This window comes from Eucalyptus grandis, chromosome 3, assembly GCF_016545825.1.
Source record: "Eucalyptus grandis isolate ANBG69807.140 chromosome 3, ASM1654582v1, whole genome shotgun sequence".
NCBI lineage: Eukaryota > Viridiplantae > Streptophyta > Magnoliopsida > Myrtales > Myrtaceae > Eucalyptus > Eucalyptus grandis.
Genome location: NC_052614.1, coordinates 19,822,334 through 19,880,324, shown reverse-complemented (window position 1 = coordinate 19,880,324; position 57,991 = coordinate 19,822,334). Strand labels below are relative to the sequence as shown.

Sequence of the window (57,991 nt, the reverse complement as noted above, 5' to 3'; positions counted from 1 at the left end):
TCTATTGGTAAAATGTTTGAATTACAATCTCCTGAGTATAAATCGGTTATGTAATACAGGATTTATAATCAATTTCCAAGAAGATGTCTGTTCTAGAGTTAGTCGAAACTTGTCTCAATTCTTCACTGGGCGAAAACATGGTAATATTTATCTTCTGGATATAAGTTTAGAGAGCTCTCAATGTCCTATTTCAATTCAAGATGAAGCATATCTCTAGCATTGCAAGCTTGGACATATGAGTATGAAAATAGATTGCTAAACTTTTATCTAAGAAATGGTTCGAAATCTTCCAAAAATGGTATACCAAAAGTCTGAATTGTGTACTCCATGAATCTTGGAAAAATAGGTCAAAAGCTCATTTAAACCTGTAAATCAAGTTTCCACTAATCGCATTTTGCAGCTTCTTCACATGGATCTCTTTGGACCAATTAAAACACAGAGCATTGGTGGTAAGAAATACTGCTTGGTAGTTGTGATGATTATTCAAAATTCACTTGGGTTTCTTCTTGGAAAATAAAATCAAAACCTTATCTTATTTTTCAAAGTTTGCAAAAAAGTTCATAACGAGAAATGTAATGACATTTCAAGCATAAGGACTAATTATGGGAGAGAATTTGAAAATCAAGACTTTGTAAATTTCTATGATGATAATGATTTTCAACATAATTTCTCCTCTACATACACTCTAGAACAAAATGGAGTTGTAGAAAGGAAAAATAGATTGCTATAAGAGATGACCAGAACTCTGCTGATAGAAAGTAATGTCTCTTCTCATTTTTGGGTAGAAGTAGTCTCTACTGCCTATTATATAATTAACAAGGTATTTTTAAGGCCCATTCTAGAGAAGACCCCCTATGAAGTGTATAAAGGGAAGAAGCCAAATATCTATTATTTTCATGTGTTTGATTGCAAGTGCTTCATTTTGAAGAATGGAAATGATCGGCTTGGAAAATTTGAAGAAAGATCGAATGAATGAATATTTCTTCGTTACTCTACTTCAAGCAAAGCTTACAAGGTTTTCAACAAGAATACACAAACTGTCCAAGAATCCATGAATGTCAGATTTTAGGAAAATATTCAGAACTAACAAGATCAAACTCAACTTGAAGAGTTTGAACTAGTTTTAGACTTAATAAAGTTTGATTCTCTCAAGGAACTTCAATCTTCAGGTGATCAAAGTCAAGTAGAACAAAAGTCAAAAGAATCGAAGAAAACTAATGATCGGCAAATCCTTGCGGGAAGCGAAAGAATTAACAATAACTGGAAGCACAAATCAAGCCATCCCAAAGAACTCATTATTGGCAATATAAAAGAAAGAATCCGTACTAGATCCAAAGTAAAAGGAGACTCAAGTACACTAGCACTTATTTCTAAAATAGAACCAAAAGGAGTAGAAAAAGCGTTATCTGATGAAAGCTGGATAGAAGTAATGCAGGAAAGTGACACTTAAATGCCAAAATTAGAGCAAAATGTATTACTTAAGTGTCAATCCGACCAAAATGCTGACGTGTGTAATTTCCAGTGAAGTAAATGCAAAATAGCGTTGTTTTGCACACCGTCGTTGCTAGACAATGCAAAAACAACGTCATTTTTGAATGCCGACGTGGTAAAATTCATATAAAAATTAATTAAATTAAATTCAAAACTAAGTTTATTTAAAACATTTTTAAAAATACAAATATTTTTTTTTTTAAAAAGAAGGGAGGCGGTTGAGGGTGAGCTCGCCGCCGCCGCCACCTCACGCCACCGCCGAGAAGGGCCGGCGATGGAGGGGAGAGGGCCAACCCTCGCGCCCTCGCCCCACCAGCCAAGGGCCGCCGCCTGGGGGACCGAGCAAGAGCCAACGACCCTCGCCCTAGATTGGGGCAAGGGCTTGCAGGCCCTGCCGCGATTAGTTAAGGTCGCTAGCCCTTAGCCAAGGCTCAGCGACTCCCACCGACCCTCCCCTTCATCGCCTAGCCTCTTCCTAGCGGTAGTGGCGAGGCTTAGCCCTTAGTCGTCTCCTTTTTTTTTTAATATTTGTATTTGTAATTTTAAATGTTTTAAATAAATTTAGTTTTAAATTAAATTTAATTAATTTTTTTACTACGTCGGCACCAAAACGACGTCTTTTGCATTGTCTAGCCATGTCGAAGTGCAAAAATGACGCCGTTTTGCACTTACTTCGCCGCACATCAACATTTTGGCCTTAAGTGATCCATTTTGCTCTAATTTTGGCACTTAAGTGTCACTTTCGTAGCTTTCGGCACTTAAGTGTCCATTCATGCCAACTATTAGCACTCTAGGGGTCCCGGTTTCATAGAATGGAGGTTGAAATCCAAAAGTTGTACACTTCTCTTGATGCCAAGATTGAAAATGCTTTTGGACAATGCATGACAAAGCTTGAGGAGACCGTGCAGAACATGGAGGATTTCCATCTTTTCCGCATCCCTAGGAACCCCTGACTCTTGAAAATTTTTCATATTTTCTTGTTTCTTCTGTGTGGCTCAAACTTTTGATGTGTTTTTATGTTGGTTTAATGTTTTTGGTTTGATACGCAAACTTGTTAAGACCCTCTTGATGCTGATAAAATGGGGGAGACTTATGCAGATTTTAAGTGTTTGTTGTTTTTGCAGACTTATATGGTTGTTATTGGTAAATATTATGCTTATCTAATATTTGCTTGTTCACTTATTCATAAATCCTATAAGTTGTGTTGTTCAAGTGTTGTTTTGCAGGTTAATATAAACTTCGTGTTTAAATCTACATTACAGTTTTGTTACCATAAAAAATGAGAGATTGTTGAAAAAACCACTATCAGATTTTAAAATTGACAAAACTTTCTATTTCTATTGCCTATCTTAAGAACATATTGATTATAAGTTGATTCTAAGGAACTATTGAAGACTTCTGTCAAATTCTATTCTATCCAAGAAGCTTATCCATATCTGACAAGTCACAGAATGAGAACGTATCTAGAATGAAGAGGAGTTCAAAACCAAATTTATCTAAGTTACGACTCGATCCAAAATGAAACTTATTTGGAAATTATTCTACAAAGTCTAGTTTTCTAGCAAAGGATTTTAGTTTCCATATCTACAAATATTAATGGAGTCAATCACAAATTGACAAATTTAATCTTGAAGTTCTATATGAGGAAGCTCTGCTTATGGAAAGTAAGATTTTGATTGTATGGGTGACTAGAATCAAGTGGAAATTTCATTCCTGTCTTCAACAGCCACAAGATCCCTTTGAGATATTCTGTCCAATACGAAGATTGGAAGAATTTCCCTCTAGAGAATGTCAACGACTAATGTTGCATGGAGGTGTTTTTAAAGAAGGTCATTCGGTCAAGTAGTCAAGAAATGTGAATCTAAAATTCCAAAGTCTCAAACTGCTCGATTACTTGTTTTTGTCTGTGAGCGTTACTAGTTGTGATAAAGAGAGAAAACATAGTATCCTAGGGAGCTAGAGAGATTTACCACTAAGTGTTTGCACTCATAAATTATAATCTTTTGTTGATCTTGTAGTGAAATCTAGCTAGTAGGCTGTCAGCGTGGAAAAATAAACGTAGGTTTAATCTAAGCCAAACTACTATTAAATTTGTGTGCAATTTTCTCTTCCCTTAACTCTTTAATTTAAAGTCTATTGCACACTTTTTTTTGTGTGCATAAATATGGTGTTTCGCGATACTGCTTCTAATCATACGTTAGATTTCGACGAATTAATTTAGGGATATTTAAGGATCTAACAGAACCATAGTAGTAATAATTTAGACAGACCTTGTGATGATGATGGGCCTATTGTATTTGTTGACGCCTCTGGAACTAGCGAATCAACGACACTTGTATGCCGTGATGCAGTTGAGGGATCTATGTCCATTAGAGCTCGTGAAGGAAACCGACGGATATCATTCCCATCTTCCTTGTCACAACTTGGGGGAAGCTGAGTAGGATGCTGGACAGTGTCACTCGGACTTGAATTGCTGCGCCCGGGAACCACTTCCACTTCACGCGGTTGACCACAATCCTGCAAACATTTGCACTGTTCACATCAAGGGAATGAATCAATTTGTAAGGATGATCCCACTGGTGGATTATGCAGTTCATTCGTTATATTCCCCCAGAAGTTCTTACAATTACATCACGAGATTCAAGAAGATTCTCTTGCAGAGAGAGGTGATGATTTGACCAGTCCGTTGAATATAGCAGCGAATCTGGAGTGATTCCATCTGCAAATTGTTCCTCAAAGGTTAGATGTTGTTCATTAGAATATTGGGGAAGCCAGTTGTAGTTATGTTTACCGAGTAGAGGAGTGGGTAAAACATCACCTCCATTGAACTCCTGCAGCCTACGTGACCTACTGTTGCCAAGGACCTCATCATTTGGGAATGATGATAGCCCTCTTGCATTTTGTTCTTCCGTCTCTGAAAGATGAGTCTGCGGCTCAAGAAGCGCTGTTGGGTCAGTAAAATCAAGAGAAGGTGAAGCCGATGAGTCCATCGGAAGTTGCTGGAGAGATGAAGCATTTTCATTTTCATGTGCTGCATCCAACCTACGTTTCGATAGATCGGATTGCTGGGTGGTGTCTAGATTATCCAGAGGCATATCACCAGGAGGCAAAGACACTTGATCCTGAGGGCATGCTGAACCAGTACCAATTCCGGTCAGCCAATTGCAAGATGGTTGCTGCAGCGCGCACCTAGGTCGATTCAAGTTCTGCGTGTCATTGGTATTCGACGCATTTTCACTTGGGAATACACTTTGACTTGCACCAAAAACTGTTCTTTCCGTTCCTTTGCCGGATGTGCCTCCGTGCTTATGTCCAACACGCTGCCTTTACCTTTAATGTTCTGCAAGGCTTCTGCTTTCACGTGATGATCAACTTTCTCACAAACTTTGATACCATAGCCTGGAATTCCAGCGAGGTGCGCCGGATCCTTGTAGCACTTCCGTGAGACTCGGTGCTGCAAAACTTGCACTTCCACTTTCTGTTCTCCAAATCTTCCACATACTTACGAAATGGATCCGACTCTCTAGGCATTCTTTTTGCTACTAACTACAAAGAGGACAAGACATGAAAAACAGAGACAATGCCAAGCAAAAGCATAGAACAGTTAAAAACATACAAGATCAATAGAAAAAGATCCATATAGAAACATAAAGACTTCCTCTGTTATCAGTTGGTTGACCATATAGACTTGATATCGATGCAAAATCCTTGAATCCTCCTAACAGATCTAAACCACCTCAGTTGTGTATGCCCAAAGACAAGAGATCTCTCTATTTTTTTATACCAGGAACAAAAGCACAAGTAGAGAGAGATGCACTAGAACTACATAAAGGAAATTTAAAAGGAAAATTAGATTATACTTGTTGGAAAAAGGAGCACAACTTCTGAATTATCTGAGCAGGAGAACACGCCTTGGAAGGAGAATCTCAGACAACCCGGCCTTACACATTAAGCATGGATCCAGAGGAGCATCAAAAGCGCAGGATAATGGTCTCCCATGCCACTGTCATCAAAGGTAGTGGCTGGTCCTGCCCAAGAAAAAGACGTTCGCTTTTGAGACAATTTCAGCTATGGCCATAAGGAAAATAATGTGTACCCAAGAAACTTTTGAGTCCACTTATCTTTGTCTCCCCACCCAAAATTGTACTAATTATATAAAGATTTTAATAAAGTAGTGTAACAAATGAGGTGGAAAGCTATTATTGAACGTTAAAATATGGTTATTTGACAATAAAAAAAGGTTAAATTATGGTTCACTTAATCTCCTAAAACTCTAGACTTTGCAAAGAAAATTAAAATTAAAAACAAAACCTATCTTAAAGGGCTATCGCACCATTTTCCTCTTCGTACTCCATCCATCTTATTATGTGCATTTGTCTTAAGCCTAGCATTTCTCTTTTTTCTCTCTAGGAATAAGTTTCATTGTTTTAATTAAGAAAATCTCCGAAGTAGCGCTGCTTAATTACTATTAATAAATCCTATCTCAAATTTAGAACTTTACGTGCACTAATCACTTATACCCATAAGAAAAAGGCTTATTCATTTCCAAATCCGGACCAAACAGGTCAGATTGCAATGCGAATGTCTAAGGAAATTCTATGGTCCAATTTAACAATTCGCAAGACTGGCTTCATATGCAGTCTGGATTTTTGATAAAAGAAATTCACACAAGGGATTATTCAAAAAGAAATATTAACTTAGTAATATCTTAAAAATTATTGTCGACACCTAACTTTTTCGCTCAAAGGCCTCGTTCACATTTTTATGAAAAATATCAATCTCTATTGCATTCTTTCGTGTTCAATATTGTAGATCCTTGCTAATAATGAACCGATCTATGTAACGACCCAATCCGACCGCTCTCCGACTTCTATGTCCTTGCAGCTCCCTCCTTGTGGTTGACCGAAATGGTCGACTTGGGGCCACTTTCGACACGAGATTAATGCGTGTGTGAACGAAGGAAATTAGCAGTGTGAAAACACGCAAGGAACAAAAGTGGGCTGAGAAATTCTGCAAAATAGAGGGCCACTCGGTCGAAAAGGACACAGCAGAGAAAATCCAGCGCACGCTCGTGATGAACCGATCTATGTAACGACCCAATCCGACCCTGAATTTTCGCTTGGACACGGTCCGCTCTCCAACTTCTAAGTCCTTGTAGCTCCCTCCTTGTGGTTGACCGAAATGGTCGACTTGGGGCCACTTTCGACACGAGATTAATGCGTGTGTGAACGAAGGAAATTAGCAGTGTGAAAACACGCAAGGAACAAAAGTGGGCTGAGAAATTCTGCAACATAGAGGGCCACTCGGTCGAAAAGGACACAGCAGAGAAAATCTAGCGCACACACGTGATGACCCCGTCGAAGGGGAGGCTTTAGTCAAGATTCTCGTCGAAGCATTCACACCGTGTGAATTAAGAAACCTGATACAAATTCAGACCCAACGTCAATATACACGATGTAAGATAATTCATATAAAATCTGATGCGGAAATTCATAACAAATTAAGGATCTTTGATCTTCATGATTCCCACAAATAGATGAAGACATACCTTTATCCATAACGCTGCGCTCAACTGATTCAAAAGAAGAAATCCGATTTCTCTCCCTTAACCCACTAAATCTTAATGTATTCAATCATGGAAGAGAATACGTTCTTTCGTTTTGTTTTGTTTTTGTTCATACGTGGGTGGAGAGAGAGGACTCACTCTATATATACATTCGTTGAAAGCGCGCTTCCATCAAAGCCGATATACCCTTTCGTTTTATTGTAGCCGTACCTTCGTAACAAATAATCATTTATAAAAGATTTCAATAATTATTAAACCATATAATAAATCACATAATATGGGCCACAATAATTTTTACATTCTCCCACTTGGCCCATATGATTCTCCTTTCATGGTTTAATAAAGATTATAATGTGCACAATAAGATTATGCTATAAAATTTTATTAAATTTGCAATTACATAGCAATCACAATTAAATAAAGAAAACTAATGTGAGTCATAGCAGTTGTATGTCATCAATCGACATAATCCATTCTATGTACTACAACTATAGCACTTTACTTAACATGATCCATAAATGAGAAGTACAGTAATAGTCCAACCATAATGTTTCTTTAGAAACTATCCTGTTTAACATTCATTTATTTCCATAATGTATACTAAATAGAAAACGAGAAATATCAGAAACACATAAGTGAGCTCAAAGTGTCAAATACATAAACTTAATACAAACATAATACAAACACTAATGATGTCCAATAATGCCCATCCTTTCAACATGCTCATTAAATGTTTTGGGCGGCAATCCTTTGTTAAGGATCTCGCTATCATAAGATTGGTGCTAATGTGCTCAATTGACACTCTTTGTTTCGAACTTCTTCTTTGACAGACAAGTATTTGATCTCCATATGCTTAGCACCCTTAGAATACTTGTTGTTCTTAGAGAAGAAAACTCACGCAGAGTTATCACAATAAATTTTCAGCGGCTTGGCAATACCGTCGACGATCACAAGTCCCGAAATAAAATTCCGCAGCCATAATCCATGAATTGTGGCCTCAAAGCATGCCACAAATTCAGCTTCCATAATGGATGCAGCAATAACCGATCGCTTCGCACTCTTCCATGAAATTGTCCCTCCGGCCCGTAAGAAACAAGTAACCAAATGTTGATTTTCTTGTATCAAGACATCCGGCTAAGTCTCGAATCAATATCCAATCACCTCAAGATGATCGATCTTTTATAAGTGATCATATGATTCTTCGTTCCTTTGCGTGTATCTAAGAACCTTCTTTGCAGCTTTCCAATGATCCATTCCAGATTACTTTGATATCCGCCTTCAAAGATTCCGACAAAGAAACCGATGTCCTGGTCCGGTGCAAGTTTGTGCATACATTAAGCTCCCCACAACAGATGCATAAGGAATATTATTCATTTGTTCTCGTTCCAATTCATTTTTCTGGACATTGCATAAGGCTAAATTTATCACCTTTCGAATTGGAACTATTCCGCCGAACATTTACTCATATTAAATCTCTCTAAAATTTTCTCAATGTAGGCTTTCGAGACAATCCTAATAATCCTTGTGATCTATCACGGAATATTTCTATTCCTATCACATATGTTGCCTCTCCCATATCCTTCATTTCAAAATTCTTAGAGAGAAATTTCTTGGTTTCATGTAACAAACCAAGATCATTAGCAAGAAGCAAAATATCATCAACATACGTAACTAGAAAAATAAACTTGCTCCCACCGATCTTCATATATATACACCGATCAACGGTGTTTTCCTTAAATCCAATGAAGTTATGGTATCGTTAAACTTAAGATACCATTGTCGGGAAGCTTGTTTAAGTCCATATATTGACTTCTTTAATTTACATACCATGTGTTCCTTTCATTTAACTCGAAAAGCCTTCGGGTTGGTCCATATAAACCTCTTCCTCTAAATTCCCATTAAGAAAGGCGGTTTTAACATCCATTTGGTGTAACTTCAAGTCATAATGAGCCACCAAAGCCATAATGATTCTAAGTGAGTCCTTCTTAGAGACCGGTGAAAATGTCTCTTTATAGTCAATGCCTTCTTTCGAGTAAAACCCTTTGCAACAAGTCTGGCTTTATGTCGTTCAATATTGCCTTTTGAGTCGCGCTGGTCTTAAAGACCCATTTACACCCGACCTTCTTACATCCTTTAGGCAATTCAACAATATCCCAAACTTGATTTTGATGCATGGATTTTAACTCTTCTTCCATGGCATTAAACCATTCATTAGAATCTTCACATTCCATGGCTTGGGAAAATGAATCGATCATTTCCAATTCCTAAGTCAATTTCGACTCTTGTAAATAAACCATATAGTCATCGAAATAGCCGATCTCTTTCTCTTTGAGATCTCCTTAATGCTATTTCTTGTGACTCGCTATTGGAGGTTCATTATTGACATCTTTAGAAGCTTTGGGTATAGGAATTTCTACCCTTACTTGAATGCAAGCATCACGCATTCTTTCACTCCCACCGATGTCACCATTCTCAATGAACCTAGCATTTCCAGATTCAACAATTCTTGTACTATGATTAGGACAATAAAATTTATACCCTTTGGATTTCTCTGCATAACTAATGAAATAACCACTGGTCGTTCTTGAATCCAGTTTCCTTTCATGTGGATTATAAATTCTTACTTCTGCTTGACAACCCCAAACATGCAAGTGTCATAAACTAGGTTTCCTTCCCGTCCACAGTTCAAAGGGAGTTTTTGGAACTGCCTTACTAGGAACCCTATTTAATAAGTACATAGAAGTCTTTAAAGCATACATCCACAAAGACAAGGGTAAAGATGAATGACTCATCATACTCCTAACCATTTCCATCAAAGTACGGTTACGCCTTTCTCGCTACACCATTTTGTTGTGGTGTACCCGGCATTGTGTATTGAGCACAAATACCATGTCTTTCAAGGAATTTAGCAAATGGACCTGGACATTGTCCCGATTCATCATACTTTCCATAATATTCACCGCCTCTATCGATCTTACTATTTTCACTTTTCTATCTAATTGCCTCTCAACCTCTTTAATATACACTTCAAGTACATTCACTGATTGAGACTTATCATGCAATAGATAAATATAACCATAACGTGAAAAATCATCAATAAAGGTTATGAAATAGCTTTCCTTACCAAAAGATGGAACATCAAAAGGACCACATATGTCAGTATGTATAATTTCAAAAGCTCGTGCTTCTTGTGGCACCTTTCTTAGTGTGCTTTGTTTGTTTACCTTTAATACAATCAATACACACTCCAAGGTCAAGAAAAATCCAAATTTGGAAGAATTTCATTCTTCACTAATCTTTGCATTCTTTCTTTGGATATATGACCCAACCGTTTATGCCACAAGTAAGCAGAATTTTCATTCACCAAACTTCGTTTAGTGCCAACATTATGATGCAAGGTCATTAATGTCTCAACAAAAGTATTATCAAGTCTAAATTTGTAAAGACCATCACATAAAGTTCCAGTTCCAATAAGAGTATCACTCTTAAACAAACTAAAAGATCCGCATCCAAACTTACAATAAAATCCCGCCACATCAAGTCTTGGCAAAGAAACTAAATTGCGAGAAAATGTAGGTACATAAAGGGTTCGAAACAAATCCAAATAATGCCCAAGATCTAAGATCAAACAATAAGTGCCAATGCCTTCAACTGGAGCTTTGTCTCTCGTTCTCCGTAATCACATAACTTTCATTTGGCTTTATAGTTTGGATCGTAAGAAATCCCCGCATCGTATTTAACACATGAGTGGTGGCACCCGTAATCAATCCACCAAGTATTATAAGGAACTTCAAAAGAAAGTTTGATACAAAACATACTAAAGCACAAGGCTTACCTTTCTTTTCGAACTAAGCCTTACATTTTAGACAATCTTTCTTCAAGTGTCCAATTTTGTTGCAAAAATGACACTTAATAAGATTGTGTTCCTTCTTGTGGATTTGAGAAGCCTTCAAGAGTCATTCAGATGTGTAGTCCTTTCTTCTTGCTCCTTCCACCTTTTCTTTAAAATTCTTTCGAACTCCTTGATGACTTGAGAGATGAACAGAATGAGCCTTTTTTGATTCTTTATCCTTGTTTCCTCTTGAACTAGCATACCGCCAATTCGTTTACATTCCACTTATCCTTTATAGTGTTGTAATTCATTTGAAATGACCCATTTTGCTCATGAGGTAAGGAATTAAGTATAAATTGTACTAAAAAGTACTCATCCACATTCATTCCCAAAGTCCTTAACTTTGTCTTGCTAAATTGGTCATCTCAAGTATATGCTCATGCATAGTACGCGAACCATCATATTTCATGGTGGTCGGCAGTGCTCATCATTGTACCAAAGAAGTGACTTATCAAAGCTTGAGAACGTTCTTCCACAAATTTCATAAATTCCTTAGCATTGTTAGTCTTGGGAAGAGAAGTCTTTAAATTGTTTGCAAATCGTCATCCGCATGAACATTAAGCTCACCGTTCGATCTTTCCCAAGCTTTATGGAAAGATTTTTCATCATTGCTACTTTCATCGCAATAGCACTGGTTTCTCAGCTTGAAGCGATAAATCAAGATCCAGACACCTATGAAACTGACTTGCTCACTCCAATCAGAAAATTTATCCCATTAAATAGGGAACAGATGAGGCGTGCGAATGGGAGGAAATGCATGATACTGCAAATGTGCAAGAAATACTCATACATTAATGCTTTGAAAATATCAACTAATCGATTCAAACTAAATTACACATGACATCATAGTTCTCCTTGGGCGATCCTATGATATACAAAAATATATAAACCGTAATGATGCTAATAACTTTTATTTGATAATTGTAAATATATCTTATTAAAATTTATTTGTTATCTTTGGATATACAAACAAATTTAACAAGTCATATTAATTATCAACCATCATGTTCATGAATCATAAGAAAATAATTAACCTTTGGGTTAATCCCTAAGTTCTTATAATAAATGAACTTCAATATACCCATAACTCCAATAATGATATAAAACATATCAATTTCATGTATAGCATCAATTAATCATGGGTAATTGAATAAAATAATTTACAATATCAAAATTCATAAGACTTTAAGGTTCGGCCACTTTGGTGACTAACAAACCTTTCATAATATGAATTTTTTTTTTAACTATTGTAAAATACAAATATTTACCAAATTTGCACACAAGGACAAAAACTTAACCAAAGCATAAGGGTAAAATTGTAAAATCCTAATTCCATAAGGGCAGAATCATAAAATTATAATCTAGGGGCAAAATGGTAAATTACCATCAATGGCAGAACTGTAATTATTAATTAAACAAAGGCAGAATAGTAAATAACCATCAAATGGAGGGCAAAACGGTAATTAGGAGCCTCGGGAGGGGCAAAATCGTGAAAAATACGCGCGGGGACTCAGGCACGTGCCGAGCACATGCCTTCGTCCTCGGCGGGCGCGTGCCCCGCACGCGCGCGTTCGGCGCGCAGGCGCGTGCGTTGCAGGCGCCTGCAACTGCGCGGGAAGCCCCGCGCGCGTGGATCCCACGCGCGCAGCGCTTGCGCGCGTGACGGCGCGTGGCGCGTGGGTTCCACGCGCCTGCAACCGCAGCGCGCGCGTGGAGCCCACGCGCCTTCTTCCTCGCGCACAGACGCGATTCTTCGCCGTTCCGCCGCGGTTTCGCCGGCCGTTTCTTCTCCGGTAGCCCATTCCAGACACAAATAATTAATGGGTTTTGAAGAGCATGCCGGCACGACCACATGGGTCCAAGTTTCAGAGAAAATGACCAAAAATTGGCCCCAAATCAAACCAAAGTTTCTCAGAACACAAAACCTCCACCACCGCCGCTTCCGCCGCTCGATTAGCTTCCGGCGAACACCGATATGCCGGAAAAAATCATGGCTAATGTTCCTCATGGTCTTGCGACGGTGTGGGTCCGAAATCAAGAGGTGGGTCGCCGGATTTTGCCCGAATCGAAGAGTTTCTACCTTGCCCTCAAAATTCGAATTCCTCCATTTTTGTCCTTAAAATTCCGAATTACTCAATTTTTGTTCATTTTCACACGTGCACACACAGTAACTTTTCTTCACCATTTTAGTCTATGAAAAACGCTCAATCCTTCGGATTTTCTTTAACAGAATCTTCCAGAATATTTCAACAACAACAAATGCTACCAACAGAATCATTCAACAAATCATCATGCATAAGTCATAATATTTATTTAAACTAAAAATCATGAGATCATAAACCCAACGCCCGATACCAACCGTAGATAATTCATATAAAATCTGACGCGGGAATTCATAACAAATTAAGGATCTTTGATCTTTTATGATTCTCACAAATACGAAGACATACATTTATCCATAACGCTGCGTCAACTGATCCAAAAGAAGAAATCCGATTTCTCTCCCTTAACCCACTAAATCTTAATGTATTCAATTGATGGAAGAGAGAATACGTTCTTTCGTTTTTGTTTTCATTGCTCATATGTGGGTGGAGAGACCGACTCTATATATATAATTCGCTTGAAAGCGCGCTTCCATCAAAGCCGATATACCTTTCGTTTATTGTAGTCAGTACCTTCTCGTAACAAATAATCATTTATAGCATTTCAATAATTATTAAACCATATAATAAATCACATAATATGGGCCACAATAATTTTTACACACGAATCTCTGAACATCATACTTGTATAATACAAAATGCCATATCCGATCTATTGAATCCACTTATACCAAAAGATGACCAAGTCATCGGCATGGATGAACATGTGGCTAATGCATGGATATTACCATGCACATGATGCATTGTTGACAATTATTAAGATCGATATTGATATTAACACGAGCTGATATTCACCATCGATCAGTTGTTGGTATATGACGACAAGTGATTAACAATGATAAAAGAGTATTGATATGATCAGTAAGTTGTCAAGGTGTTAGAAGAAGACTGAATACATAAGGAGCCTTGAGATACGGTTACCAGTTCGAAGTCCCTGGGAGTAACGCTGTTGAGGTCACTGAGCAACTGGCATGCATCTTTGGAGGAGCAGCATCTGAGAATAGGATCGTGTTGTAGTGAGAATATGGGCACATTATTCATGGAGATGGAAGAACATGGATACAATCGATGAAAACTGTTCAAAAGCAATTATGGCACTACCACTATAAATATCATCACTTGTCTATTAAAGAGCCCCACACAAATCAAACAGATTTACTACTTTCAGTCATCTTTACTTTCGCACTGCATATTTATTTTCGAAACTCTCATCTGGCGTGTTTCTTAATCTGTGTCGTCGATAAAATTCTAACGTGTATTTTCTTAAATTCCGGTGAGGTTTATTTCCATTTGGTCCGTTTGTAATATCTTTTTCTCTCTCTCTATGTCAGTAAAGCTGGTGGAGCAAAACGCTGTTGATATTTTTGAAAAGAAATATCACAAATAAAGGAGCTGTCCTAAGATTTCCCCGCACTCACAGTAAGTCCAGCGAGTGAAAAGTATTTTCAGCAAGTAGTACATTCATCTCATTCTCTAAAGAGCTTCTCTTGTGAGAGTGTTATCAGAGCTGTGCGACTCTGATATTCAACACAGAATACAGAGATCTCTCTCCTTCTTTCACCAGGAACAAAGCACAAGTAGAGAGAGATGCACTAGATCTACACAGAGGAGAATAACAAAGGAAAATTGGATTATACTTATCAAGTAAAGGAGGAGAACTTCTGGATTATCTAAGCAGCAGAACACGCCTTGGAAGGAGAATCTCAAGCGGCACTTACGCATTAAGCATGGATCAAGAGGAGCATCAAGAGTACAGGGTAATGGTCTTCCACATATTTGTCGTCAAAAGAAGTGAACGCTTGTCTTTGGGTCAATTTCAGCTTTGGCCATGAGAAAAGTAAAATGCAAACAAGAAACTTTCGAGCCCACTTGTCTTTGTCTCCCCACCAGAAATTATACTAATTAAATAAAGATTTTAATAAAGCAATGTACCAAATGAGGTGGAAAGCTATTTTGAACGTTAAATATGGTTATTAGATAATAATAATTAAAAACGTTGAAGTATGGTTCACTTAATTGCCAAACTCTAGACTTTGCAAAGAAAATGAAAAATTAAAAACAAAACCTACCTAAAAAAACTACTGAACTATTTTCCTCTTCACACTCCATCCATTTTAATATATAAGCACACACTTACATATATAAATCCATTTTTCTTATGTCTAGCATTGCTCTTTTTTCCCATTTAGGAATGAATTACAATGTATTTGTGACATCCTGAATTTTCGACTCCGTCTCGATAAAATGAAATGGGCTTTTCATCGATGCACCTATGGTCCTTTTTCTCCGAGCTGATCATTCACGAATTAACTAACCTATTGAGTGAAGCCATTACGGGAAATAATCACGATAAAATCCCTAAAAGCTACCCGGTAGGTTGGATTGTATTAAAATCGTGTCCGGTTGATTTTAACCACGAAATTGAACTCGGTTTCGGGAATCAAACGTTCGAGTATGTCACAATTCATTTTTAGGACCTCGTCTAATCTTTTGGGAAGATTCCGTCGAGTGCGGAATTATGTGGAAAAATCGAATTCGGCAAAGTAAAACCAAGGAAATTCGGATGGGCAGAATTAAGGGATTTTTGGGCCATTGATTTGGTTTGTTTTGTGAAGCTTTGGAAGGAAATTAGCCATTGGGTAGCATATTGACTTCCTTGAGCTGAATTAGAGAAATTTTCGCCTCCAAACTGAACTAAATTGTGAGGAATTGGAGGGAAATTCGTTGGGGCTACTGCATGGGCATTTTTTGGGTGCCAATTGGGTTTATTTTGTGAAGATTTGAGGGAAAATCACCCATTGGAGGAAGGCATGACTTTGGTGGCTGAAAACTTTGGTGTCCATGCACCCAAGTGCAAGATATTTTCTCTTGGTTGCTCATTGGCCACAACATGGACTTCCAAGGCCTCTTGTTCCTCGCCCTTCCTCCTTCAAGCTGCAACCAGCCCCCCTGCAGAAGAGCTTATGCTTTCTTCCTCCTCATTTCACCTTCTGCAACCTCCATTTCCAGTTCACTCCAGGCCCCATTGAAGCCACTAGTCGCCACCAGTCACCGCCAGTCGTGCTGTCCAGTCCAATAGTCGTTAGCCGCCCGCGCCAGCCCGCAGCTCTCAAGTCCAGCCCCGCGTCTAGCATGTTAGCTCGCCGAGCCGTTGCCATTCGCCAAAGCTAGCCCCTGCTCGACCGTTGTCTCGAGCAGGCCGTCCGCTCACTTGCGCTGCTCCAGCCACTAGTAGCCCCTCAACCAGCTCAAGCAGAATCGGCTTCCAGCAGCAAGCCGTGAGGCTTGTTGGCCGTTTCCAGCCCCTTTTGGCCCTCTATTGGAGATGTCGTAGACACGAGATCTCACTGCCGTCGCACTGCCATCGCCATGAACTCGTTTCCTCGCTAATCTGGTGAGTTAACGCCCTAATATTGGATTAGGAAGTTAATTGCACTTAGTTAGGTGGATTAGTGTTAATTAAGTATTAGTGTTAATCCTTAGTTAGTTCAACTAGTTAGTTAAGTTATTTAGTTAGTCCAATTAGTTAATTAGGTGGTTAGTTAGGTTATTTAGTTATATTAAGATAATTAGCCTAACTAGGTTAGTTTAATTAGTTCAATTAGATTAGTTTGGTTAGATTAATTAGATTAATCAAGTGATTAAGTTTAAATATTTTTCAACTTATTTAATTATTTGAAATTTATTTAATTAATTACAATTAGCGTAAATTGTGCCGGGATAGCCGGTTGTCAGAATTTTACGCTGATCATCGTGATTGAATTGATTAGTGAAATTGATTGCTAAATTACGCAATTGGATGCTTGGTGATGATTTTTTTTATTATTATTGCAAAAATGATTTTTTTGGGGATGCAATTAGAAAAATATCGGATGTTGATTTTTGAAGCCAAAAATATTTTAGGTACTATATAAAATCGTGGAATTTTGAAATGAGAGAGTACCACGTTTTACGGTTCGATTTGACTGTGTGATCACGCACAATTATTTTACCAGGTATTTTTAATATGAAGAAAATTTGACCAAGTCCATTATTTGAAATGGAAGTATTTGAGTGCAAAGCATGATGTTCTTGGCCAAGTATGTGCTGATGTGTGATCACCTAATACCCTGGTACGTTTATGCAGGGTAGTGAACCTGTATTGATGTGTTTACGCCAGACGATGCCTGATTAAGTTCAAATGCCCTTGATAACGGATGCCGGATTACGGTAGAGGCCGAACTGATGCTTCTTATGGAATGCTGTCCTGATGCGTTTATGCGGGACGATGTCGTGCTCGACGGGGCGAGACGACGTCCGGTTATGCTTGATGACCACCGATTGATGAGTTGGCCGTGACCGTTGGGTCGTAATAACTAGGACATGCCTGAGTGATTGAAATAGTTGTACCTGATTATGAGACAAAATTGTGTAGCACGGTATGGACATGTCATAATGGCTTGGCTTTATAATCAGGACTCTCGTGATTGGTTGAGAGATGTGATAAGATGTTCCAATTATTAAATATGTTTGCTATGTGCATATGAGATATATGATGGGCTAACGTGCAGGAAGATGCTAAGGTGAGATAAGTCCTATATGGTGCATGTTTAAGTTGCCTCTAGGTGAATTCTCGTCCTAATCAGGGTTTAAAATTTTTTAGGTCCTTAGATGGAGGTTTGGCATGTCCATTTTAGGTGGCCACGAGAGGCGGAGATTGAGCATACCTTTCTACCTATCCACGGGACCACTTGGACCCATGAGCTCGTAGTTACCATTATTTGGGTCGATGAGGGCTTACCTCAATTCGTACCTCATCGCTTCAAAGTGTGATTTCGTAATAGGCCTAACGGGGTTCGGGATGGCCCCTTGGAGGGTTTTGACAGATCTACCGTCGATATCGAGTATGAGGAGGTACTCGACCCTGTTGTGGACATCAATATTTTGGAAAATATCACGATGAACCTGGGGCTGAAAGCTGAAGGGCTTGAAGTAGAGGTAGTTGATCCTTTAGACATCGACATTCCTTACGGTGCCGTGGTAGACCCGGATCCCGAGTAGGTAGGGTCCGGGGTAGGATTGGCTTAGTAGCTTCTTTTTGGATATAGACTCTTGTATATAAACCTGATATGTTTATAAAGTGTGTTTTGTGAAAATTGGTTGTCCTGCTTTTCTATCTCATGTTTGATTGTTGTCTAGAGTTTATGAATTCGCTTCCGCATGTGCATAAAACGAATGGGTTGGCGACGCGTCTTGAGAACGTCGCATTTTAGTCGACCATCAAAGGATGTGTGCATGCCCGAAGTTCAGGGAGTGACATCCCGCCCGAAGTGGTATCAGAGCTAGTCAATGTTTGGAGTGATAAGGTGTGGCGGGTCTTGGGATAGTTAGTAGAAAAGACTTTTTCCTTATACTGACGTCTATGATTGATTGATTGATTGTTTTGTGTGGGTCGCTGAAGTTCCTAATTCTGTGTGGAATTGGAAAGCAAGTTCTATAAAGAGTCTATATCATGAGCGATCTGGAGTAGAGAACTCCTCGGAAGAGGACAATTAATTCTGTCACTTAGGGTAGGACGCTGACTAGGGTTGGTACCCGAGGTAGAGCGCCGGCTCAAGTCAGTGCAAGTGTAAGAGTACTACTGTAGGGTGGTATTGGTGCAGCAGCACCTGGCGATCCCAGGATAGACGGGATCATGGAGATGCTCAAGACGTTAGGGACTTTAATGAGGCAGCAGGCCTAGAATCAAGCCTCCAGACTTGCCAAGGTTCCACCTAGGAATGTGATCAGGGAGTGACCGATGCACAAGTTAATTGAGCAGTTTTTGAAGCTGAACCCGCCGAGGTTCTTAGGAGCAGGTGATCCTGAGGCTGCAACCCTCTAGATCCAAGAATTAGAGAAGGGCTTCACACTACTGAGGTGCTCGGAGGAAGACAAGGTAGTCCTTGCGGTCTACCAGTTGTAGGGAAATGCAAGCACCTATGTGGAAGGCCATCAACGGAAGAGTGTTTCCCGAAGGCATGGTTCCAGTGTGGAACGCCTTCATTGAAGTCTTTAATGGAAAGTACTTTTCTGACTGCGCTAGAGAACAAAAGATGGCAGAATTTCAACATCTCTATCAAGGTCTGATGTTTGTAGACCAGTACGATGCAAAATTTGTCGAGTTGTCCCAATATGCCCCCAGATTGATGGAGGATCTAGTGAACAGAGTTAGGAGGTTCAAAGATGGTCTCTGACCGGAGCTTAAGGACCCGTCGGTGTCGTTTAATATGAAGGATTACAACAATCTGTATGAAAAAGGCGTAGCTAATCGAAAGGAATTTGAACGAACAAGCCGCCACATTTGGGTCACAGTTTAGGTCTAGCAGAGATGGAAAGCGATTGAGGAAGAAGCTGATGTCAGGGGGAAGGTATCTCATTCTGCCAAACCGGAAGGGTGGGATAGGAAAGTCGGCACCCAACCAAAACGGCGTGTGTCATTTTTGTGGGAGGCGACATGGTTCAGCCCCATGTTCAGCTAGGTCGAGAGCGTGTTTTAGATGTGGCCAGTTTGACCATTAGATAAGAAGTTGTTCGCACAGGCCGGCGGGACCACAGCTGTTGTTACCGCATCCACTGATGGGACAGAATAGAGGAAGTGCACCACAGAATGCACTGCAAGGTACGATGAACAAACCTCCAGCATAAGGATAGGTGTATGCTGTCACCCAACGAGAGGCAGAGGACTCACTAGACGTGGTCACTGGTACGATCTCGCTGAACGACCATGCTGCTTATGCTTTATTTGACCCTAGACCTACGCATTCATTTATTGATGAGCAATACGTTAAGTTGAGAGGGTTGAGTCCAGAACGTTGAGGTTAGTCATTAGCATATCTACCCCGTTAAAGGATAATGTGTTGTTTGTAGTAGGGTGTCCTAGTTGCAAGTTGGTTATTAATGAGCGAGAGGAAAGGATAGATCTGATTGTGTTAGCCATGTATGATTTTGATGTGATAATTGGCATGGATTGACTCATCAAGCAACGAGCTACTGTAAACTGTTATCATAAAGCGATTCAGTTTAACCCATAAGTGGGTGGAAGTTTCGAGTTTATTGGGAGTTAAGGAGGACCCTCGATTACTTTAATCTCGTCGCTTGAGGCAACCTGTTTATTAGAGGTGGGTTGTCAAGATTACCTGGTGACTGTGGTGGATACAACAGTTGAGGAGCTGAAGATGGAGGACATTGCTGTGGTACAAGAGTTTTTGGATGTGTTTCCTCAAGAGTTACTTAGTTTGCCCCCAGAAAGGGAGATCGAGTTTATAATTGAGTTGGCCCCCGGGACGGAGCCAATCTCTATGACTCCTTACCGTATGGCGTTATCAAAATTGAAGGAATTAAAGGTGCAGATGTAAGAGTTGTTAGACAAGGGATTTATATGCCCTAGTGCATCACCTTGGGGAGCACCGGTTTTGTTCGTGAGGAAGAAAGATGGTTCATTGTGTCTTTCCATCGACTATCGGCAACTCAATAGGTGACTATCAAGAATAAGTACCCGTTGTCAAGGATTGATGACTTGTTTGACCGGCTGCAAGGAGTGTCGATATTTTCTAAGATCAACCTGAGGATAAGGTATCATCAGCTAAGGATCAAGAAAGAAGACATACCGAAGACGGCGTTTCGTACATGTTACAGCCATTATGAGTTTACCATAATGCTGTTTGGTTTGACCAATGTCCCAGCTACTTTTATGGATCTAATGAATCGAGTATTCAAGGAGTATTTGAATCCGTTCATGATAGTGTTTATTAACGACATCCTGGTATACCCGAGAAGTCTAGAGGAGTACGAAAGACATTTGAGGACAGCGCTTTAGACTCTGCGAGATCATGGACTGTACACCAAGTTTAGTTAGAGGAAGTTTTGGCTGATTCGTGTAGCTTTCTTAGGTCACGTGATTTCTAGTGAAGGAATTTTCGTGGACCCAAGTAAGATCAAAGCAGTGATCAACTAGCCAAGACCGATGACGGTGATAGAGATTAGAAGTTTCTTAGGATTAATAGGCTATTACAGACGATTCGTGGAAGGATTCTTTACAATAGCCATGCTGCTGACTTGACTACTGAAGAAGGAAGAGAAGTTCGTATTGACAGATAAGTGCGAGCGTTGTTTCTAAGAGTTTAAGCAGAAGCTGACTACCACACCCGTGCTGACGATTTCGTCTGATCCTAGAGGATATGAGATCTATAGTGATGTGTCGTTTAGAGGACTCGGTTGTGTGTTAATGCAACATGGAAGGGTTGTTGCATACGCATCCCGTCAGTTGAGACCTCATGAGTTGAATTACTCAACGCGTGACTTAGAACTCGTAGCGATTATCTTTGCTTTAGAGATTTGAGACATTACTTGTGTGGAGAAAGGTTCTAGATCTTTACAGGCCACCAAAGCTTTAAGTACTTATTCTCTCAGAAGGAGTTGAACATGTGACAACGTTGTTGGATGGAACTTCTCAAGGACTATGACTACGACATTCTGTATCATCCCGGAAAAGCTAATAAGGTCGCTGATGTGTTGAGTCAAAAGTCATCGATTATGCATATGGTGATTCAAGAGTGGATCCTACTCAAAAGAGCTCGAGATTCGATTTTCAAATTTGAGGAAGGCCACCTCTCAAGTCTTAGGGCCACCCTCATAATTGAACCAAAAGTGCATATAAGAATTAAGACGTTGTAGTTGACAGATCTTGAGATCTAGAAAATTCTGTAGGAGGATGTAGAAAAGAGAAAGGCTGATTTTCAAGTTTCTGAAGACGGGATACTAAAGTTTCGTGGAAGATTGTGTGTATCTGACGATGCAGAACTTAAGGAGGAGATATTGTCACAAGCGCATTGTAGCAACCACAACATTCATCCAGGTAGTACGAAGTTATATCGAAATCTGCGTCAACATTATTGATGGACCGGTATGAAGGTAGATATCGCTAGACATCTCACCAAGTGTCTGACGTGCTAGCAAGTGAGAGCACATCATTGCAAGCCTAGAGGGTTGTTGCAACCTCTTGAGATTCCCGAGTGAAAATGAGAACATATCACAATGGATTTTGTGATGGAATTACCAATGAGTCAAAGAGGTAATGATTCTATATGAACTGTGTTGACAGATTGACGAAATTTGCTCACTTCATCGCCATGCAAAAGGATTTTGTATTGGACAGATATGCTGAGTTGTACATGCGTCAGATAGTTCGTTTGCATGGCGTGTCAGTGACAATTACGTCTGATTGAGACCCAAAGTTCACAGCAGTCTTTTGGAAAAGTTTACAGACGGCCTTGGGAACGAAGTTGCAGTATAGTACGGCCTATTATCCTTAGATGGATAGCCAATCTGAGAGGACAATTCAAACCCTCGAGGACATGCTACGAGCTCATGTATTAGACTTCAAAGGAAGCTAGGAGGAACAACTTCATCTACTTGAGTTCGCCTATAACAACAGTTATAAGTAGAACATTCAGATGGCACCATTTGAAGCATTGTATGGCAGAGCTTGTAGAACTCCAGTTTGTTGGGACAAAGTTGGAGAGCAGAAGATTACCGACCTTGAGTTAGTTCAGCAGTCAGTGGATGCCATCAAAATCGTTTGAGAAAGACTGAAGACCGCTCAGAGTTGTTAGAAAAGTCATACAGATAAGCGGCGAAAACTATTGAAATTCCAAGTTTATGAACACATCTTTCTTAAAGTGTCACCAATGAGGGGTACTTCGCGCTTTAGCAAAAAAGGAAAGTTAAGTCTGAGGCACATCGGTCCCTTTTAAATTTTGGAAAAAATAGGGATTTTGGCGTATCGTTTTGTGTTGCCGCCAAGGCTTGCCCAGGTGCATGATGTCTTCCACGTGTCGATGGTAAGAAAGTATGAACCCGACTCGACCCACGTTCTGAATTTTGAAGAATTAGACATGGACGACAAAGTGTCGTACGTGGGAAGGCCAGTTCAGATCGTGGATCGAAAGGAGCAAGTGCTGCGTACCAAGACGATCTCTTTGGTTAAAGTGATTTGGCAACACCACGAGACAGAATGAGCTACTTGGGAAATCGAAGAATCAATGAGACGATAATACCTCCACCTTTTTGAAGAAGAATTGTAATAGTTTAAATTTCGAGGACAAAATTTTATAAAAATGGAAGAGTTGTGACATTCTAAATTTTCAACCACATCTCAATAAGATGATATGGGCTTTTCATCGACGTGTCTATGGTCCTTCTTCTCTAAGCTGATTACTCACGAGTTAATTAATCTATTGAGTGAAGCCATTAAGGGATATAATCGCGATAAATCCCCTAAAAGTTATCAAGTAGGTTGGATTGTACTAAAATCGTGTCCGGTTGATTTTAACCTCGAAATTGAACTCGGTTTCGAGAATCGAACGTTCGAATGTGTCACGATTCATTTTTAGGATCTCGTCTCATCTTTTGGGAAAATTTTGTTGAGCCCAGAATTGTGCGAAAAAATCAAATTCGGCAAAGTAAAACCAAGGAATTCGGATGGGCAAAATTAAGGGATTTTTGGTCCGCCAATTTGGTTTGTTTTGTGAAGCTTTGGAAGGAAATTAGCCATTGGGTTGCATATTGACTTCTTTGGGCTGAATTAGAGAAATTTTGGCTACCAAATTGAATTAAATTGTGAGGAATTTGAGGGAAATTCGTAGGGGCTGCTGCATGGGCTTTTTTTTTTTTTTTTTTTTTTTGTGCTAATTGGGTTTGTTTTGTGAAGATTTGAGGGAAAATTACCCATTGGAGGAAGGCATGACTTTGGTAGCTGAAGAATTTGGTGTCCATGCATCCAAGTGCAAGATATTTTCCCTTGGTTGCCCATTGGCCGCAACATGGACTTCCAAGGCCTCTTGTTGCCCCTCCTCCTTCAAGCTCACGACTGCCCCTACGTAAGAGCTTATGCTTTCTTCCTCTTCATTTCACCTTTTGCAATCTCCATTTCCAATTAACTCCACCCCACCGAAGCCACCAAACCACCGCCAACCGCGCTGTCCAGTCCAAAGAGTCGCCCACCACCCGCACCAGCCCTGTGAGCTCATGATTCCGGAAATTGCGTCTAGCTCGTTAGCTCACCAAGCCGCCGCCATCCACCAAAGCCGCCCGCTTGACCGCCATCCCGAGCAGCCGTCCGCTCACTTGCACCGCCCAGCCGCCAACCTATCCGTCCGCCGTCCCTATCCGCGTCGTTCCAGCCACCGGTAGCCCCTCAACCAGCTCAAGTAGAACCGGCTTCCAACAGCAAGCCGTGAGGCTTGTCTGGCCGCTAATCCTTCCGCCCTCCGTGGGAGACGTTGTAGACACAGGATCTCACTGCTGTCGAGCCGCCGTTGCCGTGAACCCGTTTCCTCGCTAATTCGGTGAGTTAACGCCTTAATCTTGGATTAAGAAGTTAATTGCACTTAGTAAGGTGGATTAGTGTTAATTAAGGATTAGTGTTAATCCTTAATTAGTTCAACTAGTTAGTTAGGTTATTTAGTTAGTCCAATTAGTTAGTTAGGTGGTTAGTTAGGTTATTGAGTTAGATTAATTAGATTAAGATAATTAGCCTAGCTAGGTTAGTTTAATTAGTTCAATTAGATTAGTTTGGTTAGATTAATTATATTAATCAAGTGTTTTAGTTTAAATAATTTGTAACTTATTTAATTAATTGCAATTAGCGTAAATTGTGTCGGGATAGCCGATTGTCAAAATTTTACGTTGATTGTCATGGTTGAATTGATCCATGAAATTGATTGCTAAATTACGCAATTGAGTACTTGGTGATGATTTTTTATTATTATTGCAATAAGTGATTTTTTTGGGTATTTAATCAAAAAAATACCGAGTGTCGGTTTTTTATATTAAAAATATTTTAGGTACTATATAAAATCGTGGAATTTTTAAATGAGAGGGTACCACATTTTATGGTTTAATTTGATTGTGTAACCACGCACAATTATTTTACCGGGTATTTTTAATATGAGGAAAATTGGCCAAGTCTATTATTTGAAATGGAAGTATTTGAATATAAAGCACAATGTTCTTGGCCAGGTATGTGTTAGTGTGTGATCACCTAATACCCTAATGTGTTTACTCGGGGTAGTGAATCTGTCCTGATGCGTTTATGCGGGATGATACTTAATTAAGTTCAGATGCCCTTGACAACAGATGCCAAATTGCGGTAAAGGCCGAACCGATTCTCCTTATGTAGTGTCGTCCTTATGTGTTACATGGGACAATGCCATGCTTGATGAGGCGAGATGATGCCCGGTTATGCCGGATGACCATTGATTGATGAGTTAGATGTACCCGTTGGGTCGTAATAACTAGGACATGCGTAAGTGATTGAAATAGATGCGCCTGATTATGAGACAAAATTGTGTGGCGCGGTATGAGACATGTTATAATGGTTTGACCTTATAATTAAGACCCTGTGATTTGTTGAGATATGAGATAAGATGTTCTAGTTATTAAATACGTTTGTTGTGTGCATATGAGATATATGATGGGCTAATGTGCAAGAAGGTGCTGAGGCGAGGTAAGTCCTGTATGGTGCATGTTTAGGTTGCCTTTAGGTGAATTCTCAGCCTAATCGGGGTTTAGGGTGTAAACTCGTTGAGACTTTGTCTCACCCCGTCATGGTTTAAAATTTTTCGGGTCCTTAAATGAAGGTTCGGTATGTCCATTTTGGGTGGCCATGGGAGGTGGAGACCGAGCGTACCCTTCTCCCTATCCATGGGACCACTTGGACTTGTGAGCTCATAGCTACCATTATTTGGGCCGATGAGGGCCTACCTCAATTGGTACCTCATTGCTTTAAAGCGTGATTTCGTAATGGGCCTAACGGAGTTCGAGAGGGCCCCTTAGAGGTTTTGACTGACCTGCCATCGATATCGAGTATGTGGAGGTACTTGAGCCCGTTGTGGACACCGATATTTTGAAAGATATCACGGTGAACTCAGGGCCCGAAGTTGAAGGGCCTAGAGTAGAGGTAGCTGATCCTTTAGACATCGACATTCCTAACGGTGTCGTGATAGACCCATATCCTGAATAAGTTGGGTTTGGGGTAGGATTGGCTTAGTAGCTTCTTTTTGATATAGACTGTTGTATATAAACCTGATATTTTATAAAGTGTGTTTTGTGAAAATTGATTGTCCTGTTTTTCTATCTCATGTTTGATTGTTGCCTGGAGTTTATGAATTCGCTTTTGCATTTGCATAAAACGAATGGGTTGGCGATGCGTTCTGAGAACGTCGTATTTTAGTCGACCGCTGAGGAATGTGTGCATGCCCGAGGTTTGGGGCATGACAGTATTAATTACGAAAAATCTCGAAAGTAGTGATACTTATATACTATCCATAAATTTTGTCACAAATTTAGAACTTTTCTTGCACTAATGACTTATACCCATATAAAAAGGGCCATTTCGTTTCCAAATCCGAACAAAATAGGTCAGATTGCAACGTCAATGTCCAAGGAAATTCTACATTTTAATCTAACAATTCGCAAGACGGGTTTGCTATACAATCTAGATTGTTAATGAAAAATGAAAAAAGAAATTTCATTGGAGGGATGATTTAAAAAGAAATACTAACTAACATTTAAGGAAGATTATTGTTGACGCTTTTCGCTCAAAGGCCTCATTCACATATTCTTGAAAATTAGCTATCAAATCCGCTGATAATTTGACTCCCGATAAAAGTCTATTTGTAATGCCGTATTCTTGATCTCTATTGCATTCTTTCGTGTTCAATATTCTAAATCCTTTAATGTAAAATTACATATTCTCGCAGACGGATCTGTTACATGACTCCAATCCTGAATTTTCCAAGGCGAATTTAAGCGGGGAATTCCTATAAAAGTTCTCGGACGCGGTCGGCTCTTCGAGTTCTTAAGTCCTTGCCGCTCCCTCCTCCTTCTGGTTGACCGAAATGGTCGACTTGGGGCCACTTTCGACGCGACAATAATGCGTGTGTGAATGAAGGAAATTAGCAGTGTGAAAACAAGCAAGGAAACAAAAAGAGGATCGAAAGTGGCGTCAAAAGGCGTCAGAAGGACAAGGCAGTGGAAAACCAGCAACACACTCATAATAACCATATCTTCAGCAAGATTGAGAGTGAAAAAGCAAAGAAAAGCAGGAAAATAAAGTCGCCTGTCCAAGCATTCACGCTGAGTGAATTAAGAAACCTAATACGAATTCTGACTCAGTGTCAATGTACATGAATCTCTGAAAATCATATATGTATAACACAAAATACCACATCCAATATATCAAATCTCTTTATACCAAAAAATGACCAAGTCATTGACATGGATGACCATGTGGCTAATACATGGACATTACCAAACACGTGATGCATTGTTGATAATTATTAAGATCGATATTGATATTAATACACGTTGATATTCACAATATTAGTACACGTCGATAATCACCCTCAATCAGTGTTCGATATACGACAACAAGTGATTAACAACGATGGAAGAGTATTGATAAGATTGGTAAGTTGTCAAGGTGTTAGAAGACGATTGAATACACGAGGAGCCTTGAGATATGGTTATCGGTTTTGAAGCCACTGCATAACAAGGCAGCTGAGGTTGTGGAACAACTGGCATGCATTTCTGGAGGAGCAAATGCTTGAGAGCAGAATCGTTACATCATGAGAATATAGGCACAAAATTGGTGGAGATGGAAGACCATGGATACAACCGCTAGAAAACACTCAAAATTAGTTATGGCACTACCACTATAAATACCATCGCTTATCTACTAAAGAGCTTCACACAAATCAAATAATTTTACAGTCTTTTTATTATTTTTACTTTCGTGCATTGTATTTTTTTTTCCAAACTTGTGTCATCGATAAAATTATGGCTTGTTTCTTAGTTGTGACTTCCATATTCGCACTATCAATTAAATTCCAACAGGGTTTGTTTACGTTTGGTCTGTCTGTAATAGCTGTACTTTTCAGGCCTTATCATCAATTAAATTCCTATATGGTTTGCATACGTATAGTTTTATATTTTATTCAAAGTAAAGTAGTTGATTTTCCTTATTTGCCCAGTTATTTCCTATCTAGAGTTATCACAAAACCCGTCTCCTATAATTAAAAACCCAAAAACTTCTTTCCATGGAAGATATTCATTGCACGAGTAATTCCAACAAAACGGAATCATATATTTGAGTTGTGAGCTCGCAATGTGTGTGAGGGCAACGCAAACTTTGATCCTTTTTTTCTACTATGACTAAATTTGCTGAAGTCATCACCGCTGAGCTGCCCAAAATCTCCTCGCAGAAGGCGGCATTTGGCCGCTCCTTCAGGGCTTACTTCCCGCACTCCTTCGCCTAGGTCCAGCCCTGCCTGCCGAACATCTTGGACCTCCTTCACCTTGTGGAGGACCTCCGTCAATGCGAGTTGCACCTCAAGAACGAGCTCCTTAAACACAAGCTCGTTCAAGAGATGGCATCACTCATCCCAGTGCTGGTGGGCAAGATATGATAAAAGACCGCGGAGAGTGCAAGTCGGTAAAGCGAATAGAAGAGCTCGAAGCATCGAACGAGAGGGTGATGCACAAATTGAGGTGTTCAGAACTCGGAGCGACCTTGCTCGACAATCGAGGAGGAAGTAGAACAAAAAAAAAAAAAAAAAGAAGAGAAATGACCTTTATTTCAGAAATTGTTCCCGATAGCAAAGAAGTAGGTTTTTTCTACTTTTTACTTTTCTTCATCACTGATCTGTTTTGGGGAATAGAAAAATTAGGTAACATTGCCAAACGGATTTATATTCTTTTTCTATTTCAATAACACACAGAAAAAGAAGAAGAAGAAGAAGAAGAAGAAGAAGAAGAAGAGAGAATTAGAATGGTTAACAAACAGGACCCAAGATTTACACTTTTTTGCACTTGATCATTTGTAGAAAAAGAAAGACAATAAACAAATCTTCATGAACTTGGATGGCGATTAGGAAAAATTTACGTGGATCAAGTACAAGTTCAAAAAGCATAGTCATCACTAGGATATTAGCTACTTATTTAAACTCTTTCATATGCTACATTGATGTAATGTTAAACATATTTGCACTACTTATTTTTATTAGTTGATGGGACATGTTTATATTCTATTGTGAAACTTGTTTCTAGTTGGTGTTCAGTCTTAAGTCATCACTCACCCATTTGTATTTACATTCTATTGTAAGACCTATTTCTAGTTTGTGTTCTCTTTGTTGGGGGGAGTCTGCATAAATATGATGGTTAATAAGTGATCTGTCGATGGATGATCTAAATAATTTGTTACATCTCTTGTTTTTAATATATTTTGTTAATTTAACTAGTTTTTGGATGACTCTCCCGAAAGGGATATTTGCAACTCTATGCAAATGTCCTTTCTACAATTGTTGATCATTTGGGAGATGTGATTTACAATTTCCCCATCCTCCAACAATTTTATTAATTAATTATTTTTAAACATTAATATATGTATGTGGTATTTTTTTTATTAAATTTACATTATTTTTATATAAGTAAATACTATTTAGTAAATGCTAGATATCTAAATCCCACGGGTTATTTGGCCATGCAAAGAAATTAGATCATTTGTCTATGTTTCAATGAGGTCTTGTACTTACAAGTTATAAGAAAGTGTTCAATCGTATTCATTTCTCATTATGATTTGAAATTGAACGAGTATTTGGCGTGATGAAAAAGAAGTGGAAGATTCTAAAGAGCACATCAAGTCATCCGCATAAACAACAAATAAAATGGTCATAGTAGCAATGACTTGCACTATTATAATATGAATAAATGTCGTAAATGATAAACATTTTGCAAGAGTAAATTGGATCCCAATTTATAAACAATGAATTCCTATGATGTAAATGAGGAGGGTAATGCTTTAAATAATAATGTAGCTTATGATATGGCACATTTACATAATCAAATATAGTTATAAGTTTAAGTAATATTTAAGGATGTTTGTAATTTTTATAGATAATGAATTGCTTTCCTAGAGACATATGTTACCACATTTATTGCAATGGAAGTACTCTTGAGAAAAAGTCCACTTGATATGAATTTTTTTCCATTTGAATCTTTTAGCCAAAAAAATGAAAACAAAAAAAAGAAATTTTATTTTTAATCTATAAATTTGTTAATACATATATTTAACATTGTTATCAATATTTAAATTTAAAAAGTTGCATAAATTAATTTTTTCAATTTCAAAAAATTATAAAGCTTAAATTAGTCATCTAAAGGGACTTTTCAAATGTTTTTCTACCGAATAGACTTTCTCTCAGAGTTGTTTCTAAAAGCATATTTTACCACATAGTTTTTGTATTTTTCAAAAGGCTCTTACTTATTTACATTTCCCTAAAATCTTTGAGAAAACTGAACCAAACACCAACTAAATAAATTCATTTTAAAATCCATATATTGTAGGTTTTTTTTTAAATTTATAACCCATTAATTATCATATTTAATTTTAAGTGACTCATTTATGATCCACTTCCATAACTTTGAGTTAAAATATGGGTATATGGACCATTTTGACAGCACTAGTATATTCCCTTCGGCTCCTGGCTTCCGCTAGGCTTTGGGAAAAATTTGGCCCGTTGAGGACGGTGTCCCGCGGTGTATGAATTTGTGCGCCGACAAGTGGAGACATCACGGGCCGAAATGGGCTCAAACGGGGCCCAAGAACCGCAAGCTAACCAAAAAGTCCGAACCCTAGTTCCAATCCAACGGCTGTCTGACCGACCCACGGAGAAGAAAAAGTCCTCAACGGCCGTGCGTTTCGAAATTCGAATTTCGAATTTTCCGCGGAGCTTTTTCCCCTTCCTGGGCCCCCGACCGAAACGGCACTTGGGCCCCATTCAAGCTCCAGCAGTCCAAAGATTTATCCGTTAATCCCATCCTTACGCCGTCACACTTACTCCCTGTGTCATTTCACACGTGTCGGCAGTGGATTGGCCTTGGGGGGGCAAAAGCGGGCGAGCTCACGTCACGGCCGTCCGAAGCGGTTTCGACAGGGAGGCCCGCCCGAAAATAGAAAAGAACGTTTTCCTCTCTTAATTTTTTTTAAAATTAATTTGATCACTTTTTTTTTTCCCGTTTGGGTAGTTGTAGTTCTGGAGCGAGTTGTATAAGAAACCGCTCCTTGAAACCTCCCAAGCAGCCGAAGAGAGAGAAAGAGAGAAAGAGACGCGATCGTTCCTCAGTACCGCCGGAGTGAAGGAGAAGATCGGATCGGAGGCTCGCCGGCGAGGAGAGGGGAAGACATCGGACATGGAAGAGGCCGCCAAGGAACAATCCGCCGGTTCCGGTGATCTCTCTCTCGTGTTTTCGCGACGGCGGTGAAGTCGAATCGCGGCGTTTCTCGGCGATCCTTCTCTTTTTTTTTTTTTTTTTTTTGTCCCCTCTCTATCCTTGCGTCGGTTGGTGATGGTAGCGAGTTTGTTCTTCTTCTTCTTCAGGGAAGCCGAAGCTGCTCCGCTACGGGCTGCGATCGGCCGCGAAGCCGAAGGAGGAGAAGCAGGAGGTGGCGGCGAGCTCTTCTTCGTCTCGGAGGTTGGTTTCCTTAATCTCCTCTCCTTTTCCTGTTGGGGGCTTTGACAATTTTCTGTTCTTCAGCCGGTAGTTTAGGGCATCTTTGTGTATGTGTGAGTGACTGATTGATTGATTTTCCGAAATCGGACCGAGTCGATAGCGTTCGTCGCGTGCGAAGATCAAGCGAGCTATCATTTATTTTTGCATGTTTTGGTCTGTAGGATGCACAGTTTGCGTCGGTTTGCGCGAGGGTTCGGAGACTTTGTTGGTCGTGAGCGGGATCGTTTGATCTTGGAGTTACCTCGTTTGCGAATGGAGCGCTGGATGTGTATGCTGTGTGGGGGCCTGTGTGCCGCAGTGTGTTCTGGAATTGCTGTTGTGCTTGTCGCGATGATGGAGGAGGGTTTTAAGTTACAATGTTAGATTGAGCAGATTGAAAGGGTGGGGGAGTATATTGCATGAGATGGTATAATTAATGGTGCCTGAGGACTTGCCTTTCTTCAGACGGGTTCATGTGATTTTTCTGGGCGCTTAAGTTACATGTGCTGATTAAGCGTTTAATGAGTCAGTTTGTAAACTTGATACTTTGATTATCGACTCTCTTTTGTTTGTTAGAAATCTTGACTGGTTCATGTAATGCTGATTAAGACATTTTGATAGGCGTCAACTGTGGTAAGTATTGCTAAAATGGGCGCTCCATGTATGTAAACTGCTTAGTGATGTCGCTGCAATTGCACTGTGTTTAGGACGAGACGCTCACCCTCAGTGAGTAAAAGCATGGGCATTCTTGATCTCTCTGGGAAGGAGAAATCTGCGAAGCCACCTAGAAGGCTTTCCATCCCTGCTAAGTCCAGTGTGAATCCAGCTCCGAAATTGGGTGGCAACGTGACTCCAATCTCCGAGGCAAGAGTGAGGAGACCTGGGAATAGTCAAGCAAAGAACGAAACACCACTCTCTAGCGTCTCCCGGTCGTCTGTGCGGAAGAAGTACAATCTTCTTGCTTCAACATCGTATTGGCTATCACAGATTAGTCTCTCGGAATCTGATAACAAGCACTCTATTTCTCTCGGCTTTTTCAAACTCGCTTCTGAGGCTGGATGTGAGGTATGCCATCTTGTGTCATTTGGTCATATAAGGATTTTCAGATATTCTTTTGATTAGGACCAATCATTTCTGCCAAGGTCTCTTTAATGAATCCCGTAACTGAGGTTCATTTTAGGCCATGTGACCCTTGCACTGTGCTTGATGCTTTATTGATATATGAATGCAACTTGTCCAATGAGGCTTTGTAAAAACTGATGTGTGCAACCTCTTTTCCAATCTGATAATCTGGGACTAGATAATTTGCACAGTGGACAGCAATAGAAGAAGTGATTTCTTCAATCTGCAGCTTTATGGTAAGCACCAGGTGACTGCATACCATAAAGCTGGAGATTTCAGTCAGGGGCCTTTTTTTTAAGGAAACATAATTTTGACTATGTATTATTATTGGTCATGTCTATCATTTCTTTGATTGGGACAATTGCATCCTGCCAGAAGAAACACACTTTAATGTAGAGTAAAACACTGCATCTTCAGACAGTAGCTTGCACTGATCAAGGTTTTCTTCTTCTGGATGGACAATCAGAGATATGTAGATAATTCTGACAAAATTGACCTTGTTTGTTGATACCCAAATTTGCAGCCCGTTCAGAAAATGCAGGAAGAGCTCAAATCTTATGCGCAACGTCACAATCTTGCTGAATTTGGAGAATCACTGAAGGAGTTATTTGAAACTTACAATATTGCGGAGAGTATAGAGCAGATGCAAGTGTCTCAAACCTGTTCTCAGGAGCCAGAAGAGGAAACTAGAGCATCTGATGATGATGTCCATAGCTCTGTTTCAGTGATGGGGGCTAGGAAGCTCAAACCTAAGTCTTTGAACAATGAATCTGCTCAAACTTCCCAGTAGCAGAATCAGCCAAGGACTCCAAGCCCAAAGCTGCCACTAAGATTAGAGAACCTGTCAGTAGGAATTCGGCTAACTCCAAGACCTTCAAAGACAGAGAAACTCGAAACTTGCAGAAGAAGCCCCAGAAGTCAGTTAAACAAGAACTCAACAAAGAAAAGGCAAAGAAGCAAGAAAGAAAATTGGCTGCTGAAGAAGGTGAGAAATCTTCAGACTTACTATAGCTTTAAGTTATTGCATACACGAAGGAAATTTAAGTCATCTTCCCTTGTTCACAGGTCAAAATAAGCATTTACCTGAAGAGGACACTGTTGAGAACAAGGAAAACATGGTAAACTCCTGTTAATGTTTATCGCCAGTCTTTCTCCTATCTGGTCTTATGCATAAGAATCGTTAAGTTTTCAATAGGTATTGCTAGAGCTATGATTGGTCCAAAATATCACAGTACCATTTGGGTCTGATGATGAACCAGGCTTCTGTGAAATCGCTTCCCCCTTTTTATTTGATGAAATTATCTGTACTTCTATACTGAATTTCTGGGATTCAGGATGCTCTAAGTTCCTCTGTTTTCTTTTGATGTATCATTTCGTAATGACATGAAGCATTCTTCTGTTTTAGGACTCTGCTCTGGTTCAAGAGGGTCTGTCCGAGGCTGCTTAAGCCTATGTCCAGCATCCATCCCGTAATGAGGAACTCTTTGCTTGTATAGATAGAAGTTTCTACAACTAGTGTGTTGGTGTGGTTTGAAAAACTAAAATCATCTTTCCTTTTGCTGGTTTTATTTGCAATTCCAATAGGTGATGTATAAGTGTACTCAAACAATCGGACCGCTCCTCTCACAGTGTGGTTAACGTTTTCTGGCCGAGAGGCCTTGTTTGAGATGTGGTTTTAGATTCAGTGAAGTGGCAAGATGAGAGGAGGAACAGCTTGCCTTTTATTTTTCTATTTTCAATGTAATAAAAAATATAGCGCTGTTTGCAATCTTCAAGCACGCTGGTATTGCATGTTTCTTAGTTGGAGAACTTTTACTGCCCTGCAAACATATTAAGTGAGCAGCCTAAATCATGCCATAGCCATTTGTTCTTGAAGGCGGTTGCATGATCTCTAAAACTCGTTCCAAGTAGTGGAGCATGAAATTTTCAAACATCTTTATTTCTTTACGTATGACATATTAGGTTGTAGAAGTATATATTCATGATGTTTCAAGATTAGTTAAGATGTGAATTGATATGAACTTACGGTGTGTTGTTTCTAGAACAACTTCATTTCACGATAAAGACAAATTTTTTGGAGAAATTAATTTTCAGGAAAATATTTTCCCTTTGTCAAATTAGGAAATTCATTTTTGTAATTTTTATATCTGCATATTTTCCTTTGTCAAATTAGGAAATTCATTTTTGTAATTTTTATATCTGCATATTTTCTTGATCGTAAATGATTTTTTATTGATTAATCATTTTTAGCAATTGATTTACGAAAGATTGTTTCACTTAACCACTGCCTTAGTCAATAAAATCACTTGCCTACTGCACTTAGTCCCAAGACTTAGCATAGAGACGCGACATAGACATGCGATATGATATGACATACGACATGTCGATATATCATTTTTCAAAATAGAGAATTTTAACATATCAGTATATTAAATTAATTACATTAATTTAAAAATGTGTCTATAATGAATTTATACTAATAATACTAATAAGTCAATTCATTAAAAATTCGAAAAACATATTCATAATTAATGTGTATTCATGTATAAAAACGTGTTTTTAACGTTAACAAAAGTCATTGATGAAATTAATGATTAATAAGAAATTAGAATTAATTTATTTAAATAAATCCATAATCTTCTACAAATAATCAAAATTTATCATTATTCAACATTCAATACTTTTATTTTTCAAGATTATTTTTTAATGTCATTTATTTATTTTTTAGTTAAAAAAATCCGCACACTCCCATTCTCCGAGAAAATATTGGGTGGGCTGGGCGCTCCACATCACCGTGCACCCACCCAATCAAGATGTAACGCGTGTCGCCACGTGGCTCCATCTGGAGCTGGGCTCCGCCTTGTTTTTAGCCAAATTTTGGCCTTCTCCTCCTCTCTCTTCATTAATGGCCGCCTCCGTCTCCCGCCCTTCGCATTTGAAGTACCCTTTCTCTTCTGTCTTCTTGCATGAAGTCTCTCTCTCACAAAAATCTTTCTCTTCAGTCTTCTCCTGCACGAAGTCCCTCTCACAAAAATCGCTCGGTCACATCCGGCACGACGCCTCTGCTGTCCTCGAGACACTCCCTCAGGCTGCACAAAGAGGTGCCATTTTGAAAAAAATTTCAGTCGGAGCCGAGGAGCAACCGGTGGGAGTGGGAGGTGAGCGGCTTCGAGCCGTGGAAGTAGTCGTCAACCTCCGCCTCCTTCGATGCCGATGACCAGCACCGGCGGAGCGTCCCCCTCGTCCGGTGGTACTCGATCTCCGCCGCCGCCGCCTCCTCGCTGCCCTCGCAGCTCCCGCTGGCCTCCAAGGTCTAGTGGCTCGCGGACAATGTCCAGGTTTTTCCGAAATGCTCCGATCGTCTCGCGCTCTGTTTTGGCTTCCGATTGAGTTGGGGGATTTGCCTGTTTCGAATTTTTGCTTCTTGCTTCGGTCGATTCATTCTGTGTTGCCGAGCTCTGAGAAGAGCGATTTCCGGATGCAGCTTGCTAGGCAGGATCACTTGGAGCTGAGAGGTGAGCCAACTGCAGGAGTATTCCAACGCGAAGCTCGATCGAGTCATGTGCTACCTCGGCGTTCTCGCTGACAAGACACTAAAACTAGGTGAGGCGGTGCGGCGTCTGTTGTGCCTCGACACACGTTTGCTTTCTCATTTCGGTTTTTGATAGGTTCTGTGCTTTGTGTCAGATCAAGTCGCCCTTGAAGGTGAGGCTAGGATAGCACCGCTCGTTAGTGGGAAGAGGAAGTTGTTCAATGAGTTGTTGACATCCAAAGGTCAGTCTTTGGTTTCTTAATTGAGTTCTCCCACTTTCCACACGAAGCACGTGGAGCGGAAGTACTTGGATACATGAGCCGATAATTCAGAAAATTTCTAGTTTGAATTGCAATTCATTTTCGGATGATGTTCCTATCGGATGGATGGGTAGAGATAGCTTGCTTGTATTGCAAAATGGTAGGAGGACAAAACTTGAGTTTAATGAGTAAGATCGAGTTGGAATATGACTGATAAAGTTTTAGCGATGAAGTGCAGATTAATTTGAGTTAACAGCTGCGAGTTTATGATGCATTTTTCTGATCATTGTTAGTCTGAAAAATTGAGCTGTTTGTTAGTTCAGGACTGATTATGTTTCAGAGATTCGTTAATTTGTAAATGGAGACTAATATCAAGAATGTAAATGATTTTTTACTCTGTGTATCTTCTTCCTCCTCCGTTAGGATCAGTTTGATACTTTGATTGATGATTACATAGAAATTGAATCTCTTGGATTAAACTAATGGAAGAACTCCCAAAAAATATAATTTTCAGACAAGAGTCCAGTCACCTGTGATATAATTTCCATCTGGACTCCTTTCACATCATCAATTCACCATTGATTGCCCAATCACTAGATTGGTCGACTTGAGTTATACTAATAGTGTTTAAACTTCATGCTACATTTCTATCCTAAAGGAATGCCTGTCAGTTACATTTTATGGCAGATCTAATAGAAAAGAATATGTCATGCTGACATTGCATTTTTATGTTATTCTTTTTGGCGTGTACGTGACTCTTTTGCAAAAGATGTGAGATAAATGGAGTTGGCCAGTCAGTAGTATACTCAATTGGAAATTCTTTGTGCTTGCTATTGAACAAATTATGAATGTATCTCTCTTACTTCTCTGTAGTTGTAATTGCCACCATACATTTGTGGGAGGCAATGATGATGCCTAACACCTCATACTTTATGATTCTGTAGACGAACCGGTTGTGTGGAGGGATTGCACTTTGTTTTGAATAAGAATCTTATCTTGATATTGGATGATGATGATAGCACTTCCACCTCTGGAATTGCTCTTGTGCAAAGATGAAGGAGATGTCGAATAGTTGAACGATAATTCTTCTCTTTGACTATTCGGCATACAACAATAGGAGCACATGATTGATGCCTGAAAGGAGTTCCATCTTTGCTTCTCCTTCTTTGTACGGCAGCTCTGTTTCGACACTCTTAGTTTACAGATTTCATGAAAATTGTGAACATAACTCCATATAGTTTAAAGCATTTGGGCTCAATGGGTCTATTTGTTGGCCCATCCTCAATGGACCTCATTTTAGTTAGAGAACAAGAGGAGAGTTGTCCTTCCGCAGAGTTGCTAAATAGTGAGGATGTTGAGCTTCAGCAGCCTTTGCTCGGCCACCATATCCCTCTCCCCCTTCTCTCTCTTGTTGTCACCAAGTCTCTTGTTCCTTTTAAGCCTAGCCTTAGTAAAAATGAGTATCAGCACTGGGTGGATAGGCTATCCACCCTTAAGTGTTATTGCTAGCTATTCTGGAAGAGCATTTGATTCAGCATTTTCTAGTCTTTAGAAGTGATATGTAGCTTGAGCAAAGATTGGATTGGTCTACATTGCAATATGTCTAGGCTTTAGCAAAGTACTTGCCCATTTGATCTTTCAATATAAATGTCAATACCCACGTGTGCTTTTGGAGTATCTGCGATGGAATTATTGGGCGTAGTTTATAGTTGTCATTTATATATTTATGGTGGTTGCTTGTTGATGTGAATCGTTGCCGAAAGATTGTTCTACGAAGGCTTGGATGGTGCGAATTGCGAACCTCGACCTCAATTCAAACCTGTGATTGGCAACCTCGGCAACCTCGGTATGAATGTGGCTTGTTGATGAACGTGTGTCAACCAACTAACGTTATAAATGCCACGAGCAAAAGAATTCGCTATTTCACTTGGATAAGTCGAATTAACCGTCACAAGAGAAGATCAAGTTCTCAAAAGAACAATAGAAGAGAATCTCTCAACTTTTCCTCAAAAGTAAAATATCTATTTGTTCTAAAGAAATTTAGTCAGGCTTTAATATAGGCTTTCTAACAGCCACACAAATCCTAAAATTTAATTTGTCATATTCTAGAATATTCCTAAACAATAATATATATATATATATATATATATATATATATATTGACTTGGTCAAATATTTGGTAACAAGATAATCAAATTGTGCCAAGATTTTAAAGATTCTTTAAGATTTGATTCAAGATCATCTCCATGCCAAAATCACGAACCATGATGCTAACAGCTCGCCTAAATTGGTTCGTGCTCGAATAATTGAACCAAGAGGAATAGACAATGGGTCCTTATAACTTCTTTCTCGATATGGCTCGATGTCCTCATCATTCTCTCCCCTGTGCAAAGGATTTGCCTTCAAATCATCACTGGCATAAAAAAGAGTCAAGTCAGAAACATTAAATGTGGCACTAATGTCATACTTACCTAGAAGATCAAGCTTGTAGGCATTATTGTTAACTCTTTTCAAAACCAGGAATGGTCCATTCTCTCGCGATAATAACTTAGAATGTCGCTGCTTAGGAAATCGCTCCTTACGCATATGAACCCAAACCCAATCGCTGAGTTCAAACACCATTTCCTTGGGTCCTTTGTTGGCTTGCCTTGCATATTGCTCAATCTTGCGCTCAATATTTGCGCGTGTCTTCTCATGCAATGCCTTGACAAATTTGGCTTTCTTTGCTCCATTTAAATCCACACGCTCATTAACAGGTAAATGGGTTAAATCTAATGGAGTTAATTGATTAAAACCATAGACAATCTCAAATGGTGTAAATTTAGTAGCAGAATGCATGCTCCTATTATATGCAAATCCAACGTGGCAGATAATCTTCTCAAGATTTTATTTTCTTTTTAATAATAGCACGCAATAATACCCCTAAAGTTTTATTAACTACCTCGGTTTGACCATTGGTCTGTGATTTTCTAATCGTGTTCCTAATTTTTCCCACAATGTTTTCCAAAAATAGCTAAAAAATTTAAAATCTTGATTTGAAACAATTGATCTAGGCATGCCATGCAAACGTACAACCTCTCTAAAGAACAAATTAGCAACATGAGATGCATCATCAGTTTTGTGACAAGGTTAAAATGAGCCATCTTTGAAAACCGATCAACAACTACATAAATAGAATCTCTACCATACTAAGACCTAGGCAATCCTAACACAAAATACATAGAAATATTAGTCCAAGGATGCATTGGAATAGGTAATGTTGTATATAAGCTATGCGATTTTGTTGTAGACTTAGATTGCTTACAAGCAATGCATCACTCATAGACACGTGTGACATCTCTCTTCATATGTGGCTAATAAAAATATTCATGCAGCACTTCATAAGTCTTATGAATGACAAAATGCCCCATTAAACCATCACTATGCGTTTCTCACAATAACAATTTACGCAAAGAACACTTAGGCAAACATAATTTGTCTTCACAAAAAAGATAACCTTCACGTTTATAGAATTTATCAAATGAAATATGTTCACATGCTTCAAATACTCTTCCAAAGTCATCATCATCAGCATATAAGCAAATGATATGCTCAAAACCTAGACACTTTGCTTCTAAAATAGTTAGAATTGCGTAACTTTGAGAAAGGGCATTGGCTACCACATTTTCCTTACCTTTCTTGTACTTGATCACATATGGAAAAGTCTCGATGAATTCCATCCATTTGGCATGTCTTTTATTCAACTTTTGATATTCTTTCAAGTACTTAATGTCTCGTGGTCGGTGTGCATCACAAATTCCTTCAGCCATAAATAATGTTACCAAGTCTCCAAAACTTGTACTAAAGCATACATCTCCTTGTTATAGGTAGGATAATTCAATGTTGCTCCACTCAATTTCTCGTTAAAGTAAGCTATGGGTCGCCCTCCTTGCATCAATACAGCTCCAATTCTTGTACCAGATACATCACACTTTATCTTAAAAGTAGCACTGAAATTCGGCAAAGATAACAAATGAGTATTAGTCAACTTATCTTTTAGCAAATTAAATGTTTTTTCTTACTCTTCTCCCCACGTGAAACTCACGTGCTCCTTGATAACCTCGGTCAAAGGTGTGGCGATGGTGCTAAAATTTCTCACAAATCGCCGATAAAAACTTGCCAATCCATGAAAGCTACACATCTCTTCTACGGTCTTAGGTGTTGGCCATTCACAGATTGCTTTGACATTTTCTTCATCAACCTGTATACCAACAGTACTAACAACAAATCTTAGAAATACTAATTTGTTAGTAACAAAAGAACACTTCTTTAGATCGGCCCTTAAAACTTGCAAGACAGCTTGCGCATGCTCAATATGGTCATCGGGGCTTCGGCTATATATCAAGATGTCATTGAAATAGACAACCACAAATCGACCAATAAAAGCACGCAAAACATTATTCATAAGTCGCATAAACATGCTCGGTGCATTAGTTATCCAAATGGCATGACTAACCACTCATATAATTCATACTTGGTCTTAAATGCAGTTTTCCATTCATCATATTTTTTCATCCTAATTTGATAATAGCCACTTTTCAAATCGATCTTAGTGAAAATGCAAGAATCATGCAACTCATCAAACATGTCATCTAACCTAGGAATATGATGTTGATACTTTACCGTAATGTTATTGATTGCTCGGCAATCGACACATTCGCCAAGTTTCATCCTTCTTTGGCACCAACAAAACAGGGATGGCGCACGGACTAAGACTCTCTCTCACATACCCTCGCTCCAATAGTTCGCTAACTTATCGCTGAAGTTTTTATGTCTCCTTAGGATTGCTTCGATATGCGGGTCAGTTAGGTAATGGCACACAAGGAATCAAATTGATTTGATGTTCAATGCCTCAAATCGGTGGTATCCTTCTAGGAAGTTCATCAGGAAAGACAACTTCGAATTCCTGCAATAAAGACATAATAGGATTAGGCATACTTGGGTTAAGATCGTTAGTAGAAAACAAAACCTCCTTGTACACAAGTACAAGCATTGGTCTGTCTAGAACTAAAGCTCTCCTCACTTCACTCAATTTTGCATAAAAATTATTTTGGTTATTTTCTTTCCTCTATTATTCTCTCTTGGCTTTTACCACAATCCTCCTCTCAGCCTCTCCTTTTCCTTGCGTCTTAGACACACCACACAAGCCCTCTGATTTCTCACATTTTCTCTCTCTTGGCTTCTCGTTATAACTTTAACTAATTTTGATACACCTCATTAGGTGTTATTGGTACCAATGTGTAAGTCTTTTGATTCATCACTAATGAATAACAATTAGTATACCCATCATGATGTACTTTTCGATTATATTGCTATGGTCTTCCAAGTAAGATATGACTCGCTTGCATAGATACAGCATCACACTCTACCTCGTCTTTATATCCTTATCTCAAATGAGATTCGAACTTGCTTCGACACTTTCACCTCACCACTATCATTTAACCATTAAAGTCTATAAGATCTAGGGTGCTTTGTCGTCTTCAAACCCAACTTATTCACCATAATACAACTTGCCACATCTGTACAATTACCTCCATCAGTTATCAAACTACAAATCTTACTATTCACCACACATCTTGTATGAAATAAGTTATCTCTTTGTTGATGATGCTCATTCTCTTTTACTTGCACACTAAGAGAACGCCTAACTACCAATAAGTCTCATTTTATCACTATTTCTCCATCACTACAATCCTCCAACGGTGGCATCTCATCATCATCTTCTTTCCTTTCACTTTTGGACTCAATAACACCATATCCAGTCATGATCATCACCCTCCTATTAGGGCATTGATTTGCCATATGACCCATGTCCAAACACTTAAAACATTTAATTTCACAAGTTCTAGTATTAGGGTTTTTGGTTTTACCTGAAGCTGGATTCATTCCAACTTTACTGTCCCTCTCCTTCTTCTTTGAGGTTTTGGTTTTGGTGTTATTTCCTCTCCAATTTGGCTTCTCATCTCTCTTCCAATTAGATCTCCAATTCTGATTTGAACCTTCTCCACTTTTGTGATTTCGGTCCAACTTCAATTGCCGCTCAACTTTAATGGCTTTGTCTACCAATTCCTTCAATTCAACATAGTGTTGCAGCTCCACCACCCTTGTTATGTCTCGGCTCAAACCACTCAAAACTCTTGACATTGTGGCCTTAAGATCCTCCACCACACTAGCACGGATTATGGCAATTTCCATCTCCTTGTGATACTCTTCCACGCTTTTATTGTCTTGTGTGAGATTTTGTAACTTTTGAAACAAATTTTGATGGTAATGACTTGGTACAAAACGTTTCCTCATCACCGCTTTTATCTCATTCCACGTCTCTATTGATATTTCATTATTGCGTCTCTTACTAGTCACAAATTGATCCCACCAAATTATAACATAATCAATAAATTCAACAATTGCAATTTTTACCTTTTTGAGCTCGGAGTATCATTGGTAATCAAATACCACTTCCATGCGTTTCTCCCATTCTAGAAACGCATCGGGATCATTCTTCCCTTGGAAAGAAGGAATCTTCATCTTGATATTGCCAAGTTCATTATCTTCTCGTTGTCTAAACCCCCATGCTCCATTTCACCTTTCAAATCAAGCATCTCGATCATCCTCCATGTCGACCTTATCATCATCATAATGTCATTACCTTCTATGTCGTGTTCTAGAGGCGTCTCGCTAATGTTGCAGTCTTCCTCGAGGTAGCTCTCGGTTACCATCAATCCTCATGCCATTCCTCATCATTCAGCCACAAATCTCCTCCACTACAGTCCTCAATTGCTTGATACTTTCCACGAACGCTTCATCCCTTTGTATGGAGTCAATCTCCTTTTGATTCACGCTTTCTTCGCGTGACATATAGACCTGCAAGTAAACGTTAATCACAAAAATCCTTACCAATCGTTCCCTCATGTGTTTCTCTCAAGGTGTTTGTCACTCCCCTCGTGTTTAACTCAAGTCTAGGCTTTTTTTTACCCTCAATTAAGCTTACACACTCTTGCATTTTCCACTTCATATTATCTTTTCACAAGCTCTTTATTGAACTCAAAACTTGTCTCTCAACCCTCTCACAACAATCAATCAAACTAATCAAACAAGATTAGACTACTACTGATTTTGTTTCAGCAAGTAACAATTTCAAATCAACAAGTACAACTTTCAAAATTCCAATTGAAACGCAAATCACTACTAATTTTGTTTCAATTTAGTCCACTAACAAACGAGTCACCTTCTTGATTTTTTTTTTTGTTTAGCTATTTTTTCTGCTGAATTTGTTTTTTTTTCTTGCGCACTTTTTTTTTGTGTGCGTTTTCTTTCTCTTCTTTTTGTTTTACTAACTTTTTTTCTTTTTTTTTACGAACTTAGATACAATTTAAGATGCTAAGAAAAAGAAAATTAAAACTAATAGCAAACAACTACGTATGGAAGCACAAAGCAATCAGATTCCTAAATTAGCTAGAATCGAAACCCTAGCTCAATAAATCTCAAATTGCTGAATATAAACAGAAAATTAAAAATAAATAGACCTTGTAGAAGCAAGCTCTGATACCAAATGATGTGAATCGTTGCAGAAAGATCGTTCTACGAAGGTTCGGATGGTGTGAATAGCAAACCTTGACCTCCAATCAAATCTATGATTGGCAACCTCGGTATGAACGTGGCTTGTTGACGAACGCGTGTCAACCAACCAACGTTATAGACGTCACGAGTAAAAGAATTCGCTATCTCACTCGATAAGTTGAATTAACTGTCATAAGGAACCTTGATTAGGTCAAGTTCTCAAAAGAACACTAAATGAGAATCTCTCAATTTTTCCTCAAAAGTAAAATATCTATTTGTCATAAAGAAATTTAGTCAGTCTTTAATATAGGCATTCTAGCAGCCACAGAAGCCCTAAAATTTAATGTGTTATATTCTAGAATATTCCTAAATAATATATATATTTGACTTGGTCAAATATTTGGTGATCAGATAATCAAATTGCACCAAGATTTCCAAGATTCTTCAAGATTTGATTCAAGGTTATCTCCACGCCAAAGATCATGAACCATGACGCCAACAGCTTGTTTGAATTGCTTGGCTTGCGCTCGAGTAATTGAACTAATAGAAATAGACAATAGGTCTCTAGCACCTCCTCCTCGATATGGCTCGATGTCCTCATCACTTGTAGGCCATTTCTTCATGGTTCCATGGATTCTGGATTGTAACTACAAGTATCAAAATTGTGGGTTATTCTATTGAGAACTCATGGCTCAATGTTGTTGCCTATTGTGCGTTTGACTATCTTTACCTGGGACTATTTTCTTTGGTTTTTGGTATTTTGTGATGGACTCATGATCATCATCAACATAGTTTCCGTGTTTGCCTCTTTCATTAGTTTGATGGGAAGGATTAATAATTGTTGTTTCCTTTTGATAACAGTTGTTTTTCTAAAGTTAAGTTTTGCTTACTAGGTCTTTCCATATTACAGAAATGTCCCTAATTGCCTTCTTGTGCATTATGCAGAGTAATTATGATAGAAAAGCATCACCTTTTCTGGCAAAAGAATTACTTAGAATTCATACAAAGGAGAAAATTTGGAAGGAGCAACTCTGGAAAAATGGCATTGTAAAATCATCTCCAATGCCACCACGGACACGTCCTGAATGCGTGGGGACTGAGGAGGTACTCGACCTTTCATGTTTAACTCTTGCTTTCTGATGACTTTGTCAATATGATGTTAGTTGATGAATTTGTTTTGGTTTTTTTTTGTAGGATCCTAAGTGCATTATATGTCAGCAATATCTTTATCTTTCTGCAGTTGTATGTGATTGTAGGCCATCTGCTTTTGTTTGTCTTGAGGTATGTGGAAACTGTGTTCTGGTTTATTATCCTGTCAAATTAGTTGATTTGTAGTGCAAATACAAGCCTATTACATGTGCCATACTGCAATGTCAAAAACATTTGCCCTGAAGGGGGATCTTGTTCTTCAGCAAAAAAAGGTATTGTTTCAATTAACAAAGAGACTGGATGAGGTATCAAAATTAGCATGTAGAAAACAAATTGCAGCAATCAAAACAACTTCAGCCTTGGTGTTCATTCTATAAATTTATGACTGGATGAGGTGTCGATCTTAAGCAAGGTTGATCGTCTCATTTTTATACTTGCTAGGTATTATATGATCTTTGTTTTATGGAAGAGTCTAGCTGAAATTAGTTTTATTGCTTTGGTCTTAGTTGCCAATGTTTTTTACCGGTCGACTGGCAAACTATGTACATTCTAGGAAATTCTTTTCTACCAAGGTCACTGCATAATTGTTTGGTCTTGGAATAAATGTTAATGAAGAACAAAGTGAAATTTAGTGGTGTTTAGTGAGGTTTGGAATCTGTGCTAATCTCCTCTTGTTCTTTGATATTGTGCTGGAGTTGATTGTCCTTGTCAAGATTGTTATTTTAGTTTGTTTTTTGTTCTTCAATAAGAGAGAATGTTCTTCTGGATTATATGTTCTTGTAGGTAAAAGGTGGCCATGCTACTTTGGCTCATCTTGCGGATCAATGGCTGTTGCAGTCAACATATGCTCTTAAAAATCCTTTCTCTAAAGAAATTTATCAAAAACTGTTGAAAGAATCTGAACAATTTCTTTGGGCTGGTTTTGACATGGATCCTGTTAGTTCAAAGCCTTTTAGCTACATGAAATTCTTCTCAGATTATATGCATATGATTCGACTATGTATGAATGTGTACTTCAATCACATGCAAGTACATACCATGGCAAAGAAGTTAGTCAACACACAGAGGTGGGCAGAAGGTGTAAGAAGTTGCCTCGCAAAAATTGAAAATCATTCTTTGGGCTCTACTAATGCTTTGGAGAGGGCAGATTTAGAATATGTCACTGAATTGTTGAGTTTTGATACCATGCCGTGTAACGAGCCTGGACATCTTAAATTGAAGGTTCTGAAGAAGATTGTGAAGTTGTGGCATTTGATATACCTGCACTCTGTCTAGTCGAGTGACTTACAGTAATTTGCTTAAAATCTGTACAGGAGTATGCTGAAGAGGCAAAGAAGTTGGCCGGAGAGATTGAATCTACTCTTTCGTCATCTTCAAAGGTATATAACGCGAATTTATTTGACCTTTTGATTAAGATAAGAGTTCATTTTGTCCACTTCTCTTTGCATAATTTATATTGTCATTATTTGTGTACTTTTGTTCCAGTTATTGGAGTTGGAAAACCTTTACGATAGAAGCTGTCGCTTAGGAATCCTTGTCAAAGGAAGCGAGAAACTGGCACAGAAAATTTCTTCGATGGAGGTAATTTTCTATCGGGATTGATTTTTTGGGTCAAGATACATTAAGCCATATCCCTACAGTTACCTAAATTATCTCTTTTATGCGGTGAGAAAAATGTCATAGGTTTGGTCTCTACTCATCTAGAAGACCTATTTGCTTCTTGTTCTACAGTTTAGTGTTACCCTCGCTGGTTTGTCTAGATTAAAAAGCCATTTCTCTTAATCTGGTTTCTGCATGGTTCTCCGGTTAACAACTGTTAAATTTTGTTCTCTTTTTTCCACCCAAGTGGTTGAAGTTGAATTGGGTTTTGTCAATGTTTGTGAGTGTGCACTCTGCAGTGTGATGCCCATGACCGAGAGAAATTGCTCTACATGGTACACTTGATTTATCAGGTCCAGTGGATGATCACATGGACTTCATCGTTATATTGGTGACGGTGATTAACTGAGGACATTTTGTTTTTGATCTGGTGCATATCTGGCTGACACTTTCAATTTGGCATACATTGATTGAAAATGTGGTTTCGTTGAATTTTCAAATTGATTTGGTACTATTCCTTTTTGTTTTCATGGGATTATTCCTATATCTCCATTTATTTGATAAAGAAAATTACCACAATCACGCCAATAAGGATTAGATGAGATTTTCTGTTTCAGTGCATGCTGTGTTCTGTATCCGGCACGCCTTCTTTGCCGCAGAAAGTTATCATAAGTTGGTTGGATTTTCTAATTCCTGACTCACCCTTTTAAGAAAAATTTATTTCTTTAGGAGTAAGATGGGATGGGTCTTGGCCCGTGAGGACGAGTCTCCTTCTACTTTCTTCTTCTTCAGGATGAAACGCCATCCATCCCCTCTCCCTCCGTCACGCCTCCCCACGCCAAGAAGCACGCATCAACAGCCATGAACAAGCTTCATGAAGCTGCCATGAAAGGCGACCTCGCGGCCTTCAAGACCTGCTGTTGCAGGACCCCCAGATCCTCCACAAGCCCACTTCTCCGTCCCGACGGCACGCCCTGCACGTGTCCTGCCTCTCGGGCCATGCGTCCTTCACCAAACACCTCCTCACCTGCGATCAGAGATCGCCAAGGAGCCCGACTCCCGCGGCTCCCTGCCCTCCCTCCACGTGCCGTGTGCGAAGGGCGACGTGGGTCCCCCGATGGGACCGCGAGGGGAGGATGCCTCTGCACTTGCTGCCATCAAAGGAGGGCTGAGGTGATGGCCGAGTTGATCCAGGCCAAGCCTGAATCGGCTCAGGTGGTGACGAGTCAAGGGAGAGCGCATTTCACCTCTCTGTGAAGAGTAACAGGGTGGAGGCATTGAAGGTGGTGGTGGATTGCGTTGGGAGGAATGATGAGTTCGTGGGTTGTAGGAATAAGGATGGGAACACGATCTTGCATCTTGCTGTATACAATCTTGCATCTTGCTGTGGCCAGGAAGCAATTAGAGGTAAAAAAAAAAGGTGGTTTTCTCGTTTTGTGTGTAATTCTGGGCGTTACGTGCTCGACATTGAATTGGAAGTGGATCTGATGATGCTAGGAAGTGGGAATTGCTTGTTTTAGCATAGGAAATTCGGAATTTGCTCGATTCCCACTTCCCTATCAAGTTATATCAAGAACGCCAATAATTATACACACAAAACCAACAAGAAGAGAAAACCAGCTTTCTCACCTCCAATTGCTTCTCCAATTGCTTTTGTCCACAGCAAGATGCAAGATTTCCCGTCCTTATCCCTACAACCCACGAACTCATTGTTCCTCCCGACACAGTCCACCGCCACCTTCAACGCCTCCACCCTGTTACTCTTCACGCAGAGGTGAAAAGTGCTCTCCCCTGACTTGTCACCACGTGGGCCGATTCGGGCTTGGTCCGGATCAACTCGGTCATCACCTTAGCCCTGGCGGCCAAGTGCAGAGGCGTCCTCCCCTCGCGGTTCCGTCGGAGGGACCCGTCCGGGTTGACAGCCAGGAGGGCCCTGACGATCTCCACATCGCCCTTCGCACACGCCACATGGAGGGGCAGGGAGTTGGGCTCCTTGGCGAGCTTCGGGTTGCAGATGAGGAGGTGTTTGGTGAAGGACGCATGGTCCGAGAGGCAGGACATGCAGGGGCTTGCCGTTTGGGGACGAAAAATAGGCTTGTGAGGATCTGGGGTCCTGCAGCAGGTCTTGGAGGGCCGCTCGCCTTTCATGTCGGCTTCATGGAGCTTGTTCATGGCGGTTGACGCGTGCTTCTCGGCGCAGGGAAGGCTCACGAGCTGCATCATATCGGCGGAGGAGGGAGAGGAGATGGATGGCGTTTCATCCTGAAGAAGAAGAAAGTAAAAGAAAGGAGACTCGTCCTCATGCTGCCAAGACCCACCCGTCTTACTCCACACATGTCGGCCGCGAGGGCGAACTCACGTTACGGGCGTCGGAACTCTCTACTTCCCCCAAAAATTATTACACCCTCCCCTATCTCCCTCACCCAAAATTAAAACTCGCGATCTCCTTTTTTTTTTTTTTTTTTTTTGAGTTTTCTTATCAAAAACCCTAGCCAGCCCTCTTCCTCCTCGCCGCACGACTCCCTTTCCTCTGGATCCTTCCCCTCCTCTTCTCGCCGCACGACCCCTTCTTCTCCTCTTCCTCTTGACCCTCTCCTCCTCCTCGCCGCACGACCACCTTCCTCTCCTCTTCTGTCCCTCGTTGTGGGCTCACCGTTGCTCACAGCTCGTCTTTGCTCCCTCGCCTCTCACCACCCCTTGCAGCTCGTCTCTGCTCCTCTACCTCCACCCTCCATCTTCTGGACACGCGTGTCAGAACGTGTTTGACCACGTGTCGGCAAATCCGACCCACGTTGACCGCATGTCGACGTGTCCGACACGTGTCGGACACAACACGGACAATGTGTCCATGCTTCATAGCTTGGAAGTTCCCAGCCTGAAAAGAAGGCTTACTGGTGGTTCAACTGGAGAACCGTCCTTAACCTGAGTAATATTACTTTGAATCAAGGCCTTTTATTTTGCTGAGGCTTTATTTATTTTATTAAAAATATGTTTTGAAAAATATTTTTCAAAAAATTACTTTCAAAGAAATTAATATTTTTCAGTATTTGGCTAATATTTGAAAAGAACAATGAAAACATTTTCTGTTTTTTGGAAATGAAAAAGCAAGCATCATTCGTAATCATGATAGGATTGCAGAGAAAGAGATTGAGAGATTCCGTGGACACGATCATGGCATTGTCGAGCGCATTCAGCGAGCTTCTTTGGACGACCATCTTCGAGAGACTCGCTCTCACTCAATCACGTCCAAAGTCCACCGTCTAGTCGTCGATTATTTCTACATTGAACAAGTACTCCTCGAAACAAAGTCCGTCGTCATTTCATTAAACATCTTCCCTGCAAAATCAATTCCTCCTCCACGGCAAATCAATGGCAATGGAACTCGGATATCAGCGATGGCAAAGCAGGAATGAACTGAAAATTATTTCTAGAATTTAATCGGACACAAAACGAGCTGATTCAGCTGTGGGCACAAATGACCTCGAACCATCACCGTCGGAAACTCAACGCCGGTACGCAATCCCCAGGCTGAAGCCCAAAACAATGACAAAGAGGTATAGGTGATCGAAGAGGAGGAGGCTGGAGCTCAGTGCTTGGAAGCCTGAAGGATTGTGAAGCAAGCGTAGCCAAGTTGAGAACGAGATCGTCAAGGGCGAGGAAGTGACACCGGCGGCCATTGAAGAGGTGAAAACCCAAAAAGGTGCCATCGACATTAGCAAACATGCCAGTGAAGGGAGACGAGGGAGACGAGCTACGACAGAGGTGGAAGCGCAGCAACAGCGAGTCTAGCTAAGTGTTCTATTGACTCGAGTTATGTGAGGGAAGAGAGGAAGAAGCCCTAACTTGAGAAAGATGGAAAAATGATTTTCTTTTTTCAAAAACGAAAATCATTTTCCCCAACTTTAAAAGAGAATTTTTAGTTCACCAGAAAATGTTTTTTTTGACAGCTCAATTTTCAAGCCTCAAACATTACAAATTTTGGGGAAAGATTTCCTGAAAAACATTTTACTGAAAGCAAACGGAGCCATCTGCAATCAAATAAACCCATATATTACATTACTTTTACCATTACACTGCTGATAGTTAAACTAGCTTTTACAAAGTTAAAATTCTGGCCAAGCTTGGAAAGACAATAGCACCACAACAAATGATTTTTCAAACAATTGACATAACAAAGCATTGAAGTGTGGCATTTTTACTACAGGATACAAGTTACACACCCTTGTTTCGATTGTGGATTACAATCCGCGAATGAAAACCCCCAAACTTGACCTTCTCTCTACCGCTGCCCGGGATTGAATTTAATCGGCAGTCCAGCTCTGCTCCACTATTTCCCTTACTCTCCGGTTGTATTCGCTTGTTCTCGCTGAACATTCGAGCGGCTTCCGAGTTTGCAGGAGAGTTCGGATTGGGATCACACAGTAAAGACTGCAACAAAGAACAATGACGTTACCAAAGAGCGGAATTGCTTGAGGATAACCGAGTAAATTTTAGATGAAGCTCTAGCATCGGTAGGAGGTCACAGCATAAATATATTGGTGATTTCTAAGCCAACCATGAGCCAGGATCGTAAGAAGAAACTTGACAATGGCTACCCTTTAGCCAAGTATTTCAACAAAGACACGGCCAGCTTACACCTAGTTTTGGCTAATAATGCCAAGAAACAGATGTAAGTTTCATCATTCACCAGAATAATCAACTCAAAGAAATAAGTTCTACCACTGAAGAGGCCAATTCTCAAGTCTCTAAAAGTAACATCTGATAAAGTGAGCCCTCTGCTCACTCCACTCACTAGTACTTATGTCCCAATATCTCCTAGGACTTGATAAATGTAAGGCAAATCAAATAAAGACTGGAAAATTGGGCAAATTACAAAGCTTAAGTGACTATTTATGAGCCCACCACATGTCGGCATACAACACAAGTCAGAGCAAAATAGCTTAATTGCCAGAAAAGATAATTACCAAGCCACAAAACTTTGAATGTTAGTAAAAAAGAGTCCATATTAAAAGATGAAGAGAAGCAGCAGACTATATCTCCACAGAAATATTTACTCATCCCGAAATACCACTCTGGTAATGAAAACAGGCAGAGCTTGGGTAGTTGGTTCACTGCAGGACTATATACAGTTTGACCTTATCCCCTTTTACTGTCATAGCATTTCAGAAAACTGTATTTTCAGATTTCTAATAACAAAGCTGATAGACGACGTAAAAAGGCTTGTAAATGAAGTACCATAACTGTTTTTGGATTGCACAAATGATCATCCTGAATGATCAGTCGAAACCAATCTTGCTCTAAACTTTAATGGCCAAAATCATGACCTATTAAGCACCATCAATATCACTAAATTTTGATGGCCAAAGCATCAGGCAAACAAATATTAGATGTGGAAGCTTCTAAAATTTAATCAATTGCATGTGATCTTCCAGAAATCTCTTCCTCCTACAAACAACATGAATTCCATTACTCTACTTCCAGAATTTTCGGATTGATTTCCCATCGCCACTTAATTCTTTAAGTATGCATCATTAAAAAATGAAGAGTACGAAATATGCTAAGGGTCGCATTGAAACATGCAAACTGTCGACAATGTTGATTGACCAAAAAGAGAGAGGAGCATATCAAAGCCAAAAAAAACTCATTGAATATCTACGCATTGTATGGCGAATGAGATGAAGACAAAAATGAAGCCACTAAAAAAAGCTGTGTCTACCATAGAGTAATAGCACGGTTCGTGCATATAGAAAACACGAGATGCCAAGTTCAAATTCAAAACCAATATATCCATCCAGTAAATGTTCCAGTTGCTTTCTTGTAGAAAGCATGCTACTAAAAACAGGAAAGTTTATAGCACCTGGATAGATGTGAGTATTGCTGCAACATCATATATAGGACTCCACTGGTTTTGCAATATATCCAAACAGATACTTCCGTCGGCATAAACTATAAAAAAATTTAGTAATGAAACAAGGCCATCAGTAATCATTTTACATCATGAGAATAGATGCTCACTCAAGGCAGCTTGTAACTTGATTTTCCTGCAACTTACTGTTTGGATGAAACATTCGAGAAACAAAGCGCACTGTTGGAGGTTTATTTGGATAATCCTCTGAAAACTGAAGAGTCAACTTGAACGTACCTGGAAAACTCTTGCAAATTTTTAAATGTAGAATCAACAGGTGCAGAAAATTACCACGAATGTATGGAGTAAAACCAACAGAAGCAACCAGAAAGAAAACATGGAGAGAATGAGACAGTGGATCATCTCCTTTTAGTTCAAAGAGGGTTCATCATTTGCTTTTAGTTCAAAGAGGGTTCATCATTTGGTCCCACATGACTAAATGCAACACCCCATGGTTATAATGCACCCAATGCCCGTAATAGGAAGTAACTAGTGCAGGTACGGAATACCATTTTTTGGCATTATCATGATTATCTAATCCTAACTTTTTTTCATAATTAATACTCAAACAATAGTGTTAAGAAAAGCCATCATAATTTGCAAAAGATGTTTTTCCCTAAATGAGTCAAACTCATTGGCAATCCCTCATTATCTTTTCACATTAAGTTCAAATGTAATATTTCCTTTGGCATATGACCTTGAAGTACTTTTTTTCTTTAATGATCTTTCATGTATAGTTTAATATAACCCCAATTTCATGACATTTTTTATTGAGAAGCTCTCAACCAAAACTTTCTCATTAGATCTTTCATGTATTGGACCTTCAATATAACCAACATTTTATGACATTTTTATTGAGAAGCTCTCAATGAGAACTTTCTCGTTAAAGTGCACGAGAAATTAAAAACATGAGGCTTCTTTAGTAAATACAACAAAATAACTAAGTTCTACTCCTGAATTTAATCCTCAACTAGACAAAACAGGTATCAAAACAGATAAAACTACACTTCATGAAACAATGCGCTCTATACTTAAAAAGATGCAAAGGACATCAAGAGCTAATTAACTGGAAATGGTCAAGCAGATAAATGAATTTCCTCAAAATTATTTTTTTCTTTTTATTAAAATAAATCTTGTGGCAAATGCAATTTTGACTTTCTTTAACCCATATGCTTGAAACTTTCACCACATTATGTACATTTGCTTATAGTTTTTTTGCAATTTTTTATTTAAATTTGTGCACTATTTTAAGTTTTCACGAAATCCTAAAAAAATATTATGTTTTGCTTTTGCTGAAGTGTAAATAAATGCGCCCGATAATTGTTGAGAACTGTACAACCTGCATGAGCCTTATCCGACAAAATGAGGAAATTTTTATAGCTTTCATGTGAAAGAATGAAAATTCTTATCCAAAGAATGAGGAAAAGGAAAGGAAATAAGAGAACATTATTTCGCCAAACCACCTTATAGATTGACAACTGTCAACGTGTCATGTCTTTGAAGCCCTCCTTTATGTAATAGTAAGATGTATTGTTAATCAAGCAGTGCTTATGCTAAAGTGCAAATAAATGCACCCGATATCGAGAATTGTACAACCTCCATGAACCTTATCCCATGAAATAAGGAAAATAATTTTAGCTTTTGAGTAAAAGAATAAAGATTCTTATCCAAAGAATGAGGAAAGGACGCTATTCCGCCAAACCACGTTATTGATTGACAACTGACAACATGCCATGTCTTTAAAGCCCTCCTTTATGTAATAGTAAGATGTATTGTCACTAGAGCAAGTAAACCACAACCAAAATCTCTACAAATATATAATCTGCAAGAGAAATAACAGCACGTTCTCAACAAGCATGAAGGTCCACATAAGCGATGAACAATCAATGGAAGGCTTACCTCCATCCCATGGAGTATCGTCAGGACTGCAATCCAAGCACAGAAGAAACAACAAACAGCTTACCCACCCATACTGATGAAACGGTAACCAAATGAAAGGAAGCAAAGATATTATAAGAATCTAAGACCACTAATCAACATACCCAAATATCACCGCATTCCAAAGCATAATGTTATTATCTTGGGGCGCCCCACTAATGCCTGCCGGTGGGTCCTGTTGCAACCTCTTAAAATCCCTCATCAGCCTCTTCCTCGCAGGAGTTGACATCGCAGGTCACTGCCCACATATTCAAACAGCAATCCAATGAAGCAAAAACAAAAAAATTCACAACATTTCTGAAGTGAAACAACGAATTCGACCAAACGCCCCTCACTCGCTAGCTGGAAAAAGCCAAATTTCATCCTTGAAATTCGACAATGAATACAATTCACACGACACGCGCTTAATTCACCTCAATTCCCACGAACTTTTAAACCTTACGAAAGCAAGTAGCAATATCCTCCAAGCAAAATAAAAGTTCAAACTTGAAAAGCGAAATTCCAATAATCACACGCGCAAATCAAAACCCAGAAAACAAAAAGGAAATCAAAGCTAGGGTTTCGGCCAGAATGAACCCAAAGATCACCGATCCATAGAATCGAACCCTTAAGGCCACACGGAAACGAACCAGACGCACAAGGAAAAGCTGGATACGGCAATCAATCCACAAATTCCACACCAGAATCCGAAATTGAAACTACGGAACAGCGTCGAACCTGGCGGAGGAGCGCGAACGGCAAACCTAGAAGCTGCTCCGAACGCGGCAGCAGAACACAGAGAGAGAGAGAGAGAGAGAGAGAGAGAGAGAGCTAGGGTTTCTCAAAGGCCCGGCGACTGGAAGCTTGCCGAGTGGAAAGAGAATCTGTTCAAGCGAGAGATAGAGAGAGAGAGATTCTACACGCTCGAATAGAGAGAGAGAGCGAGAGAGATAGACCAGCTTCGCTTGGCTTATGCGTAGAGAGAGAGAGTGCTGGGTTTCCGTGTGCCGGCGTCGCAGCCGATCTTTGCTCTCGTCCCTTGCGTGAAGTCAGGGCAGCCCATTCTTTTGGGCCTCCACGGATTCGGCCCATATCTTATCGACGGGCCAGTGATTCGGGTGAAGTTAAATAGTTTTCCCATGGATTATTAGGGGGTAAACGGTTGGATTTGGTTTGCATTTTGAGGAAATCCGGAACCGATAGAGTGAGCACCTGAACTGAATCGAACGCAAACCAGTGTGGACGTAATTCGGTTTTTCGGTTTTCCTCTTTTTGCCTCGCTTACTGGAACTAAACTGAATAATGGATGAGAAATAAGATAAATTTAAAATGGGTATTCAGTTTTTGTTGAGAATTTTGGTTCGGCTCGATTAATCAAACCAAACCAAAATGACTTGAATCGGAAACAGGAGCGGTTATTTTTCCACTATCCAAACTGAAAACCGAACTGCATTTTTTGGTTGGGTTCAGTTTTGATTGAGCGCCGAAACCCTAGCTTTTGTCAAGAAACCAGCTACTGATGTTCATCAACGCATGGCAACACAACGCAGCCGTCGATCTCAGCCAATTCAAAGAGTCGAGAATTATACCAAAAGATCATAGCTGAGCAAGCTATAAGCGATGCCCTTTTCAGCTTTGAACAGAGTCGATCTTGTTAAACAATCCGCTAGCAGAAGGGTACAAAAGAGCATAAACTAAAAGAGGAAGACAAAAAGATATATTGCTAAGGCACACGGTGTTGCATCAGGTTGTCTACTCGTTTCCGATCAAAAGACAACTATCGCATCTGCTTGTCGATCTCCTGTACAACGCCTTGATCCTCTGCGATGTCAAATGAAAATGTCTATTAGCTCGTAAGACATGTAAGAATGAAACAAAAATTTTACAAACTAAGATGGTAAAAATTTCTTGCCACGCTACCACTTACTTTATTTTATTTTCCTCTCTTTTATTAATTAATATATTTTTTATTATTTTCTTCCCCTCCCATCATTCTCTAATAAAATTTTATTGAATAGTAAACTATACTAATACACCTAAAATACTAAAATACCAAAAATATGTAATAAATATAAACATATATTTATATATATGTTGAAATTATTTTATAAAATATAATTAAATTCAAATAAATATAAATATAAATATAAATAAATTAAAATAAATAAATTGTTATATTTTGTTATTATGAATTTATCCAAATATTATTTATATTGATATGTAATTTTAATATTATTAATTTAAAATTTTTGTCATTCGAGATAAATTACTTTTTTTTTATTATGGATGTTATGAGTCTTATTTATCTTTATTCTATCTTTACTATGAGATAATTTTATCCAGTCTATATCTCTTTTATATCCGATTTTATTTTATTTTGAATAGTACCAAACACATAATAAGATAAATTATACCATATTTCAAATTATATCCCGACCGTCAAAATAGTCGCAGGATATAATCATATTTTCATGAGGCGAAAGCAGCGTTCCCGTGTCCGGGCGCTGTTGGGCGAACGGATTATTATGCTCGCACGTCGTGACCTTCGGTCAAAATGAGACGTCAATGAGACGTCCCCATTGAGACGTCGAATGAGGACAAGGGACCCAATGTCGTGATCCCGGGGAGTTTAAAAGGTGGAATGAATTTGTTTTATATATTAAAAAAAAAAAAAAAAAAAAACAGACTCTAGACAATAAAAAAGAATGATAGAGATTCTTCAAATGTATTGACGAGGTCTATCCCTACCAAACTTTCAATATTTTAAAAAGTGAAGCAAGACCATCCTTGATGCTTCTTAAACCCTTCGAAGAAAACTGTGTTTCCCCGCATCATCATTTCTCTACCTGCTTTAGTCTATCCAAGTTGATCATCACCCAACATTTTTTTAATTGGAGTAATTAATATGCTATTATAATCTAATAACATCTAATTATTTTTTTCCCAACCCAAGAACTCGTGCATTAACTGAGATTTTGTGATGTTTTTACTTATCTTCTGTTTTGCAAAAAATAATCATATTTTTCACCTCAGATGGATATTGTTGAGCCTACTTATCTTACAAATCACCAATTTTAACTCGAATCTAAATGCTAGCTCAAAATTATTCTTTTGTCTTGCACAAACTTTCAATTGGTATTCAAATATGGACCTAATTGGAATTCTATTCAATGACGCTGCTAAAGATGCAACGTGCCATTGCATAGTGTACTTGGTGGACAAGACCAGCC

The 57,991-nt window shown here is 39.3% G+C and overlaps 3 protein-coding genes, 2 long non-coding RNA genes and 1 pseudogene across 6 annotated transcripts in view; 5 read left to right on the top strand and 1 right to left on the bottom strand.

Moving 5' to 3' along the window:
• LOC120291719 (disease resistance protein RPV1-like) overlaps positions 1–217 on the top strand; it is a 2,298-nt gene extending 2,081 nt beyond the window's left edge. Inside the window, exon 2 of the mRNA XM_039309419.1 lies at positions 60–217. Within this exon, the coding sequence (XP_039165353.1) occupies positions 60–217 (158 nt within the window). The remainder of the gene's footprint in view (positions 1–59) is intronic.
• Positions 218–19,071: 18,854 nt separating this feature from the next.
• LOC120291718 lies at positions 19,072–20,948 on the top strand. The gene is made up of 3 exons (XM_039309418.1): positions 19,072–19,318; positions 20,249–20,475; positions 20,607–20,948. Exons 1-3 carry the CDS (start codon positions 19,072–19,074, stop codon positions 20,946–20,948), a joined length of 816 nt encoding a protein of 271 aa, XP_039165352.1.
• Positions 20,949–31,280: 10,332 nt separating this feature from the next.
• On the top strand, positions 31,281–34,521 carry LOC104419291. Its single transcript, XM_039308275.1, has 6 exons — positions 31,281–31,418; positions 31,570–31,663; positions 32,389–32,746; positions 33,327–33,788; positions 33,869–33,921; positions 34,209–34,521. Exons 1-4 carry the CDS (start codon positions 31,382–31,384, stop codon positions 33,591–33,593), a joined length of 756 nt encoding a protein of 251 aa, XP_039164209.1. The 5' UTR covers positions 31,281–31,381; the 3' UTR covers positions 33,594–33,788; positions 33,869–33,921; positions 34,209–34,521.
• Positions 34,522–36,521: 2,000 nt separating this feature from the next.
• On the top strand, positions 36,522–45,536 carry LOC120291068. Its single transcript, XR_005548864.1, has 3 exons — positions 36,522–36,577; positions 45,137–45,295; positions 45,386–45,536. It is a non-coding gene; the product is annotated as an uncharacterized LOC120291068 (long non-coding RNA).
• Positions 45,537–46,408: 872 nt separating this feature from the next.
• On the top strand, positions 46,409–46,922 carry LOC120291151. Its single transcript, XR_005549001.1, has 3 exons — positions 46,409–46,561; positions 46,654–46,719; positions 46,826–46,922. It is a non-coding gene; the product is annotated as an uncharacterized LOC120291151 (long non-coding RNA).
• Positions 46,923–51,221: 4,299 nt separating this feature from the next.
• Positions 51,222–55,740, bottom strand: LOC120292275 (annotated as a pseudogene). The gene is made up of 6 exons (XR_005550071.1): positions 55,500–55,740; positions 54,887–55,020; positions 54,744–54,769; positions 52,992–53,081; positions 52,797–52,885; positions 51,222–51,367 (listed from the first exon to the last, which is right to left on the bottom strand). The product of XR_005550071.1 is annotated as a ubiquitin-conjugating enzyme E2 2-like (transcript).
• Positions 55,741–57,991: the final 2,251 nt, after the last annotated feature.

What these genes read in the sequence shown, in the direction of transcription:
- LOC120291718 (XM_039309418.1), top strand. Translation starts at nt 19,072, where the DNA reads ATGTGGAAGGCCATCAACGGAAGAGTGTTTCCCGAAGGCATGGTTCCA. An exon ending in AGTTAGGAGGTTCAAAGATG is followed by an intron (nt 19,319 to 20,248) that starts GTCTCTGACCGG and finishes CCTGTTTATTAG; the next exon opens with AGGTGGGTTGTCAAGATTAC. An exon ending in CAAAATTGAAGGAATTAAAG is followed by an intron (nt 20,476 to 20,606) that starts GTGCAGATGTAA and finishes GCAACTCAATAG; the next exon opens with GTGACTATCAAGAATAAGTA.
- LOC104419291 (XM_039308275.1), top strand. Translation starts at nt 31,382, where the DNA reads ATGGAAGAGGCCGCCAAGGAACAATCCGCCGGTTCCG. An exon ending in GGAACAATCCGCCGGTTCCG is followed by an intron (nt 31,419 to 31,569) that starts GTGATCTCTCTC and finishes CTTCTTCTTCAG; the next exon opens with GGAAGCCGAAGCTGCTCCGC. An exon ending in CTTCTGAGGCTGGATGTGAG is followed by an intron (nt 32,747 to 33,326) that starts GTATGCCATCTT and finishes CCAAATTTGCAG; the next exon opens with CCCGTTCAGAAAATGCAGGA.